This window comes from Oncorhynchus mykiss, chromosome 28 (genome assembly GCF_013265735.2).
Source record: "Oncorhynchus mykiss isolate Arlee chromosome 28, USDA_OmykA_1.1, whole genome shotgun sequence".
Lineage (NCBI taxonomy): Eukaryota > Metazoa > Chordata > Actinopteri > Salmoniformes > Salmonidae > Oncorhynchus > Oncorhynchus mykiss.
The window spans coordinates 30,531,780-30,592,727 of NC_048592.1; the positions used below are offsets into that span (position 1 = coordinate 30,531,780).

Below are 60,948 nucleotides of genomic sequence, written 5' to 3' on the forward strand. Positions count from 1 at the left end.
ACTACTTTCCTCTCCTGATTCTACTGCTCTCCTCTCCTGATTCTACTGCTCTCCTCTCCTGATTCTACTGCTCTCCTCTCCTGATTCTACTACTCTCCTCTCCTGATTCTACTGCTCTCCTGGTGCTCGTTGTTCTTTCAATAGTGCGATCTTACACAGGCAGGAGACCAAGTCTTAAGAGCACTCTGATCTCAAATGCAATCTTTATTACAGAATGCAATAGCATACCTACAGTACAGGTTATACACATATTTGATGTGAATTGATAGATCAACATAACATGACTATTTCCTCTGTATCCTTGTAGTTTTATCCTATACCTTACATCATGGGGTGCTTCATTTTGTTGTCTTTGACCACATCACAATATATTTTCTATCTCGCTACTGTTCAAAATAATATTTTATTTTTTGTTATTGTATCTTACCTCTTTTTTCTCCCCAATTTCTTAATCTTTTCTCTAACCTGCACCTGCTCTTATTACGTACAACGTCTTCACTCTCTCACGGAGAAATCTTTGTCGCTGCATTGCTCTGGCTTCCTCTTTCTTCTTCTTTCACTGTAATTACAGTCTTCTTATCTGCTTCCTGTGTTACATGTAACCCCTTCACTTCCCCTCATGCATGTTCTCTACACTACCATTTATGTGTTATTGGGCTTTCGCAGTATTTCTTACGGGATGTCACACAATATACTTCCTAACGCAAATGGCCAAGCTAAAAGGGATGGGTATCGGAATGTGGGCTCAATACAAGAGGAATTAAATAGGCATGGCAATCTTTTGTTTTTGCTAGAGAGAGAGAGGGTGGGAGGAGTGGAGTGTGTGAGTGAGTGAGTGAGTGTGTGTGCGTGTTTGGGTATGCACACGCTTCTGCTTGTGTGTGTGTGTGTGTGTGTATGTGTGTGTGTGTGTGTGTGTGTGTGTGTGTGTGTGTGTGTGTGTGTGTGTGTGTGTGTGTGTGTGTGTGTGTGTGTGTGTGTGTGTGTGTGTGTGTGTGTGTGTGTGCTCATGTTCGTGGACTTTTGAGTTTGTGTAAGACTTGTAAAGTTTGATTTCATTATTTATGTGGCAGCAGTGACATTGCTTCCCAAACCAGCAAATGAAACTTCATCTTGCCAAGGAACCCACACAGGTCACAACGACCAATTACTTAATGAGAATGGTCAGGTTTCTAATGTTCCGAATTCCTGCAGTCTTTCACAGGAGCTATAAAACAGTGTACGCAAGCCTTCCCTCAACTATTGAAGGAAAGAGTCCACATCTGCAGTCTGAGCCCCATCAAAACTCAAAATGGTTGACACAGCTTTGGAAAGTATTGCTTATTATTAAGAAGTACTCCTAATGTATGATGAAAAAAGTTGGCTCCTTCTCTCTTGCCCACCCACTCAGCCCCTACATAAACTGTCAAAATGTCATTTTGAGTATTATGAAAAGTTAGGCCTATAGGCTATGGTCAGTTTTATTTTGAAATGTGTTTTTCCCCTTCAAAATAGATAGTGAACAACCACCCCATCCCTTTCTGACGTATCACTGGTCATTCACAGACCATTTGGGGTTTCAGCCTCCCCCTTTCCACTCTCCTTGAGTGCTGTCCTTCAGCTAGTTGACACGGTCTATTTTTGTCGCTTGCTCATAGCTAACTCTCAGAACCCTGGACAGCGCTCCCCCTGTCTCTGCCCCGCCTCGCCCTCGCCCTCCTTCGGATCTGTCAGCAGGTTGTCTCATAATGGTATACACAACACATCCTACCATGCTACCAGACAACAAAATGCTTGTATATAATTATGCTTTGTGTGTAACGCAATGCGAAGGTGTTTTATATAGCCGTTGTGACCACCTCTGGTTATACATGTTGTTGTGTTCGACTATGCAGGCTGTGCGTGCTAGATCATGACGAATTTTTCTGCCTGGTAATCCAAAACCATGTCTAGTCTTGATTAAATATTGAACACTGAACTGCAATTCTCAAGTATTATAACAAAGGAGGATTTTTAACGATTATTTAAAACAATTTCTCGAATGGACTATGTGGGCCATGTGTAAACAAAGATGATGGCGCGTAAAGTCGGGTTAGGTGACATGGGTTTTATTAGAGAATATTATTAGGCCTTTCATGTCATGCTTATATTGAATGATTGAATGTGGGGTTTTATAGAAAACTCGTATTATAGACCTATAAACTACCATAGTGATACAGCCGAGTAAGTAGTAATGGTACGATATTTAAGGGGCACATTTGGTAGAGACTATAAAAGAAGATTCAATTGGAGAGAAAGTGATTGTCTGCATGGTTGTTGTGGCAACAGTGGAAAGTCAATAGTCAAGATCCAATGCGTTAATAAACGATTGGCCTTATACTGTGTGGATCACTTTCATCCCTATTTCGCAATCGCATCAAATATGATAAATATATTGCGCGTATTGTTTTCGTTAAGAATATCCTCTAACCTGTGTGCATATTTGGTTACCAATATTCTAACGAAGGCGGTGTTTTGTCCGTAAGGTGGCGTTTTAATGCAGGTCCTGGTCAAACCTACCAATGAGACGAGTCGGCTCTATTCTGCTGGGACTGATCGCAATGAACGGGTGTCGGAGCTATACAAGGCAAACGAGCAACCACAGCAAGACTCGGCTTTTAAGGGGATGCGGCATCGATACGCGGGAGCTGTCTATCAGCACCAAATCCCCGACGAAGAGCAAGGCAGCGCGCAGAGCCGAGACCCAAACCCAGTCTCTCCAGTTTTCAGTCTGCCGCCCCCTCCTCCGTCTTTCAGAGAGCGTTCAACTACCACCTCACACTACCAGAACCACGAACTGCCTTGTCTGAGTCAACCCTCTCTGAGAGGTATCCATGCCTGTCAGCCGCAGCACGGCGAACCCCCACCTCTGACAAACTACGACATTGCCCAGCGACCGTCACACCGGGTCTGTGAACCCGACGGGCAGCCAGCGCACCTGAAGCAGAACCTTTGGGCCGCAGTCGGCTCGCAGCCGCAGTCGGAACAGCCTGTTAGTCAGAGCTGCCACTGCAGTTTTTCCGAGAAGGCGAACCTTTCTCACCAGCGCCAGCCCCTCACTCACCCGCCGCAGCCCTCCCTGTCTTTGCCGCCGCCGCCAACGTCGTCCTCTTTGCTGTTTTTGCAGGAATCTAATCGCGGGGAACATTTCCAAAGCAGTGCCAATTACCAACAGGCGAGCATCGTGGAACACTGCAGGGGAGGAGAAGGAGGAGGAGGGTACCGAGACCAGAAGCAGTTGTTGCAGCAACACTGTCAAAGACTCCGACACAGGGACCCCTCCCCTGAAGCAATCCGAGCAAACTCGCAGAAAGGGCGCACAGTAAATGTATGTGAGTCAATCGAGGCTAATCGGCGAGCATTCGAGTCCCAGGCTCAGGACCTGCAGCAGCTACAGCAACAGCCACTATTGCGAGCTCAACAACAGCTACTGGTGGGGAGCAGCTTGCCTATCAACTACTGCGCCAACGGCTCAGGAGAGGTATGTAGGAATAACCAGGCATCACTGCTGCAACAGCATCAGCAGCAGCAAGACGCACTGGGGCTATGTCCCCAGCGTCCGCAGCACTGTGACCAAGACTGCAATAAGCCGGGGCGAACGAACCAAGCCAATCAGTCGCATCAACATTGCCGCGACTCCCGTGTAAACCCACCAACGCAGCCGTACGGGGGGAACTCGTCTGCGACTGGCAGTAGCAGCAAGAGCAGCCCTAACTACGGCTCCAGCTATCACCTGTGGCCGGAGAGCCCGCATAAGGGAGAAGAGCGGATACTAATCGATCATTATCAGGTACATTTCTAATTTGCTCATGCACCGTTGATATGTAATAATTAGGGTCTGAGAAAGCTGTAACCTGTACATTGACTTTAACCTATAACGTTTCTAGTCCATGGCCACGCCTGCCACATAGTTTTTTTTATATAACAGCGCTGTATGTGGGTTATTTGTATGGATGGAGACACAGGTATGTTTCACAGGTAACGTTACTAAGGATCTATGTAACTGTGCTACTGCTTCTTCACAAATCACTCATGTAACCTATGACACCCCCGCACGAACAACGCGCGCGCGCGCGCACACACACACACACACACACACACACACACACACACACACCTGTTCCATGTTGCAGGAACAGCGAGTCTTAGCGAGTCTTTTTTTTGCGTGTTGAAAAAATGTCCTCTGTTCTCTCGCAGCCGGAGATAACTGTCTGTTGCATCTTCACAGTAGGCTTCTCTCTCCTGTTACACGTTTTGGCATAGTGCCACAGTTATGACAACACGTATTGTGTTTAAGCACCTTACCATAGTCCCGTTTTTCATTGGATGCTTTGTACTGCAATGTACAAACTAATGAAAGGTTTGGATACACATACTGTGAAAAGCTAACCCATGACATAACATACATGTAGCCTTACAGTGAATTCAGGCTGGAAAATAAATGCCAAAATATCTTTGCATCAGAGGTTGTGCTATTGTAAGTAATATAATTATTTTATTTAAATATGGCTTTAAATCATTAAAAAAATGTCCCTCGTGAATTTATATAGCTTTTACATTCAACTATAGATTTTCATATTGTGCATGCATTCTCCCTCATCATAAAATGACCAGAATCAAAATGATTACAACTATTTTTGAATGACTTACATTATACAATCGTATTAAAAGCTTTTCTAGCCTATCAGACATGTTAACAACTACTGCAAGTATTCTGATAGACTCACATACTTATCTATTCATGTTTCCCTCGAGCTTCCTGCTTCAATCTTATTGACTTGCCCTTAATGAGGTTGGCTCCCCCGTTTTGAAATCCCTTAAACAAAACAATTGTGACAGCGCGAGACAGATAAAGTGTATACAATTACAGCATCCTGCACCTCACCCCGAAACTCAATAGCTGATCCATATTGATGGCAGTCTGATGTTGTGTCCAGCCTCAATAACAGAGTTGTTTTGAAAGGTACCTTGCTGGTCCCATTGTGAGCCTTGTGTAAGTACTCTTTAATTCTTTCTACTTACTGGTATAGAGGTGTCCCCTTGGACAGGACAGTGGCTCCGGCTGCTGACTGGCTCCTGTTGCCAGCCTGTATACCTCTAAAGGGAAGATGGGGTCACGTGTGTCATAAGGCATAAGAGATGAAGGAGAAAGCTATTACACTATTACAGTAAAGCCTTTGTACTTCTCCTGACAAACTGGTTATAATCACCCTATATGAGCTATAGGAGGTCAATACTGTATATGTCACCGTGCCACTGCCACCAACTTGATACCGTGTGACATATTGCTTGTATTTATATCGAGGCTATGCTGCTGTGTTTGCACCTTGTTGGCTTTTGCTTTTTTGCTCAGTTTTTTTATGTGTTCTTTTCTTAAAAAAAACAGAATCTTATCAAGACTAGTTGTTTTCCAAGAGTAGTCTAATCAAGTCTATCACTATTAGTGCAGTTTTAATGTTGGGTATGTGATTAGACTTAGTTAATACAATTGTGTGATTCAAGAGCCTGTCATGTCGACAGATCCCCTATTTTGTTATGATTAGCGGTGCTGTTAAGGCTCCAACCTTTGCCAGAAGAAACGGATTTGTTGATTTAACTTCCTCTATCGGTCATCATCAGGCCTCTTGTATCAGTCATCACCAGGCCTCTTGTATCAGTCATCATCAGGCCTCTTGTATCAGTCATCATCAGGCCTCTTGTATCAGTCATCATCAGGCCTCTTGTAATCAGTCATCACCAGGCCTCTTGTATCGGTCATCACCAGGCCTCTTGTATCAGTCATCATCAGGCCTCTTGTATCAGTCATCATAAGGCCTCTTGTATCAGTCATCACCAGGCCTCTTGTATCAGTCATCATCAGGCCTCTTGTATCAGTCATCACCAGGCCTCTTGTATCCGTCATCACCAGGCCTCTTGTATCAGTCATCACCAGGCCTCTTGTATCAGTCATCACCAGGCCTCTTGTATCCGTCATCACCAGGCCTCTTGTATCAGTCATCACCAGGCCTCTTGTATCAGTCATCACCAGGCCTCTTGTACAAGGCCCTTTGTTTTAGCTCCATTAGGCGTGCAGTGTCGTGCATGTTTCCATTGGTTACCTTCCCATCCTCAAGCTCAGCGCAGCCAACACCTTGTAAGTAAACACACGCCAATGAACAAGCATCACCCTCCTTCATTAACAGGGGTGGAACCCGGGCCACATCCTGTATGCTGGGAGTGAATGGCACGATCTCTGATGACACATTCACATTGTATTGGGGAGGTGGATGGGAAACACCATTTTCCTCTGCATCCGGCATGAAGGAGGGAGTGAGTACTAACCTAAAGGCCTTCGCTAATTTATTATGCTTTTTCCCATTTTTTTGTTCTGCATTTAAGTGCTGCTACTCTACGCTCGCTCACTGAAATAGATTTGTGTTTCCATATTTGTTGCTATGGTGAGGGGAAAACCTGGCATTGCATATCTAGGCCTCTCTATGGCATTGTATATCTAGGCCTCTCTATGGCATTGCCTGCGTACAGAGAATGAAGGGAAAAATGCCCTCCAAGCTTTGACATACATTGTACACTCATATTGCTCATACACACATTGCACACACACAAACACACACACACACTGGGTGACTGCTAGGGTCCTAATAGGAGATGGCTTCTTATCCGCTCAACAGTTCACATGGCTCTGTTGCGTTTCATCTGAGTGATTTTGCACAAGAAGAGGTGTATTGAATTACGTGCAGAGTCCAGTTAGATACAAAGAGTGGGGGGTTTCCTCAATAGCCCAGAGCAGTACAGCCGTAGCCCGCCATCACTCTATATGTAAGATATTTTTGCTCTGGTTACCCAAGTGCAATTTGTCTCGTGTATGTTTGACCTCTGCTGCTTGTTCCGTGTATATTTGACCTTTGCTGGTTGTCCTGTGTATATTTGACCTCTGCTGGTTGTCCTGTGTATATTTGACCTCTGCTGCTTGTCTCATGCATATTTGACCTCTGATTCTTGTTTCCTGTTTTTAATACATGTCGTAACCTGACATTATTCTTTAGTTTCTATTTTGTATTTACATGTTTTACTGTGTACACACAATCGCCATAGCACATTGCGTAACAAATGACCCAGGTTCATTTATGGTAATTTTTGTGCAATCGTAGCCAAGTTAAGTCAACCACATAATGTATCACAGCCATGCATATGCTTGGTGGCTAATTATGTAATTGATCTTGCCTACGTCCTGTGTTAGGGCCATGATCAGTGGTCAGGAACTGGGAGAGTATGAATAATGGCACTGCAATTTGATATTGATCATTCATCATGAGATAGAGACTGGAAGAACTTATCCGTGGGATGTGTTTCATTCCATCTGCCATAGTGAAACCGTACCAGTTGGCAGGTGTTTCTGAAAAATTATTTTAACACTAGTTCATATTAAAGCAAATTGCAATTCACTGTAATACACTGTAAGATTGAATGAGATAGCCCTTACAGCAGAGATAGGATACTGTATGTCTCATCTCATACTACTGTGCCTCTTACACTAAATCAACTCACGGTTCCTTGACTGCACTAAAATATGCGTGTCTGAAAGCATCTCTCACCGTTGTGAATTACATTTAGCCCAGTTAGTGCATGTGTACTGTAGCGTGTTGCCATTGTGCGGCTACCCAGGCACTGTATTCCACCCCTTTGGTTTGAAGTCTTAACCTTAACTTAAGCTAAGGTCCTGGTGCCCTAAGGTTTTGATTTGACTGGAGACCACTTCATTTTCTTCCGTATCAAACATAATGCTGCTGTTGTAAACCTCACCAAAAACCCTTGGGCAGATGAATACATATTCTGTGTAAAACAAAAGGTGCAGTCGAGTTTTCATGCTCAAACTGCCTTGAACCACTGTTTACAAAGGATACGAATATGAGTTTGTTACATTTCCACAGAGACCTGTGGTAGTAGGAGGATATTTAAACCCCTTTCACACTGAAATATGTATATTAGCTGTTTCTGCCATGGACTTATTATACAGACTGGGCATGGTGTGGTATTTATCAGAATTTATAGAAAGCAAGGAGAAATATTCAGAATGCAAAGAATACTTACATATTTGTGTACCCATCAGAGAACAAATGCACAATACATGCCATTGCAATGAGTATCACAATGGTGAATCATTGTTTGCATTGTGTTAAAACTGTTGTTCTTACTTGCACATAATTCGAAGGGGACTCTGTCGATCCACAGTCTCAGTTGATTGAAGCATTGCAGTACAGGATGATTTCATTAGTGCCAGTATATGTTTAGGAGATTGAATTGGATGGAGCATTGCGCTTGCAATGCCAGGATAGTGGGTTTGATTCCCGGGACCACCCGTATGTAAATAAAAAGTATGCAAGCATGACTTAGTCGCTTTTGATAAAAGAGTCTGCTAAATGGAACATGTTATGTTACGTATATAATTGTATTTGTATGCGCCTGTGTGTGCATGTGTGCATGCGAGATAGAGAAATGCAGAGAGAGACAGAGTGTGTAGGCTACTTGTGTGTGGGAGGGTGTTAGCAGAGGTGCAAGTGCCCCCTCAGATTTGTCCTGTTTTTTTTATTTTTCAGATGTTGAATTAATTACCAAACTTCTTTTTTTAGGCAGTTTTCATCAAAATGATTTATGAAAAATATCTGTCAGTGGTATTTTTTGGAGGGGGCACACTGACTGGACCAGTAAGTGGTTCCTTCCAAGGTGCACCACAGAGCAAAGATATGCTAGATAGGACACTAGATACTCTAGTGCGCTCAGACTGTATCGTCACAGATAGTACGATGGGACAGATATTTTGGCCGACATTCTGGACATTCTCATCAATGGAACATTTGTTCTTAATACAGTTTTCTGTTCCCAAAACTAGAATCTGTTATGAGTGGACAAGTTTTGTAGGCTTTACCCTTTGCTAAAAAAAATAAATAAAATTGCATTGCTTAGAAGGATTGCAAAGGCAAAATGAGTTATTGCACATGCTTACTTCACAGAGTAGGCATCCTCAAACAGAAACATGTATGGTAGAACGTGCCAATAGGATCTCGCTAGCTCGTGCTTGGCTCTGCCTACCTCCTTGCTTGTTCTGCCCACTATTTGCTCCCATTGGAAATGACACGGTGGTCAATCTTTGTTATAAAATCTTTGTTATCGTCAGTGGAGGAGGAGAGAAAGTGTCGAGTTACACACAGCATTTGATTTGATTTTAGCTGCCAGTGATGGGCAGGCCTCACAGAAGGTATGTTTGTAAATTTAAGCTATGTACCCTATGATTCCTTCTTGATGAATAAATAAAACACTCATAACTAGCTACCGAGCATTTTCAGGTTTCAATCAAGTTAGAGTAGCTTGTCTAACTATCTAAGCTGGCATGCCTGCTGGCAAGGTTGCTCGACTTTAGAAAATACTAATTGTCTTTAATTCTTGGGTTATGATAAATTATAAACGGGGTGGTTTGAGCCCTAACCAGTTTATAATAGCAATAAGGCACCTCAGGGGTTTGTGATATATGGCCAATATACCACGGCTAAGCGCTCTATCCAGGCATTCCGCATTGCGTCGCACTTAAGAACAGCCCTTAGCCGTGGTATATTGGCCATATACCACACCTCCTCTGGCCTTATTGCTTAACTATACTAGTGTGTCAGTTGTACTAAACTCCTAAGGCACAACATTATCGACAAAGAATTAGGCATGAAGATTATGGCTCTAGGTTGCAGGAAAAAGCTGTTTCCAACCTCATGTACTTCATACATGGGTGCATGATGCACCTGGGTGTTAGCATACCATTGTCATCTCCATGCCACGATCTTCCCTTAAAAGCGTTAAGGGCATATGGACTCTATTGCTCCCTACCTACCGTCTGTTGAAATGCCCGTTTCCTCCACAAAGATACTGGGATGCATTTAATGTGTCTTTGGGAAGATTCTCCCTCCGAGTGTCACGATCGTCGTAGTGAGGAGACCAAAGCGCAGCGTGGTGTGAATACATACTTTTAATGAATGACGAAAAAACACGAAGTACACTAAACAAACAAAATAACAAAACGAACGTGACCACTATCGAAACTGAGTGCTAACATGCAACATCACATAGACAATAACCCACGAACCACAATACAAAACAGGATACCTAAATATGGTTCCCAATCAGAGACAACGACAGACACCTGCCACTGATGGAGAACCACATCAGCCCAAACCACATAGAAACAGACTAACTAGACATGCAACATAGAATGCCCACTCATATCACACCCTGACCAAACAAAATATAGAAACAAACAACTCAAATAATGGTCAGAGTGTGACACTGAGTTCTAACAACAACCTCCATATGCATCTCTGGTCATGTTGTCACAAAGAGGAGGGATTTCCAACACGATTCCTCGTGGTGATGTTAATAGCTACAGTGGCTTGCGCAACTATTCACCCCCCCTTGGCATTTTTCCTATTTTGTTGCCTTACAACCTGGAATTAAAACTGATTTTTGGGGGGGTTTGTATCATTTGATTTACAGAACATGCCTACCACTTTGAAGATGCAGCATCATTTTTATTGTGAAACAAACAGGAAATAAGAAAAAAAAACAGAACTTGAGCGTGCATAACTATCCACCGCCCCCAAAGTCAATACTTTGTAGATCCACCTTTTGCAGCAATTCCAGCTGCAAGCCTCTTGGGGTATGTCTCTATAAGCTTGGCACATCTAGCCACTGGGATTTTTGCCCATTCTTCAAGGCAAAACTGTTCCAGCTCCTTCAAGTTGGATGGGTTCTGTGGTGTACAGCAATCTTTAAGTCATACCACAGATTCTCAATTGGATTGAGGTCTGGGCTTTGACAAGGCTATTCCAAGACATTTAAATATTTCCCCTTAAACCACTCGAGTGTTGCTTTAGCAGTATGCTTAGGGTCATTGTCCTGCTGGAAGTTGAACCTCTGTCCCAGTCTCAAATCTCTGGAAGACTGAAACAGGTTTCCCTCAAGAAATTCCCTTCATTTAGTGCCATCCATCATTCCTTCAATTCTGACCAGTTTCCCAGTCCCTGCCAATGAAAAACATCCCCACAGCATGATGCTGCCACCACCATGCTTCACTGTGGGGATGGTGTTCTTGGGGTGATGCGTGGTGTTGGGTTTGCGCCAGACTTAGCTTTTTCCTTGATGGCCAAAAAGCTAAATTTTAATTTCATCTGACCAGAGTACCTTCTTCCATATGTTTGGGGAGTCTCCCACATACCTTTTGGCGAACACCAAACGTGTTTGCTGATTTTTTTCTTTAAGCAATGGCTTTTATCTGGCCACTCTTCCTTAAAGCCCAGCTATGTGGAGTGTACGGCTTAAAGTCGTCCTATGGACAGATACTCCAATCTCCGCTGTGGAGATTTGTGGACAAGTTATTTTTTTCATTTCACTTCACCAATTTGGACTATTTTGTCTATGTCCATTACATGAAATCCAAATGAAAATCCATTTAAATTACAGGTTGTAATGCAACAAAATAGGAAAAACGCCAAGGGGGATGAATACTTTTGCAAGGCACTGTATGTAGTTTGATACAGTACCAGTCAAAAGTTTGGACACACCTACTCATTCAAATAAAAAAAAAAAAAATGTGTACTATTTTCTACATTGTGGAGTAGTGAAGATATCAAAACTATGAAATAACACATATGGAATCATGTAGTAACCAAAAAAGTTTTAAACAAATCAAAATATATTTTACATTTGAGATTCTTCAAAGTAGCCACCGTTTGCCTTGATGACAGCTTTGCACACTCTTGGCATTCTCTCAACCAGCTTCATGAGGTAGTCACCTGGAATGCATTTCAATTAACAGGTGTGGCTTAATTTGTGGAATTTCTTTCCTTTTCTTTAATGCGTTTGAGACAATCACTTGTGTTGGAAGGGGTGGTATACAGCAGATAGCCCTATTTGGTAAAAGACCAAGTCCATATTATGGCAAAAACAGCTCAAATAAGCAAAGAGAAACGACAGTCCATCATTACTTTAAGACATGAAGGTCAGTCAATGCCAAACATTTCAAGAACTTTGTAAGTTTCTTCAAGTGCAGTCGCAAAAACTATATAAAAAAAAAAAGCTATCAAGCTATGATAAAACTGGCTCTCATGAGGACCGCCACAGGAAAGGAAGAACCAGAGTTACCTCTGCTGCAGAGGATAAGTTTGTTAGTTAACTGCACCTCATATTGCAGCCGAAATAAATGTAATAAAAGTAACAGACACATCTCAACATCAACTGTTCAGAGGAAACTGTGTAAATCAGGCCTTCATGGTCGAATTGCTGCAAAGAAACCACTACTAAAGGACACCAATAAGAAAAAGAGAGTTGCTTGGGCCAAGAAACATGAGCAATGGACATTAGACTGGTGGAAATCTTTTTTTTTGTTGGTCTGATGAGTCCAAATTTGAGATTTTTTGTTCCAACCGTCGTGTCTTTGTGAGACACAGATAAGGTGAACAGATGATCTCTGCATGCGTGGTTCCCACTATGAAGCATGGAGGAGGAGGTGTGATGGTGTGGGGGGTGCTTTGCAGTTGACACTGTCATGATTTACTTAGAATTGAAGGCACACTTAACCAGCATAGCTACCACAGCGTTCTGCAGCGATACGCCATCCCATCTGATTTGTGCTTAGTGGGACTATAATTTGTTTTTCATCAGGACAATGACCCAAAACACACCTCCAGGCTGTGTTAGGGCTATTTGACCAAGAAGGAGAGTGATGGAGTGCTGCATCAGATGACCTGGCCTCCACAATCACCCGACCTCAACCCAATTGAGATGGTTTGGACCATGAAGGAAGGAAAAGCAGCCAACAAGTGCTCAGCATATGTGGAAAAGCATTCCTCATGAAGCTGGTTGAGAGAATGCTAAGAGTGTGCAAAGCTGTCATCAAGGCCAAGGGTGGATACTTTGAAGATTCTAAAATATAAGCTATATTTTGATTTGTTTAACACTTTTTTGGGGGTTACTACATGATTCCATATGTGTTATTACATAGTTGTGATGTCTTCACTATTATTCTACAATGTAGAAATTGTCAAAATAAAGAAAAACCCTTGAATGAGTAGGTGTCCAAACTTTTGACCGGTACTGCGTGTTGTTATTGTAAACACACGCACACGCACACACACACACACACACACACACACACACACACACACACACACACACACACACACACACACACACACACACACACACACACACACACACACACACACACACACACACACACAATGTTCATAGCTATGTAGTTTGATATGCTGGTTTAAACACACACGATGATGATGTTCATCGCTAAGTAGTCACTACGTGGTTTGATTATCACGGTGAGCAGTCAGTGTAGCTATTGACATTTTCATTGCTAAGGCCTTGTTGTGTTGTGCAACACTAAAACAAGTATATATGAGAAGAATATGGAACCTCCCCTCTCTTAGGGCTTTCTGATTCTTAACCCCTTTAATAGACTCCCTCATGAGTCCTTTTGTCACTGTGCCAGCTTATTTTTGAACCCTTTCATGGCTAGTTCCGGGGGTATCCATTTCATAACCACCTCCATCCTATTTCTCTCTTTTCTCTTCTCAAGTGAAAAACCTTTTTAAATAATAAATGTACACTAAAGGAGCCCGAGGGCATTAAAAACAGCAGCAATGAATTGTATTACAATTAAAAACACATCATAGAAGCAAACTGTATCCGGCCACTGTGAGCGCAATTCCCTGAACTTTGTAGAAAGTCAGACGTAATTGCCGGGCATTGGGAGAATCCTATGGAGAATATAGGGATTCTATTATATTTGGGTCTCCCAAAATCAAAACAACACAGGTTGTGCGAGTAGTATAGTGTGTTAGTGTACTGACTGTAAGTGTCTGGGCAGTGCGGGGGGGGGGGGGGGGGGGGGGGGGGGTTCTACTGGGTGCTGCCTGAGTCAGAGCCACGTTACGTCACATGTCCTAAGGGCTTTCTCTTAGAATAGACCTGAAGGACAGATATCTTGTTTTGTCTTGTGTTTTCCCGTCAGTTTCCACCGGGATTCTGAGGTATAGCGGTCATTTCCTGGGTAGGGTCTCGATGTACTATGAAGGTGGCTACAGTTGCACCAGGAACAAGGTTTGCAGCTGTCTTTTCCCCAAGAGAATTTAACATAAAGGTGAAAAGGGTAGAACTAATGTTACAAGAAGGAATAAAGCATTAGGGTAAAGCCTACCACAAAATCAGGTGTGAAGCACTTAGTACAACCTGGGTCTAATCTCCACGTTAATCCATTGCTCTTTGCATTGCTGTCTCTCTCTCTTTTTTTTATTCTCTCTCTCTCTCTCTCTCTCTCCCTCTTTCCCTCTCCAAACTAAAACTCTGTTTTCTTGTCCTTTTCATATAATAAATGTAAGGCTGGATATCCATAAAATTCTCCACTCAATCTTTTCTGAGTTTGTTATGGTAATGATCCATCCTATGCTATAGGTTGTTATGGTAATGATCCATCCTATGTTATAGGTTGTTATGGTAATGATCCATCCTATGCTATAGGTTGTTATGGTAATGATCCATCCTATGCTATAGGTTGTTATGGTAATGATCCATCCTATGCTATAGGTTGTTATGGTAATGATCCATCCTATGTTATAGGTTGTTATGGTAATGATCCATCCTATGTTATAGGTTGTTATGGTAATGATCCATCCTATGTTATAGGTTGTGCTGGGCACTGCCTGCTATTGATGTTTTGGCCTCTGTCGGAATTTAGTGGAGGCTCAAAATGACTACTGAAGTTGCGTTCTGAGACAGTAAGTTCAGTGCTGTGAGACAAAGTCGTGTGATTGCACCCAGTGCTTGACTCTGACTGAAATAGGTTCCGGTACTGTTTTATATACTGTTGAGCTAATATTCTATAAGAGGAATAGGAGCTTAAGCAGTAGAACATTTGAGGTGCCGGTACTCAGCTCCGGTGATCTCCTGCCCAAATCAAGCACTGACTGCACCAATGAAAGAGTATTTATTGCCTGTTTTAATAACCTAAGAGTAAAATTTATGACTGTTTGTCCCTATGATGTCAAATAGTCATGAATAGTCAAATAGTCAAATAGTCATGAATAGTCAAATAGTCATGAATAGTCATGAATAGTCATGAATAGTCAAATAGTCATGAATAGTCAAATAGTCAAATAGTCATGAATAGTCAAATAGTCAAATAGTCAAATAGTCAAATCGTCATGAATAGTCAAATAGTCATGAATAGTCATGAATAGTCATGAATAGTCAAATAGTCATGAATAGTCAAATAGTCATGAATAGTCAAATAGTCATGAATAGTCATGAATAGTCAAATAGTCAAATAGTCAAATAGTCAAATAGTCATGAATAGTCAAATAGTCATGAATAGTCATGAATAGTCAAATAGTCAAATAGTCATGAATAGTCATGAATAGTCAAATAGTCAAATAGTCATGAATAGTCAAATAGTCAAATAGTCATGAATAGTCAAATAGTCAAAGGCTGCATAATAGGATGATGTAGTCTAATGAGTCGGCAAATGTTGTACATTTGAAAACAGAGGGGCCTTTACTGGTTTAAAGTGTGTGTGTGTGTGTGTGTGTGTGTGTGTGTGTGTGTGTGTGTGTGTGTGTGTGTGTGTGTGCGTGCGTGCGTGGAGGGGGGCCGACTCCTACTGCGAAAACAGAGGGACACGCTGGGAGAGACTGTTAGTGTTCATGTGTGTGTATTAGTAGGGTATTCCACCTAATCTAGAATATATACAACAATCTAGCATCAATCAAGTAATCAAGAGGTAATTGCATTCTATGGAGGGGAATGGGCCAATAGCAAAGATTAGTAAAGAGGAACGTGCTAGACAGGATAAGCAGAACATTAGAATGCTGGCCTCGTTGCATTTGCATATTCAACAGCAAGACTAAATTATACTAGGATTGGAGTCACACATCAATGTTTAGTTTGGTGAGAAAAGTCAGGATTTTTTTTTTTGTCACATTCTGTCACATTAAAATTCCACATTTTGTGAGGACCATTGCAAATCTGCCAGCCTGTCTAGAGCTGTGAAGCATTATGTACTAATACCCGGGTAGCACCCACAACTAATACCTGGGTAGCACACACAACTAATACCCGGGTAGCAACCACAACTAATACCCGGGTAGCACACACAACTAATACCTGGATAGCACACACAACTAATACCCGGGTAGCACACACAACTAATACCCGGGTAGCACACACAACTAATACCCGGGTAGAACACACAACTAATACCTGCGTAGCACACACAACTAATACCCGGGTAGCACGCATGACTAATACCCAGGTAGCTCTCACGACTAATACCCGGGTAGCTTGCACGACTAATACCTGGTTAGCTCACAAGTCCAATACCCAGGTAGCACGCACAACTAATACCATGTTAGCACGCACAACTAATAATGGGGTGGCACGATCAACTAATCTCGGGGTGGCAGGCACAACTAATACCCAGGTAATACGCACGACCAATACCCAGGTAGCAAGCACAACTAATACCATGTTAGCACGCACAACTAATACTGGGGTGGCACGAACAACTAATCCCGGGGTAGAATGCAGACCAATACCCGGGTAGCACGCACAACTAATACCATGTTAGCACGCACAACTAATACAGGGGTGGCACGCACAACTAATACCGGGGTAGAACGCCGACCAATACCCGGGTAGCACACACAATTAATACCGTGTTAGCACGCACGACTAAAACCTGGGTAGCTCGCACGACTAATACCCGGGTAGCTTTCATGACCAATATCCTGGTAGCTCACACGACTAATACCTGGTTAGCCCGCAAGTCCAATACCCAGGTAGCACGCACATCTAATACCGTGTTTGCACGCACAACTAATACTGGGGTGGCACGCACAAGTAATACTGGGGTGGCATGCACAACTAATACTGGGGTGGCACGAACAACTAATACCGTGTTAGCACGCACAACTAATACTGGGGTGGCACGAACAACTAATACCGTGTTAGCATGCACAACTAATACTGGGGTGGCACGAACAACTAATACCGTGTTAGCATGCACAACTAATACTGGGGTGGCACGAACAACTAATACCGTGTTAGCATGCACAACTAATACCGTGTTTGCACGAACAACTAATACTGGGGTGGCACGCACAACTAATACCGTGTTAGCACGCACAACTAATACTGGGGTAGCACGAACAACTAATACCGTGTTAGCACGCACAACTAATACCGTGTTAGCACGCACAACTAATACTGGGGTGGCACGAACAACTAATACCGTGTTAGCACGCACAACTAATACCGTGTTTGCACGAACAACTAATACCGGGGTGGCACGAACAACTAATACCGTGTTAGCACGCACAACTAATACCGTGTTAGCACGCACAACTAATACTGGGGTGGCACGCACAACTAATACTGGGGTAGCACGCACAACTAATACCGTGTTAGCACGCACAACTAATACTGGGGTGGCACGCACAACTAATACTGGGGTAGCACGCACAACTAATACTGGGGTAGCACGCACAACTAATACCGTGTTAGAACGCACAACTAATACTGGGGTGGCACGCACAACTAATACCGTGTTAGCACGCACAACTAATACTGGGGTGGCATGCACAACTAATACTGGGGTAGCACGCACAACTAATACTGGGGTGGCACGCACAAGTAATACTGGGGTGGCATGCACAACTAATACTGGGGTGGCACGAACAACTAATACCGTGTTAGCACGCACAACTAATACTGGGGTGGCACGAACAACTAATACCGTGTTAGCATGCACAACTAATACTGGAGTGGCACGAACAACTAATACCGTGTTAGCACGCACAACTAATACCGTGTTTGCACGAACAACTAATACTGGGGTGGCACGAACAACTAATACCGTGTTAGCACGCACAACTAATACCGTGTTAGCACGCACAACTAATACTGGGGTGGCACGCACAACTAATACTGGGGTAGCACGCACAACTAATACCGTGTTAGCACGCATAACTAATACTGGGGTGGCACGCACAACTAATACTGGGGTAGCACGCACAACTAATACTGGGGTAGCACGCACAACTAATACCGTGTTAGAACGCACAACTAATACTGGGGTGGCACGTACAACTAATACTGGGGTAGCACGCACAACTAATACCGTGTTAGCATGCACAACTAATACTGGGGTGGCACGCACAACTAATACCGTGTTAGCACGCACAACTAATACTGGGGTGGCATGCACAACTAATACTGGGGTAGCACGCACAACTAATACTGGGGTGGCACGCACAAGTAATACTGGGGTGGCATGCACAACTAATACTGGGGTGGCACGAACAACTAATACCGTGTTAGCACGCACAACTAATACTGGGGTGGCACGAACAACTAATACTGGGGTAGCATGCACAACTAATACTGGGGTGGCACGAACAACTAATACCGTGTTAGCATGCACAACTAATACCGTGTTTGCACGAACAACTAATACTGGGGTGGCACGCACAACTAATACCGTGTTAGCACGCACAACTAATACTGGGGTGGCACGAACAACTAATACCGTGTTAGCACGCACAACTAATACCGTGTTAGCACGCACAACTAATACTGGGGTGGCACGAACAACTAATACCGTGTTAGCACGCACAACTAATACCGTGTTTCACGAACAACTAATACTGGGGTGGCACGAACAACTAATACCGTGTTAGCACGCACAACTAATACCGTGTTAGCACGCACAACTAATACTGGGGTGGCACGCACAACTAATACTGGGGTAGCACGCACAACTAATACCATGTTAGCACGCACAACTAATACTGGGGTGGCACGCACAACTAATACTGGGGTAGCACGCACAACTAATACTGGGGTAGCACGCACAACTAATACCGTGTTAGCACGCACAACTAATACTGGGGTGGCACGTACAACTAATACTGGGGTAGCACGCACAACTAATACCGTGTTAGCAAGCACAACTAATACTGGGGTGGCACGCACAACTAATACCGTGTTAGCACGCACAACTAATACTGGGGTGGCATGCACAACTAATACTGGGGTAGCACGCACAACTAATACCGTGTTAGCACGCACAACTAATACCTTGTTAGCACGCACAACTAATACCATGTTAGCACGCACAACTAATAACATGTTAGCACGCACAACTAATACCGTGTTAGCACGCACAACTAATACTGGGGTGGCACGCACAACTAATACTGGGGTGGCACGCACAACTAATACTGGGGTGGCACGCACAACTAATACTGGGGTGGCACGCACAACTAATACTGGGGTGGCACGCACAACTAATACTGGGGTAGCACGCACAACTAATACCATATTAGCACGCACAACTAATACCATGTTAGCACGCACAACTAATACTGGGGTAGCACGCACGACCAATACCCAGGTAGCACGCACAACTAATACCATATTAGCACGAACAACTAATACCATGTTAGCACGCACAACTAATACCGTGTTAGCACGCACAACTAATACTGGGGTAGCACGCACAACTAATACCATATTAGCACACACAACTAATACCGTGTTAGCACGCACAACTAATACTGGGGTGGCACGCACAACTAATACCGTGTTAGCACGCACAACTAATACTGGGGTGGCACGCACAACTAATACCGTGTTAGCACGCACAACTAATACTGGGGTAGCTCGCACAACTAATATCGTGTTAGCACGCACAACTAATACTGGGGTGGCACGCACAACTAATACTGGGGTGGCACGCACAACTAATACTGGGGTGGCACGCACAACTAATACTGGGGTGGCACGCACAACTAATACCGTGTTAGCACGCACAACTAATACCATGTTAGCATGCACAACTAATACTGGGGTGGCACGCACAACTAATACCGTGTTAGCACGCACAACTAATACTGGGGTGGCATGCACAACTAATACTGGGGTAGCACGCACAACTAATACTGGGGTGGCACGCACAAGTAATACTGGGGTGGCATGCACAACTAATACTGGGGTGGCACGAACAACTAATACCGTGTTAGCACGCACAACTAATACTGGGGTGGCACGAACAACTAATACTGGGGTAGCATGCACAACTAATACTGGGGTGGCACGAACAACTAATACCGTGTTAGCATGCACAACTAATACCGTGTTTGCACGAACAACTAATACTGGGGTGGCGCGCACAACTAATACCGTGTTAGCACGCACAACTAATACTGGGGTGGCACGAACAACTAATACCGTGTTAGCACGCACAACTAATACCGTGTTAGCACGCACAACTAATACTGGGGTGGCACAAACAACTAATACCGTGTTAGCACGCACAACTAATACCGTGTTTGCACGAACAACTAATACTGGGGTGGCACGAACAACTAATACCGTGTTAGCACGCACAACTATTACCGTGTTAGCACGCACAACTAATACTGGGGTGGCACGCACAACTAATACTGGGGTAGCACGCACAACTAATACCGTGTTAGCACGCACAACTAATACTGGGGTGGCACGCACAACTAATACTGGGGTAGCACGCACAACTAATACTGGGGTAGCACGCACAACTAATACCGTGTTAGCACGCACAACTAATACTGGGGTGGCACGTACAACTAATACTGGGGTAGCATGCACAACTAATACCGTGTTAGCACGCACAACTAATACTGGGGTGGCACGCACAACTAATACCGTGTTAGCACGCACAACTAATACTGGGGTGGCATGCACAACTAATACTGGGGTAGCACGCACAACTAATACCGTGTTAGCACGCACAACTAATACCGTGTTAGCACGCACTACTAATACCATGTTAGCACGCACAACTAATAACATGTTAGCACGCACAACTAATACCGTGTTAGCACGCACAACTAATACTGGGGTGGCACGCACAACTAATACTGGGGTGGCACGCACAACTAATACTGGGGTGGCACGCACAACTAATACTGGGGTGGCACGCACAACTAATACTGGGGTGGCACGCACAACTAATACTGGGGTAGCACGCACAACTAATACCATATTAGCACGCACAACTAATACCATGTTAGCACGCACAACTAATACTGGGGTAGCACGCACGACCAATACCCAGGTAGCACGCACAACTAATACCATATTAGCACGAACAACTAATACCATGTTAGCACGCACAACTAATACCGTGTTAGCACGCACAACTAATACTGGGGTAGCACGCACAACTAATACCATATTAGCACACACAACTAATACCGTGTTAGCACGCACAACTAATACTGGGGTGGCACGCACAACTAATACCGTGTTAGCACGCACAACTAATACTGGGGTGGCACGCACAACTAATACCGTGTTAGCACGCACAACTAATACTGGGGTAGCTCGCACAACTAATACCGTGTTAGCACGCACAACTAATACTGGGGTGGCACGCACAACTAATACTGGGGTGGCACGCACAACTAATACTGGGGTGGCACGCATAACTAATACTGGGGTGGCACGCACAACTAATACCGTGTTAGCACGCACAACTAATACCATGTTAGCATGCACAACTAATACTGGGGTGGCACGCACAACTAATACTGGGGTGGCATGCACAACTAATACTGGGGTGGCACGCACAACTAATACTGGGGTGGCACGCACAACTAATACTGGGGTGGCACGCACAACTAATACCATGTTAGCATGCACAACTAATACTGGGGTGGCACGCACAACTAATACTGGGGTGGCACGCACAACTAATACCGTGTTAGCACGAACAACTAATACCATATTAGCACGCACAACTAATACCATATTAGCACGCACAACTAATACCATATTAGCACGCACAACTAATACTGGGGTGGCACGCACAACTAATACCATGTTAGCACGCACAACTAATACTGGGGTAGCACGCACAACTAATACCATATTAGCACGCACAACTAATACCATGTTAGCACGCACAACTAATACTGGGGTAGCACGCACGACCAATACCCAGGTAGCACGCACAACTAATACCATATTAGCATGAACAACTAATACCATGTTAGCACGCACAACTAATACCGTGTTAGCACGCACAACTAATACTGGGGTAGCACGCACAACTAATACCATATTAGCACACACAACTAATACCGTGTTAGCACGCACAACTAATACTGGGGTGGCACGCACAACTAATACCGTGTTAGCACGCACAACTAATACTGGGGTGGCACGCACAACTAATACCGTGTTAGCACGCACAACTAATACTGGGGTAGCTCGCACAACTAATACCGTGTTAGCACGCACAACTAATACTGGGGTGGCACGCACAACTAATACTGGGGTGGCACGCACAACTAATACTGGGGTGGCACGCACAACTAATACTGGGGTGGCACGCACAACTAATACCTTGTTAGCACGCACAACTAATACCATGTTAGCATGCACAACTAATACTGGGGTGGCACGCACAACTAATACTGGGGTGGCATGCACAACTAATACTGGGGTGGCACGCACAACTAATACTGGGGTGGCACGCACAACTAATACTGGGGTGGCACGCACAACTAATACCATGTTAGCATGCACAACTAATACTGGGGTGGCACGCACAACTAATACTGGGGTGGCACGCACAACTAATACCGTGTTAGCACGAACAACTAATACCATATTAGCACGCACAACTAATACCATATTAGCACGCACAACTAATACCATATTAGCACGCACAACTAATACTGGGGTGGCACGCACAACTAATACCATGTTAGCACGCACAACTAATACTGGGGTAGCACGCACAACTAATACCATATTAGCACGCACAACTAATACCATGTTAGCACGCACAACTAATACTGGGGTAGCACGCACGACCAATACCCAGGTAGCACGCACAACTAATACCATATTAGCACGAACAACTAATACCATGTTAGCACGCACAACTAATACCGTGTTAGCACGCACAACTAATACTGGGGTAGCACGCACAACTAATACCATATTAGCACACACAACTAATACCGTGTTAGCACGCACAACTAATAATGGGGTAGCACGCACAACTAATAACATATTAGCACGCACAACTAATACCGTGTTAGCACGCACAACTAATAATGGGGTAGCACAAACAACTAATCTCGGGGTGGCACGCACAACTAATACCCAGGTATTACGCACGACCAATACCCAGGTAGCAAGCACAACTAATACCGTGTTAGCACGCATGACTAAAACCCGGGTAGCTCGCACGACTAATACCTGGGTAGCTTTCATGACCAATACCCTGGTAGCTCACACGACTAATACCTGGTTAGCCCGCAAGTCCAACACCCAGGTAGCACGCACAACTAATACTGGGGTGGCATGCACAACTAATACTGGGGTGGCACGCACAACTAATACTGGGGTGGCACGCACAACTAATACTGGGGTGGCACGCACAACTAATACTGGGGTGGCACGCACAACTAATACTGGGGTGGCACGCACAACTAATACTGGGGTGGCATGCACAACTAATGCTGGGGTGGCATGCACAACTAATGCTGGGGTGGCACGCACAACTAATACTGGGGTAGAACGCCGACCAATACCCGGGTAGCACACACAACTAATACCGTGTTTGCACGCACAACTAATACCGGGTTAGACCCAGTTACTACTCATGAATAATCCCCGGGTATTAGCAAGCACAACTAATACCCAGGTAGGACGCACTACTAATACCTTGGTATTAATACTCACTACTAATACGCACAACTAATACCCTGGTAGTACGTACAACTAATACACGGGTAGTACACATTACTTCTAATACCCTGGCAGCACGCACAATACTACCTGGGTTTTAGTATGCACAACTACTACCCGGGTAGTGAACATGACTTCTAAAACCCGGATAGTACACACGACTTCTAATACCTGGGTACTATGCATTACTAATACCCGGGTAGAACACGCGGCTAATACCGGGGCAGTATGCACGACTAATACCTTTGTATTAGTACGCACGACTAATACCCTGGTAGTACACATGACTAATTCCCAGGTAGTACGCACAACTACTAATACCCGGGTATTAGCACGCACGACTAATACCTGGGTATTAGTACGCACGACTAATATCCGGGTAGTACCCATGACTAATACCCGGGTATTAGTCTGCACGAGTTATACCCAGGTAGTACGCATGACTAATTACCAGGTAGTACACACAACCAGTAATATCTGGGTATTGGCAGTGCATACTAACAATACCCGGGTACTAAATACTAATAATACCCGGGTAGTATGCACCAGCATTATCTATGTTTAGATTTATCGTTGACTTGACTCTCTGAATGTGTTCAGCACGTATGTCGTGATCAACTTATCAACAAATTCAGGGAGTCAAGTCAATGATAACTTCCAGGAAATTTCGTAAAATTTCAATTCATGACTTCATGAGAACACCTCATAGATCTATGGACAATTTTAGAAAACGAGAACTGAATTCCAAATCATTCTCTGAATTGTCTGGAATTGATAAAGTAATGAGTTCCTACTGTATATTTATCCCAAGAGAGTCCCACAACCTTTAGTTTGAACACTCTGATCACTCTTAGAAGAAAGGGTTCTACCTGGAACCAAAAAGATTCTTCAAATGGTTCTCCAATGGGGACGGCCGAAGAACCCTTTCAGGTTCTAGATGCTGTAGCACCTTTTTTTCTAAGAGTGTGTGTCTCCTTTCGAGGGGACAGCTTTATGTGTCCTAATTAGTACACTATTGTGATGCTGCTGAACGCCCAGTGCATTATTAGCCCGAACAATGACCCTTCAACACGGGCATATACCTGTCTTGTCGTCTCTGTTTTCTTCTTCTTCTTCTTGTTTTGGACATAATTCATTTTTCTTTTCATCTCAGAGGAGACAAGGGGGATGATAATGCCGCTTCAGGAAGCTTGTAATTGTGCCTGTTATCAAACTGCAGTCATTTTAGCCACATGATTTGCTCAAAGGGCGACCCATACTGATTCCACGGAGGAAAACTCCCACTGGGTTGTCTTTTCTTCGGGGAAATGCATGCTGACTGTTGTACATGGGATTGTACTTTCTTAGAAAGACTGCCAATATACTGAACTAAAATATAAACGCGATGTGCAGCAATTTCAACTGTTTATCTGAGTTACAGTTCATACAAGGAAGTCAGTCAATTGATTTGACATGACTGGGCTGGGGATGTCACATGACTGGGCTGGGGATGTCACATGACTGGGCTGGGGATGTCACATGACTGGGCTGGGGATGTCACATGACTGGGCTGGCGATTTCACACGACTGGGCTGGGGATTTGACATGACTGGGCTGGGGATTTGACACGACTGGGCTGGGGATGTCACATGACTGGGCTGGGGATGTCACATGACTGGGCTGGCGATTTCACACGACTGGGCTGGGGATTTGACATGACTGGGCTGGGGATTTGACACGACTGGGCTGGGGATGTCACATGACTGGGCTGGGGATTTGACATGACTGGGCTGGGGATGTCACATGACTGGGCTGGGGATTTGACATGACTGGGCTGGGGATTTCACATAACTGGGCTGGGGAATTCACATGACTGGGCTGGGGATTTCACATGACTGGGCTGGGAATTTCACACGACTGGGCTGGGGATTTCACATGACTGGTCTGGGGATTTGACATGACTGGGCTGGGGATTTCACATAACTGGGCTGGGGAATTCACATGACTGGGCTGGGGATTTCACATGACTGGGCTGGGAATTTCACACGACTGGGCTGGGGATTTCACATGACTGGTCTGGGGATTTGACATGACTGGGCTGGGGATTTCACATGACTGGGCTGGGGATTTCACGTGACTGGGCTGGGGATTTCACAAGACTGGGGATTTGACATGACTGGGCTGGGGATTTCACATGACTGGGCTGGGGATTTCACATGACTGGGCTGGGGATTTCACATGACTGGGCTGGGGATGTCACATGACTGGGCTGGGGATTTCACATGACTAGGCTGGGGATTTCACACGACTGGGCTGGGGATTTCCTTTCAATTATATTTTTGTTGAGTATTTCTTAGTTAACCATGAGGCTATGCTGTTTACCGTGTACACTGTACATACAGTGTAGTACACAGGAAGGATTCTATAAGCAATTGGTCGCACAGTTTACATTGAAACGTCGTTGTTATACTGTCTATCGTTGTTATACTGTCTATCAAAGTACGTTTACACCTTTCCTTAGACCATTTTCAAGGCCACATAGACAGGCATAGTATGAATGGGTGGTGGTGTTTTACATGTTTATTAGTAAGACATACAGAGATCCTGGCTGGCCCTGTTGGTTGGGTTGAACAGCCCTGGTGCCTGCTCGCCTGTCACAGAAATATGACAACATGACAAACCGTCAGCTATAGCCTATAGCTCTCCTTCTCAACAGGGGCAGGCTGAGGAGGTCCCCAGGGGTCTGTCCTCTCTTTATTTCCTTCCCTCTCTCCACCCCCCCTCATGTCCCTCCATTTTCTCTGTATGAGTTGGCCCCCTCCACACATGTGCCACATGTCCGAATACACATATTATGCAGCCACACACAGCAGGCAGGCAGGCACACACACACACACACACACACACACACACACACACACACACACACACACACACACACACACACACACACACACACACACACACACACACACACACACACACACACACACACACACCTCTCTCCCTGCCCACCATTGTCCAGTTGAGCTTTTCAGTTATCCCTGGCTACAGACAGTCTATCGCCAGGCCTTCTCCGATACTTGGCCAAGACACGCACGCGCACACACACACACACACACACACACACACACACACACACACACACACATACACACACACACACACACACACACAAACCCACACACACACAGGTTGGCTGTACAGTGCACTTTTTCAATTTCAGGAGTTTGTGTGCGCCTTAAAAACAGAGGTGCAGTAGCTCCTTCACGTCCAAAAGGAGGGGAGTATTCTATTAGATTGGAGCTGGTTAAAGGGATGAGTAAAGGAGGGGAGTATTCTATTAGATTGGAGCTGGTTAAAGGGATGACTAAATGAGGGGGTATTCTATTAGATTGGAGCCGGTTAAAGGGATGAGTAAAGGAGGGGGTATTCTATTAGATTGGAGCTGGTTAATTGGACGAGTAAAGGAGGGGAGTATTCTATTAGATTGGAGCTGGTTAAAGGGATGAGTAAAGGAGGGGAGTATTCTATTAGATTGGAGCTGGTTAAAGGGATGAGTAAAGGAGGAGGTATTCTATTAGATTGGAGCCGGTTAAAGGGATGAGTAAAAGAGGGGGTATTATATTAGATTGGAGCTGGTTAATTGGACGAGTAAAGGAGGGGGTATTCTATTAGATTGGAGCTGGTTAAAGGGATGAGTAAAGGAGGGGGTATTCTATTAGATTGGAGCTGGTTAAATGGACGAGTAAAGGAGGGGGTATTCTATTAGATTGGAGCCGGTTAAAGGGATGAGTAAAGGAGGGGGTATTCTATTAGATTGGAGCTGGTTAAATGGACGAGTAAAGGAGGGGGTATTCTATTAGATTGGAGCTGGTTAAAGGGATGAGTAAAGGAGGGGAGTATTCTATTAGATTGGAGCTGGTTAAAGGGATGAGTAAAGGAGGGGGTATTATATTAGATTGGAGCTGGTTAAAGGGATGAGTAAAGGAGGGGGTATTCTATTAGATTGGAGCTGGTTAAAGGGATGAGTAAAGGAGGGGAGTATTCTATTAGATTGGAGCTGGTTAAAGGGATGAGTAAATGAGGGGGTATTCTATTAGATTGGAGCTGGTTAAAGGGATGAGTAAATGAGGGGGTATTCTATTAGATTGGAGCTGGTTAAAGGGATGAGTAAAGGAGGGGGTATTCTATTAGATTGGAGCTGGTTAAAGGGATGAGTAAAGGAGGGGGTATTCTATTAGATTGGAGCTGGTTAAAGGGATGAGTAAAGGAGGGGAGTATTCTATTAGATTGGAGCTGGTTAAAGGGATGAGTAAATGAGGGGGTATTCTATTAGATTGGAGCTGGTTAAAGGGACGAGTAAAGGAGGGGGTATTCTATTAGATTGGAGCTGGTTAAAGGGATGAGTAAATGAGGGGGTATTCTATTAGATTGGAGCTGGTTAAAGGGACGAGTAAATGAGGGGGTATTCTATTAGATTGGAGCTGGTTAAAGGGACGAGTAAATGAGGGGGTATTCTATTAGATTGGAGCCGGTTAAAGGGATGAGTAAAGGAGGAGGTATTCTATTAGATTGGAGCTGGTTAAATGGATGAGTAAAGGGGGGGGGTTCTATTAGATTGGAGCTGGTTAAAGGGATGAGTAAATGAGGGAGTATTCTATTAGATTGGAGGCGGTTAAAGGGATGAGTAAATTAGGGGGTATTCTATTAGATTGGAGCCGGTTAAAGGGATGAGTAAAGGAGGAGGTATTCTATTAGATTGGAGCTGGTTAAAGGGATGAGTAAAGGAGGGGGTATTCTATTATATTGGAGCTGGTTAAAGGGATGAGTAAAGGAGGGAGGGATGGAGGAAGGGAGAGAAAGAGAGAGAGAGGGAGTTAGAGGAGGAGATAGGCAGAGAGTTGCAGTGCTTCATTTAAACTGTTCTGCACTGTGGCTTTTCAATTTGATTAGGAGGCTCCATTTCATACGGGATGGATGCTGTGTGCCATTCAGAATGAAATTGAAGCGTTCGCCGGGGCAGACAGCCATCCTGTGTCTCCTCCTGAAGGAGGATCAGCGGACAAGGTCAACTGCGGCCTGTTGTGCCCCTCATGGAACACTTTGTGTCCCAATGGCACCCTATTCCTCATTCAGTCCACTATAGAGGGTATAGGGTGCCATTGGGACGCATAATTATTGTCGGGGGTGAGAAACAGGAAAGAGCACCCTCAGCAAGGCAAAGAGTGGTTTTAAGTGGATATTATTAAATGCATCATATGTTTTGTTTATTCTGTTTTTAAGTCAAATACGATTAACTGAAATGCATGGTAAATTCACCAAAATGAAACGCATCACAATAGAGAATCAGTAGTTAAAATGTAAAACTGTATATTATGTGTTGTGAGGAAGGTACAGTGTGAGCTCTTTTGGGATATCCATGTGAGATTTGCCTGCAGAAAAAGGTTATGTATTACCTGTACCTCCATCTTACCTTCTTGTATTTCTCTTGTGCTGTCTCCTAGACGATATGGACACCCCCATCTAGCAGTCAGTCAGTCAGTCAGCAGTCAGTGGTAAATTTTCAACCACCAAGAGAGTCTGCAGCATAATGGTCAGAAATGGAGACCAAAGCCAAGGGCAGAAGTGCATTCTTCCATCTCCCATCTCTCTCCATCAATCCTGTTCATTATGTTATTGGAATAACCTGCCATGGCTGCTTTTAGTTGACTTCCCTTGGTCTGATACGCCAGTCAAGTCATGTCTATTTGCTTTGATCGATTGCTTTGTTCAGTGATTTAAATGACAATCTTTGTCATTGTGTTTTATTTTCATGAAATAAAACACATGAATGGTAATTTTATCGGGGGAATTAATGATGACAAATAGCCATCGCTAGGGAACTGTGATCGTCCCACCTTTGTAAGCGAAAGGAGAGGTGCTAATATCAAATGAAGTTTAAGATCTTTCAAGCAACCTTTATTGGTGCTGCGTTTATAGTAGGAATGCGCCACTATCTGAGATATGTTTCACAGAGAGGGTCTTAATGGCTCCGATCATGAAGCTATTTAAAAGAGTAAAGAGGATTAGAACACTGTGGTTCCCTCTAATCCTTAACCTTTAGTCTGGTCTGGTCTGGTCTGGTCTGGTCTGCGTCAGCAGATAGTGTCAGTGGGGCCGGACTTACTGTAGTACATTTTCATTATGGGGAATCAGAGTTTATTTCCGAACACATTTAGAGGCATTAGGGAGCTCACTCAAGCCAAATGAAAGGCAGTGTTGTCAAACACCCCCCGTTATTTCAGAAAATGCACTGTTCCATGTGAAGTTTAACAAGCCATTATGATAATCTAAGTGAAGTCCCAGAAGAGCTGTGGAGATGCCACTGGAATGCACACTCAACTACCATTGTACATGCCTCTACACTTCCAAGGTCCGTGGAACTCCTCAGTTCCTCTGCTTTCCCACCAAACAAAAATTTTACCTCGCCTTGAATCTGCGCTGCAATACAATCACACTCTGGATCAAGGATTTACATTTGAGTCATTTAGCAGATGCTCTTATCCAGAGTGATTTACAGTAGTGTGAGTGCATATATTTTCATACTTTCTCTTATAAGTCACCCATGGGAATCAAACCCACAATTCTGGAGTGGCAAATGTCATGCTTTACCAACTGAGCCACACGGGACGGCACAGAAAGGGCTGAGCAGGATCCCTCTTCAATTTAGATGCAGTTTTTGATACACAGAGAGGAGACGAAGACACATCTTTGAGTAAAGAATGTTCTTGTTTTCCTCTTGCAGAAACTCTTGATTCAGTTTTTCCTGCTTCTCTGATTATAGAAGCATCACTCACTCAGTCACTCCGTCTTTTTGGACACCCCATCTCTGGGCTCTGCAGGAAAGAGTGTTTCTTTAACAGGAAACAAGGTCACGCAGCACATTAATCTTTCATGACTAAATTTGTGCTGCGCAAAGAGGACATTTTCTGCACTTTGTAGGGTCCACTATTAGTTATATGGCTTTATTTATACATTCATCTCCATTCATTATTCATGTGCTTTTGCCCTGCAGATGTGGATGCGCTTTTCTTGAGGGACAGCTGATATGAGTGCGATGTACAACAGAACACACAACACAGAGATTGCACTGATTTAGTGCAGGGCAGTGTTTCTGGTTCGTGCTTCTGGTTTGTGGACCGGCTCCGGTCCATGGGACATTAGTCAAATTGAAGTTATAAAGGAAAGGTGCTCCTCCCATTCTCTGACACCAGACTGATTGGTGGTTTGTTTCTCTAACAACCTCTTGTGTTTTTGTTGCCAGGCAACCACTGAGCAGAAGAAGCTGAGCCATGCTGGATCCAAGCCCTGCCTCTCCGAGAGCAGCGGCCGACTCCCTCAGATAGCCATGAACACCTGCAAGTACAATGGCGGCGTAGTGAGACCACTGGGCAGCCTGGCGTCGTCGCGGCGCAACCTAGCAGAGCTCGACTCGGAGACGCAGCCCCTCCAGACGTTGCACAGCTCCGGCCTGGAGGTGGTGGTATCAAAGGGCAACGGCGAGGACCCCAGCAAGGCGTCCAACGAGAGCCTGGTCAGGGACGGAAACGGTGCTCCTGTGAAGAAGAACAAGGACATTGGCTATAGGCTCGGCCACCGGAGGGCGCTCTTTGAGAAACGGAAGAGACTCAGTGACTACGCCCTCATCTTTGGAATGTTCGGGATCGTCGTCATGGTGACTGAGACTGAACTGTCCTGGGGAGTTTACGGCAAGGTAATTAGTGTGGGTGGTCTTTTTGTTTGTTGAATAACTCCAATGCTGAAATTCTCTGAGTCGCTATACACAATTTCCCCACTGTGGGGGAAAACACGAGGGAGTTCTCATAGACCGGCAGCAAAAAAAGCCTCATGTTGTTTATGAATGCATTTCACACTACTTTTAAATTCTAATTGGATTGTAAGGCTCGTATGAATGTCCTGCTTAATATATTGTTTGTGTCATCCTCACAAATCAACTGCATTACACTTAAACACTTCAAATTCAACCAGTAAAATGTCAATGAGCATTAGCATTCTAGCCAACTGCTGCATCCAAAAATAGGATCTTTGCAACTATCACAACCAACTGTAATCTTAGCAACTGTTCAAGCAATAATCAAAACAACATTGTAATGCTATGAGAGCTCCCCCAAAAATGATTTAGTTTTGAAGTTATTACTACGTAAATGTTTAATGGCTGCAGATGGCAAACGCCAATTGTTTTCCCCCATACTTGTTTATGACGTGAATAACGACTCTGAGTATGCTATGTTTAGATAGGAAGTCATGTTAAACATGGTGAACACATGGTGAACTTCAGAGATATTTGTGTAAGTAGAATGACAATGTTTGCGATTCAAAAAATGTCAGAGCTTGGCCAAAGGACTGTTTTCACTAGGCTGCTGCTGGTATTTTGAGAGTCACTTTGAAGCCTGCCCTGCAGCCAAACACAACGCTGCCCAATCAGAGAGCTGCTTCAAAGTGTCGGACATTATCTCTGACCAGCACGTGGGAGTGTCAGGACAACCCAACATGGCGGCAGGCTGTTGTCATTTCAGGGTCGCCACGACCTGGTCACGACTCCCTGACCTATCATTAGCTCCATCAGCCAATCAATTTGGATTTGGGCAGTGCTTTCTGTACCAAACATTTGTCACAGTGCACTTAGGGAAAGGTTTGGCCCCAATGTTTACAAGACTGCACTGTTGGCTAGCGTCACCACATAGTCAATGCAACGAGCCAGCATTGATTGGCCTAAGTAATAGCTGGAACGGTTACTGCATTTTTTACAACTGCATGAGGTCAAGTAAGATTGAGCAGCAATGTTTTGGTTAAGTCCAGCCAATTCTACACATTTATTTGAATTGTTAAATTCAATATTGCATATACAGTGGGGCAAAAAATTATTTAGTCAGCCACCAATTGTGCATGTTCTCCCACTTAAAAAGATGAGAGAGGCCTGTAATTTTCATCATAGGTACACTTCAACTATGACAGACAAAATGAGAAGAAAAAAAATCCAGAAAATCACATTGTAGGATTTTTAATGAATTTATTTGCAAATTATTATGGTGGAAAATAAGTATTTGGTCACCTACAAACAAGCAAGATTTCTGGCTCTCACAGACCTGTAACTTCTTCTTTAAGAGGCTCCTCTGTCCTCCACTCGTTACCTGTATTAATGGCACCTGTTTGAACTTGTTATCAGTATAAAATACACCTGTCCACAACTTCAAACAGTCACACTCCAAACTCCACTATGGCCAAGACCAAAGAGCTGTCAAAGGACACCAGAAACAAAATTGTAGACCTGCACCAGGCTGGGAAGACTGAATCTGAAATAGGTAAGCAGCTTGGTTTGAAGAAATCAACTGTGGGAGCAATTATTAGGAAATGGAAGACATACAAGACCACTGATAATCTCCCTCGATCTGGAGCTCCACACAAGATCTCACCCCGTGGGGTCAAAATGATCACAAGAATGGTGAGCAAAAATCCCAGAACCACACGGGGGGACCTAGTGAAGGACCTGCAGAGAGCTGGGACCAAAGTAACAAAGCATACCATCAGTAACACACTACGCCGCCAGGGACTCAAATAATGCAGTGCCAGAAGTGTCCCCCTGCTTAAGCCAGTACATGTCCAGGCCCGTCTGAAGTTTGCTAGAGAGCATTTGGATGATCCAGAAGAAGATTGGGAGAATGTCATATGGTCAGATGAAACCAAAATATAACTTTTTGGTAAAAACTCAACTCGTCGTGTTTGGAGGACAAAGAATGCTGAATTGCATCCAAAGAACACCATACTTACTGTGAAGCATGGGGGTGGAAACATCATGTTTTGGGGCTGTTTTTCTGCAAAGGGACCAGAACGACTGATCCGTGTAAAGGAAAGAATGAATGGGGCCATGTATCGTGAGATTTTGAGGGAAATGCAAGGGCATTGAAGATGAAATGTGGCTGGGTCTTTCAGCATGACAATGATCCCAAACACACCGCCCGGGCAACAAAGGAGTGGCTTCGTAAGAAGCATTTCAAGGTCCTGGAGTGGCCTAGCCAGTCTCCAGATCTCAACCCCATAGAACATCTTTGGAGGGAGTTGAAAGTCCGTGTTGCCCAGCAACAGCCCCAAAACATCACTGCTCTAGAGGAGATCTGCATGGAGGAATGGGCCAAAATACCAGCAACAGTGTGTGAAAACCTTGTGAAGACTTACAGAAAACGTTTGACCTCTGTCATTGCCAACAAAGGGTATATAACAAAGTATTGAGATAAACTTTTGTTATTGACCAAATACTTATTTTCCACCATAATTTGCAAATAAATTCATTAAAAATCCTACAATGTGATTTTCTGGATTTTTTTTCTCATTCTGTCTGTCAAAGTTGAAGTGTACCTATGATGAAAATTACAGGCCTCTCTCATCTTTTTAAGTGGGAGAACTTGCACAATTGGTGGCTGACTAAATACTTTTTTGCCCCACTGTAGGTGTCTATAAGGTTTCTATTAACCACATTTTGTAGTAAATTTAGATGAATTGTCGTGTTGGTCTGAGTTTAAATTGAACTGATCCCTGAGTGACACAGCAGTCCTACCATATAGAATGCGCTACAATAAGGACGAGTCATTTTTCATCTTGCATGTCACATCACATGGACATGTGAGTCAGTCAAGATTTTTCCCAACCCTTAAAGAGGTGTGGTGGGGGGTTGGTGTGTTAAAGGGAGTGAGCTTTTGGGGACTGAAAAAACCTTATACATCTGTCAGGTGGATTAATTGGTTTTTCTCAATGTTATTTCACAGGGGACTTCTCAAAACAATTTCAGACATTATAGGGTCTTGAGTGGTGCCAGAGACCTGAGGGGCAAAGCAATCTAGTTGATTGCTAAAAATACATTCGCTAATTTTCTCCCCGCCTGTTACTATATATTGTGGCTGCATGATCAGTGTAATGGCTCGTATTGTAAAGCATGCTTACTTGACCCCACCCCAAGAGAGCATATCAATATCCATTTACAACGACTTGGTCGTCCGCGGGCCTTGACAACATAGCAATGGGCAGCTTTTACAATCGCCCCTGCCAATTATTTACAATGATTCCTATTGTTTTTTTTGTCGCTGTTGTCAGGATTGTGATTACAACACCCCCATCATTGTATAACATGTTTTACTCCCCACCATTATTACAGCTGATTCATCAAATCACTTTTTAGTAGTAGTGCAGGTCCTTATTCCAAAGATCTATGACCCCTTTATAGGCGTTGCAGCTCTAGCGTCCAAACGATCAATTCATCACTTGCACCTCTCACGGTGGGTTGCTTCCTGCTAACGCTACCGTAGAAGATGCACAACATAACTGCTCGGTTTCTGCATCTAGGCTACTATTAGATTGAAAATACCTAGTGGTGGGTTTGATGTATAAATAGTTTGTGTACTGTTTAGAGCCAATGTTTGACCTTTACTTCCTGCTACTGTCGTGATTTGAGACAACACTTTGTGGTGCTGTTGTTTTTAGTTCAAACCCCTTTCCTCAGCTCTCTCGTTTTAAGCTGATAATATGTGGTGTTTTCATTGTCAGTGTTCCTCTCCCTCCTACTAGCTACGTTCACTGCAGAGGGGAACCTTTTTGGAAGATAGAAGTTAGATGGATTCATTTTGGTCTTGTTCGCTCCATCCAACAATATTTCTAAAATCCACACGTTTTACCCACCATGAAGACTGCCTAAATTATTTCACACAACAACAAAAAAAATCTAAGTTGAAGATTTCTTCTATTAATGCTTTTACATGTACAGTTCTGAGGTGAAGCCCAGGTATGACCCCTCCTCTGAAAGTCAACAAAGGTTGCACATACTATGTAATCGTCAATAAATATTCTTAATTTATTTTATATATTTATATTTCTCCTCAATATCACTGTATCTCTAAACTATATTTATTGTGTGTCTGTCTCTCACTACAGGAATCTTCGTACTCATTTGCACTGAAATGCCTTATCAGCCTTTCCACTGTTATATTGCTTGGTCTTATAATAATGTACCATGCCCGGGAAATCCAGGTGAGTCGAAATAATGCAACAATTTGGCAGGAAATAACATTTCATTGTTATAATTTATGGGCTGGTGTGGTGATTGCCTGAATTGCTTAAAAATTGAGTTTGATTATTGAGTGTGATGATGCCCGTTATTGATGATTTTTTTTAAAGTATTCAACATTTAAACAGGTCAACTCAATTGGGTACTTTACAGTCCTAATTCAGCTGATTTATATTATGATATTTACAGAAAATGACTGAAATAACTGTTACTTTTTTAAGGCTCTTTAAAATGTGAAGAGTGGCATCTATTAAAGCTGTAATCCACAGTGGTGAAACTGCCATGTCTGTTTGCAATATTACAACAAAGAGGTTACTTCAAACAACCAACACTGTTTTTTTCTCTCTGACATCTTGAACATCATTACACACAAGATAGAACAGCAGAGTATGTACTACAGACTGTAAAATAAAGTTTATAACTACTGTAAAATAAAGTAGGTAAAGTCTGTAAAATAACGCATAACTAAGCTACTTTTTGCTTTTTCCGCAGCTGTTTATGGTGGACAATGGGGCAGACGACTGGAGGATAGCCATGACGTACGAACGCATCTTCTTCATCGTGCTGGAGCTGCTGGTGTGCGCCATCCACCCCATCCCGGGCCATTACCGCTTCACGTGGACGGCACGGATCGCCTTCACCTACACGCCGTCGACGGCCAACGCCGACGTGGACATCATCCTCTCCATCCCCATGTTCCTCAGGCTCTACCTGATCGGCCGCGTCATGCTGCTGCACAGCAAGCTCTTCACAGACGCCTCGTCGCGCAGCATCGGCGCCCTCAACAAGATCAACTTCAACACACGCTTCGTCATGAAGACGCTCATGACCATCTGCCCCGGCACCGTGCTGCTGGTCTTCAGCATCTCCTCCTGGATCATCGCCGCCTGGACGGTGCGAGTCTGCGAGAGGTAAACGGCTAGGGAGTTCCCTAAAGAGGGAAAAACCCAGCCAATCGCCACAGAAACGCATGCCCCCATCGTTGTGCACTGTGTGTGTCGGCACTCCCCCCTTCTCTCTCTCGCTCCCCCTTCCCCCCTTCTCCTTCTCTCCCTCTTCCCCCTTCTCTCTCTCTCCCCCACTTCCCTCCCTCTTTCTCTCTCTCTCCCTCCTTCCCCCTTCTCTCTCTCTCCCTTCTTCCCTTCCTCCTTCTCTCTCTCTCCCTCATTCCCCCTTCTTCCCCCCCTCTCTCTCTCTCTCTCTCTCTCACCTTCTCTCTCTCCCTCCCCCACTTCTCTCTCTCTCTCCCTCCCCCACTTCTCTCTCTTTCCCCCTCCGTACCCCCCTCTCTCTCCCTCCTTCTCTTCTCTCTCTTTCCCCCTCCGTACCCCCCTATTTCTCTCTCTCTCTCCCTCACTTCTCTCTCTCTCCCCCTCCGTACCCCCCTTTCTCTCGCTCCCTCCCTCCCCACTTCTGTCTCTCTCCTTCCCCTTCTCTCTCTCTCTTTCATTCCCCCTTCTCTCTCTCATTCCTTCCCGCTTTCTGTTATCTGTGTCCAGTTGTGTTGTCGTGTTCTGTTCATGCTCACCAGCCCAAAGTAATGTCTTGATGTACCCCCACACACACCACTGCCTGGGTAAAAAAAAGGGGGTTTCATTAGCTCAGCGATCACTCCACGAGTCCCTATTCCTTGTTTTAATGCTATTTTAGCAGCTTTTCCATAATTCATGAGTGTCTAATTGTTTGTTTGCTGAATGGTTTGTTTTGGTAATGCTGAGCAGCCCCAAGGATCCCCGTTCACATCAGGCTTTTTCTCAAGGGGGCGGTGGGGATTCTCACAGATCTCAGAGTAAAGGGAGGAGGCAGGGAAGAGCACGCTTTTTCAGACCAATTACAAGTTTATCATTACTTTGATGTTAAGTTGTCTTCTTTGGTGTGTAGGGGCTGAGGGAGGTGGGATGGGTTGACGTCAGCTCCTGTAATACTTCGTTATGACAAAAGGGCTGTAAAGTCAAAAAGTCAAACAGTCAAATCAGTCAACAGGAACGCTCGCTGCCAATCTTTCAGTCAGTCAGACGGTGAGTTGCTCTCTTACGTTTTGCTTGCTTTTTATTTCCTCCCTTTCCATCTCATACTTCCTTGCTCTCTTAACCCCTCACTAACCACTTCCCCCTGCACCCTGGAGCCACGTAAGGACCAGCAGAGAAAACAGTGTTTGACCTTTGGCTCCACCTCCACATGAAATGGAAAAGAAGTAGCGTGAGGTGCAACTCGAATCCAACTTCACCAAATAGTTTGTTGGCACACATTCAAAAGAACACTCTGTTCATCAAGCCTACAGGAATGAATAGTGTATTGCTTAAGGTACTTGCATAAAGCCTTAAAGTGATACCGTCACAAGGATGGACACACTGTTTTTTTTCCTGTCTTAGATTTAACCATAAAAGATACAGGTGATGCCAAATACTGTGAAAAGCATGAATAGAACGTATGGATGACATTGTTGGTGTTGTATCTGTCTGGTAATCTTTCAACATTACAAAGGAAAACCATAGAACCACAGGGAAATGTAACCAAGCTCTACAGTCGGATGTCTATGGTACTTGGACGCAACATGCGGCTGGAGTCAACACCATGAAATATCTAGAGTGGCTAATGGGGTCAGGATAGATGATATGCTCACCACACGCTCCGTGCCAAACTAGTCCGCAGCAGTGCATGCAATATAAGGCAGTCCAGTTATGGTTTCAATTTGAAAATAACATGTTTCCGTGTGTTTGGGTAAGTGTTTGTGTGTCGTGTGAGTGTGTGTGTGTGTGAGTGTCTATAATGTTATGTTGTACTTTCTATTTCCCCACTATGCTGCTCCATAGGGATACCATGTGAGTCCTCGCTCTCTAGCCGTGGAAAACCTATCATTTTGCACCGAGCTGGCGCCACTGCTGCCCTGAGTGGGTGAGGGATGGGGGTGGGATTGGGCGAGGGGCAGCCCCCCCCAAAAAAATTGCTATCCTTTCCAAACAGAGTAAGGCAAAGGGGGACTAGGTATTCGCCCCTTAGTCGGCATGAATGTGGCACCCATCCTCAAAACCCCCAAAATATGGCAACAAAGAAAACTGCATTCAGTGGCTAGGAGGCGAAACCTATGATTTGAGCAGCACTTTGAACCAAGCGTCTCTTTCTAAACTGTTTTGTGGTAGCAAAAAGGAGGAGGAGGAAGAGGAGGAGGAAGGTGTTTGTGCTAAAATGGAGCAGCTCCTTCAAGTCACCTTCACCAGCAAGCCTGAGGGCAATTGTCTTTTTTCATTCCTCTTCCTTATGTAATTGTTATAGATCCATAATGTGCCCACTCTTTTCAGCATCTACTTCCAAGATTTGCTGAGGAACAAAAGCTTTTTAGTCCTTTGTGTTCTCGCACATTACCATTCCATTATGTGTCTCCCCTCGAATAATTGATTGAATGATGTCGTAATCGTTAGGTATTCTACAGGCTTTTGTCACTTCTGCCAGCTGATTCAGTTTGCTCAAGACGTGGCAAAGGAATTTAATCTGAGATACATATTCATACAAAACATCCGTGCTTATTTGAGGAGAAAACAAATATCAAGTCATTTGTCTGGTACATGGTAAATGTGGATTTAAGCTCGATTTAGATTTTTTTTTAACCAAATTTCTAACATTTAACCATATTATTATAACCCCATTAACCCGGAAGTGTTTCACGAAAGGCTCTTCAGCTAGGATGATGAATAGTGAGGGTGTTGCTATCCGTTCTAGCACAGTTTACAAAATTTAGTCATGAGGAGTTTGTTTCTTCAAGGCAAATGCAGTGTCTCCAGTTTGAAGTTTCATAACATGGATTGAGTTCTCACCTGTGGTAAACAATGAAACAGCATGGGAGTCTTCATGTTTACTGCTGTCGATCCGTGGTAAACAATGAAACAGCATGGGAGTCTTCATGTTTACTGCTGTCGATCCGTGGTAAACAATGAAACAGCATGGGAGTCTTCATGTTTACTGCTCTCGATCCGTGGTAAACAATGAAACAGCATGGGAGTCTTCATGTTTACTGCTCTCGATCCGTGGTAAACAATGAAACAGCATGGGAGTCTTCATGTTTACTGCTGTCGATCCGTGGTAAACAATGAAACAGCATGGGAGTCTTCATGTTTACTGCTCTCGATCCCATCACTCCAACACACTCAAAAAAAGAGGCGCTTGGTTTTCCAAAGTGCTGTGCGTGAGTTTGGAAATGAATCTGCTGATGCACTGTTACATTGACCACGGTCCTGAGCCAAAGGGCAGAACGGTGTGAGATTGGACGAGCACGGAGTCTGTCTGGAATAGACGGGCGAATGAAAGACACATGGTGGGTGGAGGGGACAGGAGGGGTGGTTGGCTGAGTGGCGGAGTTGGCAGGAACCCTGATGGTACAGTGGAGGGAAGCAATGCTGGTCACTGCCCCCTTGATACAGCTCCAGAGCTCCCCTACTTTATTGAAGATCCTCAGGTCTTTTGGTGTTCTTATCAAACACCTCCTCTTTTGCGTCATGATGCTTTGCAGATTTCCTACTACTGTACCCATCTAACGTGGCATGCTTGCAGTTTTTCCTCATCCCCTCCCCCACTTATTTATCTTTCCTTATTCATAACCAGCAGGCCTAAACTCAGATACACTTGCATGCCTTGCCTGTCCCCCCTCCGGTCCTATCTCCTCTCTCTAACTCTCTCTCTCGCTCTGAAACTAAACTTTTTTTCGAGGTTACATGAGACAGTCGTTTCTCACCCCGGTCTTCCTGGGGAACTCTGGCCATGTAACAACCTTTGGAAAGTTAAGAGACTTTCCCTCATCACAGATTAACAGGGTTGAGTTACTGGCCGGTTACTGACCGATATCATGTGTGTGTTGTTGTCACTTGACCGGAAGACACAGTACACAGCTTCATGTAGAGCGGAATCCTAACCAGAGATACTTGTGCGCTTGAACTTTCACCACAACTAAAAGTTTTGTGTAAATCCCACATTAGTGTCTGTGTGAAAGGTCATGTAGGCCTTCAAGCAGAGTTTGAGTTGTATCTTGTGTACCATTGGAGTATACCTCCACACTGTATTCTTCATGCCTGTTGATATTCCATACAGTAGTTATTACTGACAATGGACAAGCATGACCTAACAATGTTCCAGAACACGATGATGTTGACGTTCATCAAAGAAAGCTTTTGAGGCTATAAGGCTATACGAAAGAGTTTTAGCTTTGCTCTTAAGTCCACAATGCTGTTTGAAGGAGATATCCTGTAGGGAAGTTCTGTGTTATGTCTTCTGACACCTGATACTTTTACTTGTGCTATTTTTGGTTGCGTTGGCTGTGCTACGGCTTGTATCGCTTGCGTCATATTGTGAGACTTCGTTTCAAATACATGTTATTACCATTTTGTTCAGTAAATGATAATGAAAAGATAGACTTTTATCTTGACTCGACATGTTTGCTAGAATCCATTTGGAGTGCTTGCTTTGCATTTTGGCTGGATGATGCGAGCACAATTAGGTCTGCAGTTTTTTTAATTAGGTCATCCCCAGTTGAGTTTAATCCTATCTGTATGTTTACCGCCTCTGACACCCTCCCCTCTTACATTTCAACAAATTTGTCCCAAAATAATCTCTACCATTGCTCAAATTCTCATTTAAATCAAGGAGACTTGTTAAAATTCCTTTAATGTGCTACGATGAGTTTGCTTGATATGATGAATTCCTGTAGAAAAGACTGTTGTTAGTACATGGACAAGCTAAGGCATATAAAAGTCCCCTTTTAATGTTCTTTCCACTGCAGTGGCTTATATTAGGAGCAAATTAGCCTGTCCAACAATTTGCCTGCTCAGGGCAATAGTAATAAAAATACTGCTTGCTGCTCAATATACAGTATTGCGTTCTCAATAACTGGTTAAACCAGTTTTTCTAAATTTCAGGTTTAATCAGACTTGCATGCAGCATTCCATTCAAGGAACAAATAATAATTTATTTGGCAGTATTGTCTACTCCTATATACTGTTGTCTTTAAAGGTAACAGTTATTGATATCTCTAACAATTCTTTCCAACCAATGTTTTTGGCAAATGTTTCTATGTTACTTTTTAGTACCACAACTGACAACAGGGTTTGGAAGATTCAGAAAACTCATGTCATTTTGATTTCATTCCTCAAATAGCTTAGGTCAGGATTTCCCAAACTCGGTCCTTCCCAAAATCTAAAGCTTAAGCTTCAACCTATAATATACAGCATAGACCAGGGTATTCAAATCTGTGTAGTGCTAGGGCAAAAAACAAAACATGTACCCAGTGGGGCCCCAGGACCGAGTTTGGGAAGCCCTGGCTTAGAAGACACATTGTCAGGCATTGCCACTGTATGTCCCTGGGACAAACCATCTGTTTCTTGCATGAGCTCATCCACATACGGTGAGAGACGGAGATAAAGAATTCTGGGGGAGATGGCCAGGGTTAAAGACCAGATGACATGAAGAGATGGCCAGGGTTAAAGACCAGATGACATGAAGAAATGGCCAGGGTTAAAGACCAGATGACATGAAGAGATGGCCAGGGTTAAAGACCAGATGACATGAAGAGATGGCCAGGGTTAAAGACCAGATGACATTAAGAGATGGCCAGGGTTAAAGACCAGATGACATGAAGAGATGGCCAGGGTTAAAGACCAGATGACATGAAGAGATGGCCAGGGTTAAAGACCAGATGACATTAAGGGATGGCCAGGGTTAAAGACCAGATGACATTAAAGAGATGGCCAGGGTTAAAGACCAGATGACATGAAGAGATGGCCAGGGTTAAAGACCAGATGACATTAAGAGATGGCCAGGGTTAAAGACCAGATGACATGAAGAGATGGCCAGGGTTAAAGACCAGATGACATGAAGAGATGGCCAGGGTTAAAGACCAGATGACATTAAGGGATGGCCAGGGTTAAAGACCAGATGACATTAAGAGATGGCCAGGGTTAAAGACCAGATGACATGAAGAGATGGCCAGGGTTAAAGACCAGATGACATGAAGAGATGGCCAGGGTTAAAGACCAGATGACATTAAGGGATGGCCAGGGTTAAAGACCAGATGACATGAAGAGATGGCCAGGGTTAAAGACCAGATGACATTAAGAGATGGCCAGGGTTAAAGACCAGATGACATTAAGGGATGGCCAGGGTTAAAGACCAGATGACATTAAGAGATGGCCAGGGTTAAAGACCAGATGACATTAAGAGATGGCCAGGGTTAAAGACCAGATGACATTAAGAGATGGCCAGGGTTAAAGACCAGATGACATGAAGAGATGGCCAGGGTTAAAGACCAGATGACATTAAGGGATGGCCAGGGTTAAAGACCAGATGACATTAAGAGATGGCCAGGGTTAAAGACCAGATGACATGAAGAGATGGCCAGGGTTAAAGACCAGATGACATTAAGGGATGGCCAGGGTTAAAGACCAGATGACATGAAGAGATGGCCAGGGTTAAAGACCAGATGACATGAAGAGATGGCCAGGGTTAAAGACCAGATGACATGAAGAGATGGCCAGGGTTAAAGACCAGATGACATTAAGGGATGGCCAGGGTTAAAGACCAGATGACATTAAGAGATGGCCAGGGTTAAAGACCAGATGACATTAAGAGATGGCCAGGGTTAAAGACCAGATGACATGAAGAGATGGCCAGGGTTAAAGACCAGATGACATGAAGAGATGGCCAGGGTTAAAGACCAGATGACATTAAGGGATGGCCAGGGTTAAAGACCAGATGACATTAAGGGATGGCCAGGGTTAAAGACCAGATGACATTAAGGGATGGCCAGGGTTAAAGACCAGATGACATTAAGAGATGGCCAGGGTTAAAGACCAGATGACATTAAGAGATGGCCAGGGTTAAAGACCAGATGACATGAAGAGATGGCCAGGGTTAAAGACCAGATGACATGAAGAGATGGCCAGGGTTAAAGACCAGATGACATTAAGGGATGGCCAGGGTTAAAGACCAGATGACATGAAGAGATGGCCAGGGTTAAAGACCAGATGACATTAAGGGATGGCCAGGGTTAAAGACCAGATGACATTAAGGGATGGCCAGGGTTTAATGAAAAGGAAAAAAGCATCACTGCATCCATTTGAACCAATTCCCATTACATTTGAGTAATTTAGCAGATGCTTTCATCCAGAGTGACTTACAGTAGTGAGTGCATATATTTTCATACTTTTTTTTGTGCTGGTCCTCCATGGGAATCAAACCCACAACCTTGGCTTTGCAAGCGACATGCTCTATCAACTGAGTCACGCAGGACGCACAGGGGTGAGTTGTGTACTTCAATACCACCCAGAACAGTGACTTGTTTATGATGTTGACATTCTTCAATGGTCTCTCTTGTGTTGGCTGATGCGGTAGATAGATTGCAATGTGTCACCGGTTAGGTTGTTTTCAACACTGTGAATCAAGTGGTATTCCTGTAGTCTAACACACATTAAAGCCCTTTCTGGAAGGAGTCATTTAGGTCTAGTGCTCTCATCTGTGCATACTTGCAAATAGAGTTGCTGACAAAGTAAGGGAACACAGAGTTTTTTGAGGGAGCGATCTTACAAACAATGACATGTCTACAACACAATGCCTACTTCTATGGGATGTTTTGCAAGGGTGGGAGACATTTTATTTCAGACAATTCCTCTGGTCTCACACTAGGTCGAAAGTGGTGCCAGCTCTTGTCCATGCTATGCCAACACTCTACACAGTATATTGAGAGCTTCAAAATGCCACCGACTGGCTCTGCATCCGTAGCTTCTAGTGCCCATATCACTGTAGTCTATGGACATTTGTCTGAGTCCTCTTCAAGATTCAAGAATTTTGGGGAAAACCTATCTACAGTTTTGTACGCATCTAAAAACAAAAATTCCACACCAAACCATGTCCAGTCATAAATGTAGAGTCACAATAAGAGTATTCTTAAAGCAAATACATGGTGATACAGGGAAACCATACACTGCAATGTTACACCATTGTGGAAATGGAAAACAAACCTCTAGCATTGTCGTGCTCTAATCGCTTTCACCAGCCTAGAATAATTTGGACACTACGGCACTTAAAGTACTCCTCCTACAAAGGCGTAATTGGTGCCGTCAAGAGCAACCATGCAATTTGAGATAGTTCCAGTGTGTAAACCAGATTTTTCCCCAACAACGATGAAGCCAGTGATTGAGTGGAACTCATCATGATACAATAACCAATTAACACAACTGTAGAAGCAACTAACTTTCAGGACATATTTCACCTCTTTCTTTACAACTTAAGTTCACATGAATCACATGAATCAGAGGATAAAATAAGAAGCAGTGTAATATGTTGACAGAAACGACTTCCACCAGGTTCTGTCACAGAGTTAGTGATCTGGAATGACTCATGTATTTGCCTGTTTTAGTCACAGATTGTCTAAAATTAGCAAATGAGTCACTATAGTGTTGTCCCCCTTGCTCTAAGCCTTGTCAGAGAGGATGCTATTGAAGGCTAACGGTGCTGGATTCAGTGCGTATCGCAGAAGTATCACGTTATAGCTCGGTTGAAATTTAAAGGCAATGTTCCCTCGTGGAGACTGCATTCATGGTAAACGCTGCATATGTCGGGCTTTACATTTACATTTTAACACAAATTTTCCGCCATACTTCCACGATACGGATTGAATCCAGCCCTAACAATCCAGGTGAAAGAGAAGGGAAGTCAAAAACATTGAGCTTCTTTTTACTGGTCTCCAGCGTACAGATAAGAGACTGTTTGTATAAATATTCAACCCCCATCCACTTGACAATATTGTGATATTTGTCAAGGATGGTTTTCACTTTGTCGTCGCTCTCTTTGCTCTCAATATACTGGCTTTTCAGCATGCAGGATGCAAACATCTTTTTAATGCCTGCATGGTATTGTATCGACGTGCTTTTTTGCATGCCAAAGAGTCGCTTGAACCCACACTATTGACTCCGAGGAAAAAAGGATCATGTTGTTTTTCCTGACATTGAGCATGAAAGCAGAGTTGACGTGAAGGAAGAATCCACTCAAAAAACGTATTTCGGTATTTCTTTAATTAGTCCACTGTTGATACAGTCCCCAAATGTTTTGGATGTCAGCAGTCATGTTTTCAAGATGCTGGACTTTCAAGAAGCAACGTGTCACCAGCCACATTGTATAATGCATTTTGGATCATAATGATTGGGGCGGCAGGGAGCCTAGTGATTAGAGCGTTGGACTTGTAACCCAAAGGTTGCAAGATCGAAGCCCCGAGCTGACAAGGTAAAAATCTGTCTTTCTGAACAAGGCAGTTAACCCACTGTTCCTAGGCTGTCATTGAAAATAAGAATTTGTTCTTAACTGACTTGCCTAGTTAAATAAATGTTTTAAAAAATAATTATGATATGGCTGATGACACACTGTATATTGAGCTTCTTGAAAGTCTAGCATCTTGAAAACTTGACTGTTGCTATGCAAAACATTTTGCGACTGTATCATCAGTGGACTAAAGATAGAAATACCAAAATATAGTTTTTGAATTGAGTTTTCTTTTAAGGACATCAGAGTTCAGCAACAACTGCTGAATGCACGGTTTGTTCCTTAATGAAAGTGATCTGTCTAGGAGGAGATTTTCAAGAATGTTCAAGAGTTCCAAACTTGGTTCATCTACCCCAGGTGTTACAAACTGTATTTCTGCATTGATTAGATTAAACTGTTCCGGCCATTTTTATTCCACATGCTGGGTCACTGCTGGATAATCAAGTCATTAGCATATTCCTAATTGTTTTAACAAGGATCCCTTTCGAAGAAAATCTCTGGGAGCAGAAATGTCATCCTCTTTATCCTTAATAGTCATCCTGTGTACTTTTGAGAGCTATTAGTAATCCAGCTGAACAATGTGCCTCAGTATTATGACTCCTCCTAGACAGCACCTTAGCCAATCAGGGATGTAGTATGTAAAGAAAGGTAGGGTTGGGCTGGATGGGTTAATTTTGGGACTTTATCCCACAATGCAAAGGGCATGGTAATGTCATCATCAATGTTGACATTTGAGGTGGTGTTTTTTTAATCTATCTGCTGTTGTTTTAGGGTTAGTGCTATCATGGATCCTTGGGATGTCCCCACCCTAAACACTAACCTTAACCATAACCCGTACTTAACCCTAACCTTAACCCTTACCTTAACCCCTTTAAATGTCAACTTCAATGGGGTGAAGTCAGTTGGGACGCCGCAAGGGTCCCGTTTAGACGTTGTGTTTTAAGGGGCATTGGCTATCGCATGGTTTTCTGCCATTTTCAGCAAACAGAATGATGAAATGAAGTGATTCATTTTGAAGGGATGATGTTCATAACCAAACCTTTGTTGGGGTAGTTCAAACTCTTCACATTACAGATCCAAAGTAGTTTTTCCCCCATTGTGCTGTAAGAAAATAGAATTGACACTCTCCTTTATTTAAACAAAATGATGCTGATGGTCAAATATATTTTCCTCTCTTGTAAGAGCAAATGCAAATTATTTGGGTGCATTGATTCAGAATCTGTTGGGGATGAGTGCTGATCAAAGTGGTTATAGTATTTTAGATTTCCAGTGACTTAAAAGATCAATTGCCTGCGGTTCTCATAACGCTTAAATGCATAGCTGCATAACTTAATGTATGTCACTTTCTTTATTCCAATCATCTTCCATAATATTTAAATTGCTATGCTAATGAGTAGGAGATGTATGTCTGGATTCATGTCTATTTTTAAATGCTTCTCAATTGATATCATCCATCGTCTCAAGTTGTTTAATAGACACTGATACATACAGTAAATGTTCAGTGTTTTGCTGTGGAGAATTCTCAAACCGCCATCAGCATTTAATTAGATTCTTTAAAAGGATTATTGAAATCAATTGTGTTTTCCCTTCCCTATCATTTTCATTTGGCTACTCATTGAATGATTGAATGTGTATATTAATTTACTACAGAGCATTGACTGAACAGCTACAGTATAATGGAATGTGACGGCACAACTTCATAACGTTTCACCATGTTGGAAACAACATGGATTGGGTGCTTTTTAGATGTGTAGTGCAGGCATGACGGAAGGTGAAACACTATGCACACGTCATTTCTCTCTTCTTCAACCACCTCTGTTAGTTCACGACCTCTCCAGCATGCTCGGCTTTCCTTTACAGTATCGGGTGTCACTGATGTGTATCTTTCTCTGTTTCTCTCTTCCTTACTTTAGGTATCATGACACACAGGAAGTGACCAGTAACTTCCTGGGAGCCATGTGGCTCATCTCTATTACCTTCCTCTCCATTGGCTACGGAGACATGGTACCTAACACGTACTGTGGGAAAGGCGTATGTCTGCTTACAGGGATCATGGTATGTTACTTGTCATTGGAAATTATTTTTTTGTGTGTGTGTTTCATGCAGTATTGCATGACTAATAGACATATTATTCCCATGAAACAGCCATGTTTTAAATCTGAAATCTATTTCTTCAACTTGTTGCTTTATTCTAGAGCAGCTCAACATAAATGTTTCCCTCCATGCAGTCACCTCACTATTAATACAACAACTCAACTCAACAGTCACCCTTCACATTATTTCATTTCTGGGCCTGACTATGTTTCTGACCAATAGGGAGCTGGCTGCACTGCACTGGTGGTCGCCGTGGTAGCCAGGAAGTTGGAGTTGACCAAGGCTGAGAAGCATGTCCACAACTTCATGATGGACACACAACTCTGCAAACGAGTGAGTTTCTCAAGCTCTCATTCTAGTGGCATCTTTGATCTTCCACCACTGAGCACTACTGTAAATGTCACATCCCTTACTGTACGGGAGGTTATATTACAATAATACAATAACTGTCATTAATGGTTCCTGATGGAAAAGGGTAAAACAAATTCATGTCCCTGGTAAGAAGTTTTTTTCATCGGTTTACCTTTCTCAATTCAGTTTACCTATTTCAATTCAGTTTACCTTTCTCAATTCAGTTTACCTTTTTCAATTCAGTTTACCTTTTTCAATTCAGTTTACCTTTTTCAATTCAGTTTACCTTTTTCAATTCAGTTTACCTTTTTCAATTCAGTTTACCTTTTTCAATTCAGTTTACCTTTCCCAATTCAGTTTACCTTTTTCAATTCAGTTGACCTTTTTCAATTCAGTTTACCTATTTCAATTCAGTTTACCTTTCTCAATTCAGTTTACCTTTTTCAATTCAGTTTACCTTTCCCAATTCAGTTTACCTTTCCCAATTCAGTTTACCTTTCTCAATTCAGTTTACCTTTCCCAATTCAGTTTACCTTTCCCAATTCAGTTTACCTTTCTCAATTCCCTAAAAGTAAATCCACATAGAGTATTATGTTATGAACAGGCAGTTGTTCGGGACACCCTGCCCTTGCCCGAGGGTTCACATGCGTTTCCTCATTGGTCGGCAGGTAAAGAACACAGCTGCCAATGTACTCAGGGAAACATGGCTCATCTACAAACACACTAAGTTGGTCAAGAAGATCGATCACGCCAAGGTGCGGAAACACCAGCGCAAGTTTCTACAGGCCATCCATCAGTAAGTGTTGTTTCCCAAAGATCATGACTCCATCGTTAGCATGTCTGAAGCCTACGTGGACACATACAGTTGTTTTTACCACCTGTTGTTAAGTTGTTAAATACATGTTATTGTCTTTATTGCTCTTTGTTGTAGAGCTAGTAATAGTAGTAGTGGTTTTAGTTGCACTGCTAACAGTATTTTTGTGTAGATGTGCATCAGTGGAGGCTGCTGAGGGGAGGACGGCTCATAATAATGGCTGGAATGGAGTCAATGGAATGGTATCAACCGCATGGAAACCACGTGATTGATGTGTTTGATACCATTCCATTGACTCTATTCCAGACATTATTATGAGCCGTTCTCCCCTCAGCAGCCTCCACTCTTGTGTTTTCTTAACAGCACTCTCAGTCAGCGACGTCACTGGTGGTCTTTGTTATAATGTCCTTCCTTTCCTACTCTCAGCCATTTCCTGTGACAATATTCTGTGTGTTTGGGTTAGCTAGATGTGTTATTTAGTTGTGTACTAAAACACTAACACGCACACACTCTGGATACCGCACCTAACAAATGCTATGTACACACACACACACCCTGTAATGTAATGGTCCTCCTCCCCCTGCCCTTCCCCTCCTCAACCCTTACCCTGTGCTTACAGTGAGAAGTGTAATGGTTCACTTGTTTCGTGGATGTTGTGGGGTTTAAAACTTTGTACTGTGTTCTGTTTTTGTTTTGCTCTATCACTGCAGAGCTCAGAAGTAAGTTGAGTCTTCTATGTTCCTCCTGTTTCCTCGACATTCTCCCTCTCCATGTCTTCGTTTTGACATGCATGAACCTTCAAATGCTGGATGCCGGTTGTTTTGGTTTTCTTTCAATGTTCCATTTACCCCCATCCTCTGAATGGAATGACAGAAAGCATCAACATTACCACTGATGATGACATGGTAGTGGGGTGTCTGAAGAAAGTCAGAGGCATCTGGCAGTATGAGCTTGTTGGGGCTTGTTGGCTAGGCCGGAGTCCATTCATCAATGAAGTCACCATCTATGATGTTACCATGATTAATATAGAAACAATATGTAGGCTATATTAACCTGCATTGGCAGACCCATCCTTGATCCTGATTTTGTGGTTAACACTTATCTCAAGGGTTTGAAAAGTCAGTTTTTGTGTTGAGGTATTTTTTATATTTTTTATTGCCATCAACACTCAGACACATCAGACACTCACAATAAAGAACACAACTGCAGTGGCCTAGTATCTTAACTCACCCTAGCAGGAAGTACCCTGGAAACCAGCTTTAGAGTCATTTTTGTACCCAACTCTGATGCCTTTCCTTCACAGACGCTATATAGGAAAGAACGGGTCTTGCTGGTAGCCTCTAGTTAGATGAAGCTAAAAACAGAGCCTTTGCTGTGATGTCCTCATTTGCACATCAATGAATGTCCTTGCCTCAGAATTAGCACTTTGGGGAACTTTCTGCCTGCCTCAAGTCACCAGGATGTCGATCCATTTGAATTAATTTAGTTATTTCACCTTTATTTAACCAGGTAGGCTAGTTGAGAACAAGTTCTCATTTACAAGATAAAGCAAAGCAGTTCAACACATACAACAACACAGAGTTACACATGGAATAAACAAACATACAGTCAATAATACAGTAGAAAAAAATATATATATACAGTGTGTGCAAATGAGGTAAGATAAGGGAGGTAAAGGCAATAAAATAGGCCATAGTGGCGAGGTAATTACGATATAGCAATTAAACACTGGAGTGATATATGTGCAGAAGATGAATGTGCAAGTAGAGATACTGGGGTGCAAAGGAGCAAAATAAATAAATACAGTATTGGGATGAGGTTGTTGGATGGGCTATTTACAGATGGCCTATGTACAGGTGCAATGATCTGTGAGCTGCTCTGACCCATTTGATTGATTGGTGTGATGTCATCACTCACATCATTACTTTAAACCAATGCACAAATATCCTCCCAAGGTATTTAAATATTCATTGAAAGTGATTAAAAAAATATTTAACCTTTATTTACCTAATCCGATATAAGTAATCACTTTTCCAGACCAGATCAAGAATGCAGATGCGGTGTTTAGGAAGTGTAGTACAGTACATAAATATCATAAATCAGTCATTTGAAGTACACTTTTTTCAGTGTTTTATCGACCAATGTCATAGAAAAGTGCCACTGGTATAGATACTGTAATCCACATTCACAGGGTATGGCCCTTCCCTCACATACACCCTCCACACCATAAGTGCACATCACTCTCAAGTCACTGCAAGCTCACCCTATGACTGACATTTCTCTGACGGCCTGCCACTGAGCTAGCTGTAAGGGTGTGACAGCTGGGAGCACACGTAAAGGAATGGCACCTTTATGAAAGGCTCTATTTTTGATAATATTTACATTTCTTGTATTTTTTATTGGGGGGGGGGTATTTTGTTAGGACTTTTATTTGACTCATAGATTTTTTTTGCGTTTTTGCATGTATTGGTTTGGCGATGATCAGGATTGGGAATGCTTGTATATGCATGCAGGCTGCTCTCTCTCCTCAACGTCCTACCAGAGAGAGTTCTTCTAACAAACATGTGTTGCTCTTCCCCCCTCCACCTTGATGACCCACCCACCTACCACCCCCCTGCCTCTGCCCCCTATCCCCACTCTCTACTCTCTCCACCTCCCTGCCTCTGCCCCCTATCCCCACTCTCTACCCTCTCCACCTCCCCTGCCTCCTATCCCCACTCTCTACCCTCTCAACCTCCCCTGCCTCCTATCCCCACTCTCTACACTCTCCACATCCCATGCCTCCTATCCCCACTATCTACCCTCCCCACCTCCTCTGCCTCCTATCCCCACTCTCTACCCTCTCCACCTCCCTGCCTCTGCCCCCTATCCCCACTCTCTACCCTCTCCACCTCCCCTGCCTCCTATCCCCACTCTCTACCCCCCCCCTGCCTCCTATCCCCACTCTCTACCCCCCTGCCTCCTATCCCCACTCTCCACCTCCCCTGCCTCCTATCCCCATTCTCTACCCCCCCTGCCTCTGCCTCCTATCCCCACTCTCTACCCCCCCTGCCTCTGCCTCCTATCCCCACTCTTTAACTTCTCCACCTCCCCTGCCTCCTATCCCCACTCTCTACCCCCCTGCCTCTGCCTCCTATCCCCACTCTCTACCCTCTCCACCTCCCCTGCCTCCTATCCCCACTCTCTACCCCCCCACCTCCCCTGCCTCCTATCCCCACTCTCCACCTCTGCTGCCTCCTATCCCCACTCTCCACCTCCCCTGCCTCCTATCCCCACTCTCCACCTCCCCTGCTTCCTATCCCCACTCTCCACCTCCGCTGCCTCCTATCCCCACTCTCCACCTCCCCTGCCTCCTATCCCCACTCTCTTCCCTCCCTGCCTCCTATCCCCACTCTTTACCCCCCCCGCCTCTGCCTCCTATCCCAACTCTCTACCCTCTTCACTCCCCCTGCCTCTGCCTCCTATTCCCACTCTCTACCCCCCTGCCTCTGCCTCCTATCCCCACTCTTTAACTTCTCCACTTCCCCTGCCTCCTATCCCCACTCTCTACCCCCCCTGCCTCTGCCTCCTATCCCCACTTTCTACCCCCTCCCCCCCGCCTCTGCCTCCTATCCCCACTTTCTACCCCCCCCCCCCCCCTGCCTCTGCCTCCTGTCCCCACTCTCTACCCTCTTCACCCCCCCCTGCCTCTGCCCAGACTGCGCAGTGTGAAGATGGAGCAGAGGAAACTCAATGATCAGGCCAACACGCTAGTAGACCTGGCTAAGGTAAGAAGACCCAGATATACAGGCCCCGATCCAGGCCACTGCCCTGGCTTATAAAGGCCATGCGGCAGGGTTTTTCAAAGGTTTGCAGCTGGACGCCGGCCGCAGCATTGATGTGTGTGGCATTTGCACTCCAGGTTTCTATTTTAAAATGTTCAGAAGCTGATGCTTTAATGTGTGTTTGCACTGCCAGACCCCTACCGGTCTCTCTTCACCTGCTGTTAAAGCAGTCTGTCTTGGCTTAGGGAATAGAGCATTGGATAGCCATGTAAATAACACCTAAACTCTTTGATGTTCGTTATTCACCTTCTCGGTAGTAGTCATTAGTAGCCTGTTCAGTTGAACAGACAGCAGGGCTTTGTTGGTCCGTGAAGTCGTTTGTAGATTATCCCCTAAGTTTGACTCGGCTAATGACAGATATATGATGATGAAAAATGACCAATTAGCTCAGAGAAATGCATTCTCTTGTTAACTTAATTGAGGGGCTAGAGTCCTGTGGTATTAGTCAGCATCCTGACAAGACATCCTTGATCCTGAATTGTCCTGCTATTATGACTGGTGGAATATAAGGAGGTAGAACACTTCCAAAACACAAACATGTGTTATTGTGGGGGCGATAGCCCCTAACAGTATATGCATTGGTTGAAGCGCAATGTTAAAATCGAATCTCCCTACCATAATATCTATGCCAATATGACACCAAAAAAACTATTTCTTTCCCCGAACGACAGCGTCCACAAAGTGACCATTAGACTTTCCAGCATTTGGACTGAATAAGTTTGTAGGGTTAACAGTTTTGGTTAAATGTATAATTTATCACTCTCACGTGCTCATGTATGTCCATTAACTACCCTTTTCTAGCATTTCTGACTATGCTAACATCTTTTCAGACAAATTTCAGTTCTGAAATAGGACCAAAGCACTTAGGTTGCGCAGCACTAGCAGCTAGCTAATGTAACAGTAGTCCATCCCCTCACCAGGCTCGAACCCCTTGCCTCCTATCCCCACTCTCCACCTCCCCTGCCTCCTATCCCCACTCTCTACCCCCCCCCCCTGCCTCCTATCCCCACTCTTTACCCCCCCCGCCTCTGCCTCCTATCCCAACTCTCTACCCTCTTCACTCCCCCTGCCTCTGCCTCCTATTCCCACTCTCTACCCCCCCTGCCTCTGCCTCCTATCCCCACTCTTTAACTTCTCCACCTCCCCTGCCTCCTATCCCCACTCTCTACCCCCCCGCCTCTGCCTCCTATCCCCCCCCTGCACACAGACAACAGTCACCCATGAAGCATCGTTACCCATCGCTCCACAGAAGTCGCGGCCCTTGCAGAGCAAGGGGAACCACTACTTCAAGGTCTCAGAGCGAGTGATGTCACCAATCGAACCGCTATTAGCGCGCACCACCGCTAACTAGCTAGCCATTTCACATCGGTCACACTAACACCACTTGGATGAGAGGCAAGCTACAAGGAAAGGAAGCTAGCTATATTTTTCTTTCGAAAGTTTTTCACATGGCTAAAGCCATCTGTGCAAACTGTTGGCCTTGGCACTTACATGCAATCACAGCACAAACAAATAAGCACAATTTAGATAGCTGCCATTGCCAGTTAGCTAGCCAACTACCAATAGCCAGTAATGTTAGCTAGCTAGCTACAAGCCAACAAGGCTGTAACTTTAACTGTATGGACAGTTAGCGATGCACCGGCACAATAATATCTCCCACATTCTTCCACAAAGCACAGTTCATAGTCAACACTAAACTTTGGGAAACTGCCATGCTGCTAATGTATAATACATGCAATGAGAATTGCTAATCTAATGTTAACGTTAGCTAACGTTACTCCATACACTAGTCAACCTGGATTGCTTAGCTAGCTAACGTTACAGCCCTTACCTTATGCCTTTATTCAGTACACTCCCTCCTCTGTCAATACAATTTTCTTAATGTCATTATAATCCAAATTTGCGCTGACTGACTAACACAGTGTCAAGTTACTTTTCAATGTAGCTAGGGGGTGGGGGTGCACCCAAGTCAAACAACACCAACATACTGTAATTGCTTGCTTGCATGACCTTTGGGTAATGAAAAGAAAATGCCATGCTTGTTAACTTGGTTAGCTATGTGACTGTTTTCAACACATCAACTGTTTTAGACTTTTTTTCTTCTTTTTTTGTAACCAAGCAAGACAAATAAACGTTCAATCAGTACTGAGTGAATGAACAACAACAAAAAGCTTCCTGTCATCACCACTGTCCATTTAAATAGTGTCAAGATAATGCGTCATGACAGGGTTCGTAGAGTATGCGTTAACGTCACCGCCATGGGATCTGAAGGTCCCGGCCCACGCACAGTGTTTGGTGGCTCTTATTAAAAGAGCATCGTTGAGTGGCAATGGCCAGGGACTGTGGTGTGGGTATTACTGCGCACGTCTTGACAATAGTGTTTGAATACGGCCCGTAATTCAGGGCGTTGTGAGCATCTGCAGGAACATCTCCCCCTTGTGACACTTTTGATATTCTGGATTTCCCTTGATTGTCTATGCGATTTAAAATGTGGGTCAAAAGAAAAGGGAAACAAAACTATTATCTGAGTTTTTCTGGGGCGAAGCACACTGTCTACCGGTGTCCTAACTAGCTAGCTAGCTACCGGTGTTGCCCCCACCTCCCACCTGCTGTGTAATAGAGTCCTCCTAGCTAACTAGCTAGCACACAGTGGGGCAACAGGCTGGGGCAAAGTACACTGTCTACCGGTGTGTTAGCTAGCTACCCATCCCGCCTGCTGACTACCGGAGTCCTAGTTGGCTAGCTAACTAGCACCCAGTGTCCTTCTCTAACGCTTGGCAGAACACCTGCCTTCACTGTCATTAACAGAACTGCGGAAACAGTGCCGACACCCCATCCTCTTCTTCTGTGGAGTTTATCGGCGGTTAGCATCCAACATAATTTTTTATATTATCCATAATGACTTAAATGGGTTTCTGGTTTTTCGCTTCCCTCTGGAAAATCTGCTGCTAATATTAAATAAATAATCATAACTACATTATTTCTGTTGCCGTTTGTCATTATTGTGTATTTTTACTTTACTTCTATTGCTGTGTTATGCTGTATAATAATGTTGCATAATCACCTTCCAGTGTAAAAACCAAAAAATACAGTTTAATTTATTTAGTGTTCAAAAGCTGTGGTGATATTGATAAGAAAAGATCCCTACCAATTAGTTTTTTCCCTAGTTGCTACCCCTTCTAACCCAGATAGTTATCTTTCCTGTCAACTCTCATATTGACATCAATAGATTCAGATTCCAGTTAGTTGTTTACTCTAGCATGATTTATTTATTAATTAATTTGTTCATTATTATTACCTTTTAAGGGGTCATTTGCAACTGATGTGAGTTCAAAGCTACCAATCTAATATTCACCATATAGTGATAATGATACCATACAGAATTTACATGCATATGCTTTGAGAGCAATTTATGGCAAGTGTCAAACGACTACATTTCATATACACAATAAATACACTTAGCATATAACATAATAGATCCATCACCTCGTCTCTCTCCTCCTCCTCCTGCAGACCCAGAACGTGATGTATGACCTGGTGTCGGAGCTGCAGGAGCGTAGCGAGGAACTGGACAAGCGGATCGGCATGCTAGAGGAAAAGCTGGACTCGGTGACGGGCAGCCTACAGGCTCTGCCCTGTCTCATCTCCCAAGCCATAAACCAGCAGCAGCAGGAATTCCTGGACGGCTTCCTACACCGCTTCCGGCCCACCTCACTGGGCTCAGAGCGCTCCGAACGTTCCGTGCGTTCCTGGACCTCCACCGCCCGCCGGCGTCGCTCGCCCTCAACGGCGCCGCACACCTCCTCTGACAGCGGTTAGCCCCCCCCCCCCTCGGAACCACCCAAAACGACCCTAAACCGCACTACCCCCTATGACAACCCATAACATTCCCCTAACCCCCTAAGCCCCCCTCTACGTCACATCCAAAAACCAACACCTCTATGACTGAACTTCCAGCGTGGGACTGAACTAGAAACTGCTCCAATGCAAACCATTAAAAACCTTGACACATCCACTAAACAACAACCTAAATGACTTAAACCGAGGCAAGTAGAGATATGGTTTATGTTTTAGCCATTGTATGGCTGTTCAAGTTAGCTTTTTTTGTAAAAGCCCTTGTATAGTTAAACTGACTGAGTTTAGGGTTGCTGGGGTGAGAGCTGGCTATCACACCGGAGCGTCCTTAACCCAGTGAGGAGTGGGGGTGGGGGGGATAGGGGTTGTCCATCCGTGGAGGGTCTGCCTGGACTTGCCTGGCCTGGTCAGATCAGTCTACGGGGTCCGAGGAGGATAGATGACACCTTTGTCCACACGGAGGGACACATCAAACTGGTGGACTTCCCTTTTACAAGACAAGTGTCATGGTTTTTCCCCGTAAGCCACGGTGACTGTTTAAGAGGGCCTCTGAAAGCTCTGACGTCAGTTCATTGTTGAATTTCACTTAAGGTGAGGTGGGGGGGGGGGGGGGGGGGGGGGGGGGTCACACAAAAGGAGAGCAAGGGGAATGCACATGACATTACTACTGAGTAGGAAAATGTACACGAATGCCAATTTCAAAGTTTCCGTTTCCTTGTTCTTACCAAGGGAAAGTTGAGAGCGACTATCTTTTTTAGTTACATATTGACATGTGATTTTTCAGTGCCTGAATGTACAAATAGTAGAGGGTTATTTAATTACTAATTTCAGAGCAAGTTTTTTACGATGTTAACACTGAATACAAGCATTGCATTCCTTTTTCAGATACATTCCTCTTCAAAAACTCATAGAAATTGTCTTAATGTAATGCATAACATTGCCTCCATTACACAATATCTCTTAACGTTTTGAAAACATATTTTTTTTTAACTTATGCTAACCACTAAAAACGGAATAGGTCAGAAAGAGAGAGAGTGAGAAAGAGAAAAAAAGAGAGAATGTGTTTGAGGGAGAGAGTTCACTTCCAGCTCGATGCTGCGCACTCATACTCACACAAAACTATGAAATGTAGTCTACCTTTTCCATATACTCTTACAAAAAAGGGTTTCAAAAGGGTTCTACAGCTGTCCCCATTGGATAACCCGTTTTGCTCCCAGGTAGAACCCTTTCCACAGAGGGTTCTACATGGAACCCAAAGGGCTTCTACCTGGGAGCAAAAAGGGTTAATCAAAGGGTTATTCTATGGGGACAGCCGAAGAACCCTTTTAGGTTCTAGATAGCACTTTTTTTTCTAAGAGTGTACAAATCAGAGCTTCCACAGGTATTCAGATAATGGCATGGCTTGAAGTCTGCTGTGAAAAGGTGACCGGCACACAATACCGACCGAACTGAGAAACCAACCCTGTCCCTTGCATGGTTCTGTGCAAAAATTACGATGGAGCAAAACTTTTTGGATGGCTTGACGATTTGCATTTAGATTTGTGTTACTTTTGTTGTTGTTACTTCGATTTCTTTCTTTGGCGGGGGATCTAGGATTTCTAGAGTTGAAAAGCTAGAGAGTTGCAGTAATGTGTTACAGTATAACAAATGCATTCCCTGTCTGAAATTGGCGTGAAGAAAAATCTCTCTTAAAAAAAAACCCCTGAAAGAATACAAATAAAGTACTTAGCTACTTGGATGGCTAGAGACAGTAAATTAGTTCACAGTACCACAAGGTGTCCAAATGACATATTACCTTGACCTCCTTCAAAAGGGTAATGGATCTCCCATTTAAGAAATTATAAGTGAACGTTATAAATCAAGAAAACAGCATCACGATATGACTTACGTAAGGAGAACAAACCTTATCAGAAAGTCAGTTAGACATGTTGTAGTCTGTCGTCCACCAAACAGTCTACCAAGTCTGTACCTGTAAGCATCCACTAGCGGTCAGGCTGTCCAGAGAGAGAGCTCTTGGTTTAATAACATGTTCAGCTTGCTGTGAAAGGGACTTAATCAAGCATGACTCTTCACTGCCGCTCTACACACTAACCATCCACTCCAACTGAGGGATATCACTCCATTACGGTATAGTCAGGGGTGGACTGGGACCAGAAATCGTCTCTGCTATTTCTAACACAACGGCCCTTGAGGCCTACATTGTAAGCCAGATAATTGTCATTTTGCACAAAAAACGAAGTTGGACAGGCCCACTGTGCTAAAAATGGACCAGTCCACCTGGCAAGTTCGCCACTGCTTATAGTCTCTCTTTAAAATCAGATTTTACACCTTTGAGTTGATTGGAGGGTTACTCGATTGTGCTCTCACCTGTTCCAGGCATACCAGCGTTAACCTCTTCATATGTTTGAGATTTAACTCCTTCATCTGTCATCACCAAAAAAAAGCTCCATACCTAATTATATGTTTTTCGCTATATTTTTGTTCCAACAACCATTTTGATGGTAGGAAAATTTGGTCGAAAAATGGGGGAACCCCCGTGCCTCTCTTCAGATTGCATTTAGTGCATGATACTTAGTATAGCACCAGTAAACAGACATCACAGGTGCTTGAATGTCCTCTCCAGAGAGTAGAGGTACTTCAGCTGGCAGAGAGGAAGCAAAGAAAGAGAGAGAGAGAGAGAGAGAGAGAGAGAGAGAGAGAGAGATTAGAGCTATACCTCATTTACTGACAGATGTCCGTTTTGCCCCATGGGGTTTAGAAGCAGCAAGAGTGGGTGTCCCGCGAAAATGACCTCATTGTGGATGTCACAGAACAAATGGGACAAATGTAATAACGAAGGGGCAGATGCAGCGGGGCGCAACTTTCAGGACATTACAGAAATATAAATAGAAAAGTAATGTATAGAGAGGGTATTGCTCTCTGTATTTCACATTATGATAGAGAATGTCAGTTCTAGACATCGTATTTCTTTATGACATGCCCCAGGGTTTTTCTAAACGTTAACTGCCCAAACATCATTCCAATAGCTGTTACAGCAAAATAGAGTCCTCGTTTTATGAAAATAGTCCTTGCCAAAAATGCCACAATTTTTCAAAGAGAGAGAGGGAAATTCATATCAATATGCTGATAATATCTGGTGAGGAAAATAATCTGAATACAATCATTCTTACTTCTATCTAAAAGAACAGGCAAAGCTGGCATCTGATTGTGTTTAGACTAGATAAAACAGGTTGAAAACTAAGTAATGTATACCATTGTTATGTGTACACTGCCACAGAATGCATTTGTAGTAGCGGAATAAACCAATTTTAATGGCTGGCATTCGGTGATGGTATGTTCTCTGTACGTGTTGTTATTTATTTTGCAGGTGACAGTTGTACCAAAAAGAGGAGAACGTCTGGTCATTAAATACTATCTTCAGCTATGATTTTGCTCTCCATTTTTTGTCATCAAGGGGATAGCTAATATTTTGACTTTAAGTACTGTAAATACATGTAGGTTAAACAAGTAGGTGCAACTGATCACCCTCACTTCCTCTGTAACCACACCTACAGTAGGGCCTACATACAGTACCTCAGATTCCTTTTTGACTGTATAGATAGAATAAGGTATCGTAACACAATTGCATGTGGTAAATGTAACTGGGTGTGATTTTGGCATCAGTTCTGAGTAATAATGGCAGGTCTTGAAGTTTGCTGGGAGACGGTGACCGGCACACGATACCGACCGAACTGAGAAACCAACCCTGTCCC

The 60,948-nt window shown here is 43.9% G+C and overlaps 1 protein-coding gene across 2 annotated transcripts; it reads left to right on the forward strand.

Moving 5' to 3' along the window:
• The first annotated feature begins 2,558 nt into the window (after window positions 1–2,558).
• Window positions 2,559–60,618, forward strand: kcnn1a (potassium intermediate/small conductance calcium-activated channel, subfamily N, member 1a). Of its 2 annotated transcripts, XM_036966138.1 has the most exons (10): window positions 2,559–3,808; window positions 31,154–31,603; window positions 35,830–35,925; window positions 36,455–36,873; window positions 48,172–48,313; window positions 48,575–48,685; window positions 49,372–49,499; window positions 50,228–50,236; window positions 53,215–53,284; window positions 56,855–60,618. In XM_036966138.1, exons 1-10 carry the CDS (start codon window positions 2,645–2,647, stop codon window positions 57,158–57,160), a joined length of 2,895 nt encoding a protein of 964 aa, XP_036822033.1. In that variant the 5' UTR covers window positions 2,559–2,644; the 3' UTR covers window positions 57,161–60,618. The 2 variants fall into 2 exon arrangements, with proteins under 2 accessions (XP_036822033.1, XP_036822034.1); XM_036966139.1 differs by lacking the exon at window positions 50,228–50,236 and having other exon boundaries at window positions 2,560–3,808.
• The last annotated feature ends 330 nt before the right edge of the window (window positions 60,619–60,948 follow it).

Coding starts and splice junctions, on each gene's coding strand:
- kcnn1a (XM_036966138.1), top strand. CDS start 2,645: ATGCGGCATCGATACGCGGGAGCTGTCTATCAGCACCAAATCCCCGAC. Junction 3,809..31,153: donor TACTAATCGATCATTATCAG/GTACATTTCTAA, acceptor TTTTGTTGCCAG/GCAACCACTGAGCAGAAGAA. Junction 35,926..36,454: donor ACCATGCCCGGGAAATCCAG/GTGAGTCGAAAT, acceptor CTTTTTCCGCAG/CTGTTTATGGTGGACAATGG.